Genomic DNA, 69,808 nt, shown 5'->3' with positions numbered 1-69,808 from the left:
GCAGCAAGCCAGCGAAGCCACCACTAACGACACGCGCTTGCCACATGGAGCACCAGGCTGAGTCCAAGCTGCCCCACTTCTGATCCGGCTCCCTGCTGATGCACCTGCAGGAGCAACGGAAAACGGCCCAGGGCGGGGGTCCCTGCCACCTAAGCAAGAGACCCTGATGGGACTCCAGGCTCCTGGCTTCTGCCTGGTCCAGACCTGGCTGTGGCAACCATTAAAGCTGGAAGACTCTCCCTCTCCCCCCCTCCCTCTCTCCCCCTCTCTCTCCCTCTCTCTCCCTCTCCCTCCCTTTCCCCCTCTCTTCCTCTCTCTCCCTCCTTCCCCCTCTCTCTCCCTCCCTTTCCCTCTCCCTCATCCCTCCTTCCCTCTCTCTCCCTCCCTGCCCTCCCCTCTCTCTTTCTCCCTCTCTCCCTCTCTCTACTACTTTGCCTTTCAAATAAGTAAATTATTTAAAATATATTGATGTTTATGTGATTTAAGTTCCAAAATTTTAATGATACTGGATTACATCCTTCTCCATACAACCAATCATTGGTGACTAAATGGTGAATAACATTTAAATAATCATGATATTATAATGACTATTAAAAATGATTTTTATTCTTAGTTTTGATCTGTAGTCAAAACACAGAAAAGTATATTTATGGCTGTAGAACAAATTATAAATATTATAAACCTTGATGAGAGGTAGATGTGAAAAGAAAGGAAATGAAAGTATTGAGGCTATTTTGAAAAGTTTGTGGAAAATGGAATTGCAAGAAAAATGTATTTTGTTGAAATCCATGCATATGGAAAGTCTTCAAGAGATCCGTGAAAAATGTGTATTACTCATTTCGAAAAATGTTTGCACCAAAGTAAACTTATCTTTAATTCCAGTTCCTATGGACTTTCTGAAGTGCCCATGTGTGCCAATTTCTTTATCTATCATAGCAGAGAGTCAGTAGGATCTGACTGAATTTGATAAATCCCAAAATGAAAGTTTCAGTAAAATACATACAACATAGAGAAACTAAAAAAACTAAAATAATATATCTAGTAAAAATCAATTAAGGAAAATAGGTAATGTTATAGACACACTAAATTCTTCATATTTATAGCAGGAAATTGATAGGCATACTCTACATTGGTAAAAAGAGAAACAAAAACATAAGCAAATTATGTTAGGTTCTGCAGAAACCAGCATAAAGATTTAAAACAGAAAATACTGACACTGGGGGCTTCCGGGGAGGAGAACAAAGGAAAAGGTAGGGGCGGGGACTGTGAGGTTTCCTCTGTGGCTGCCTCATTTAAATGTTCCTATGTGCATGTATTATTTCTATAATTAAAACTAAGTTGAACAAGAAAGGCAATGAAAGGGAGGGATGAGCAAGAGCCAGTACAGCTCGCTGAACTCGACTTTCTGTCCTATTTCCCAGTTATCAGACTGGAAATTCAAGAGAATTCATTGCCACCAACGTATCTCAGGCCCTCTTCAAGGAGCTAGGGGTGCAGCTCTGACCTCTAAGAAGTTAAGGGGGAAAAAAAAGATGCTCATGGGTTGACCTCATCTGTGGTTACGGTCTAAAGAAATTTCAATCCAGGCAAATGTCAAAGGAGTGCCCCTTTGGTCTCCTGGAGGCGGGGGATGTGTTGCCGCGAAAGGATAGGTCACTGAGAAAGTGACCGAAGGACCAAAGAGAGTGATGAGGGTGGCCATGTGGGAATGCAGGAGGAACATTCCAGAGAGAGCAGGTGCAAGGGCCCTGGAGCAGGAGTGTGCGCGTGAGTTCCAGCGCTGGCCAGGAGGCCAGCAGGGCTGGAGAGGAAAAGGCCAGGGGTGCACCACGGAGGACACCAGAGAGGTCAGGAGACGGGGCAGAGCCACCATGCGCACGGGCTCTTTGACGAACTGCGGCTTTCACGCTGAAGGAGACAGCAAAAGAAGCCCAAGGTGACCAGAGCACGGAGCTTCTCCGACTAACGCGTCACTTTCAAGACTGATTGATTGACATCTTGATTTTGAAAGGCATAGCAACAGGAGAGGGAGTGACACAGAAACAGAAACATCTCCCAACCACTGTTCCCTCCACAAATGGCTGCAACAGCCAGGTCTGGGTCAGGCTGAGCCAGGAGCCAGGAGCGCTCCAGAGGACTCCCACGTGGGTGCAGGGGCCCGGGTGCCTGGGCCATCCTCCACTGCCCCCAGCTGCACCAGCAGGGAGCTGGCTCTGAAATGGAGCAGCCAGGACCAGAACTGGCACTCCTACCCGGTGGTATCACAAGCCGTGCTCAACCCACGCACGACAAGGCCAACCCCAAGTGGGAGATCATTTTACAGTGCAGACTGACAGAGGCGGCCTGAGATGGGGCTGAGCGTTCTCCGGTGACACCAGCGCTGCTGAGCCGAGTCCCACACCGCGAGGCGCAGGGGTAGCTCGCCCAAGCAGGAGCGAGCCTGCTTGAGAGAGTGTTTCATAGAGAGGCAAGCTGCACTAGTGTCTCTGAGCCGTCCGGGAGCCCTGCTCCCTGCCCGGACAGGGCTGCCTGGTCTGGATGAGGATGTCTAATACCTAAAGGAGGACGGGCTTCTGCCACTTGTCACTTCAGAAGGACAAGAAGATCCACTGGTGTTCAGCTGCCCCTAAGCACCCTTGGGTGCACACACACTTTCCTTCAGCTGAGGCCATGCAACAAACCCTCAAGGAACCCTGTGTCATCTACAGTTTCACCTCACTAAGGAACCGGGGACAACCTTGAAGTTAGTGACCAATGAAATTCCTTCCAGGGCTCCCTAAGCTATTCTTGTTCCATGTGTTTCAGTTTCAAACTGTGGCATCCATAATCCTTGCTCCCTCTCATGCTGCAATGTGGCTTCTTTTTATTTTTAAGATCTATTTATGTATTTGAAAATCAGAGTTACAGAGAACGAGAGAGAGAGAAGAGAGAGAGAGACGAGAGAGAGAGAGAGAGAGAGAGATCTTCCATCTGCGGGTTCACTCCCCAAGTGACCACAGTGGCAGGGCAGGACCAGGCTGAAGCCAGGAACCAGAGGCTCCCACTTGGATGGCAGGTGCCCAAGTACTTGGGCCATCTTCCTCTGCTTTTCTCAGGGGCATCAGCAGGGAGAGGGATCAGAAGTGGAGCAGCTGAGACTCGAACTGGAGACCATGTGGGATGCCAGCACCACAGGCAGTAGCTTTACCCACTACACCATAATGCCAGTCCCCATGTGCCTTCTGAGGACAAGCCTTCGCTAATTAACACTGGTAGAGGCTGCATGGGACCCCTTGTTGTGCTCTGGAGGCTGAGACTTCACAACTGTGAGACAGGGTGTTAAAGCTCCTACGGAGAGGCCGGCACCAGGGCTCACCAGGTTAATCCTCTGCCTGCGGCACTGGCATCCCATATTGGTGCCAGATTCTGTCCCAGTTGCTCCTCTTCCAGTCCAGCTCTCTGCTGTGGCCCGGGAGGGCAGTGGAGGATGGCCCAAGTGCTTGGGCCCTGCACCCCATGGGAGACCAGGAGAAGCACCTGGCTCCTGGCTTCGGATCAGAGCAGTGCCGGCCATGGCGGCCATTTGAGGGGTGAACCAACGGAAGGAAGACCTTTCTCTCTGTCTCTCTGTCTCTTTCCCTCACTAACTCTACCGGTCAAATAAAAAAAAAAAGCTCCTATGGAAGGAAAAAGCTCTTTCTGCTGAGCTCAAGTTCTGAAATGGCCTCCATCACACACTATCCAAGGAGCCAGGACGTGGACAAAAGCCAGCTGTGCAGCCGCTGACGGCTAGATGAACGGCACGTGGCCCACCCACGCCTGGAACCTTACTCAGTCATGAAAAGGAACGGAGAACAGATGCCCCTAAGTTAAGATGGGGCTGGGTCCTCACAAACCCATCACCAGTGGCAGATGTCCCAAGTCGAAAGCACTGGACCCGCAGCCCCTCCGGAGCAGCTCAGCAACACGGCCCAGGGCAACAGCTGCGTTCTTGTGACTGCTGTCGGCACCGGGCAAGGGGGTCCTGCAGAGCATCACCAGTCGGGAAACAGAACTCAAACCGCAGAAGGTACGGCCTCCACGAAGGCCTGCTGCTTTCACACCCCGGAGAGGTGAGAAGTCCTACGTCCCTCCACCACCGTCGGAGCCTGCGTCCTGACGCGTGCTGCAAGGATGCACCTGGCACACGGCGAGCGGGGCAAACAGACACAAGGGGCCACACGTCGCACCACCCCGCTTATGGGAGATGGGCGGAGTAAGCAACCCACGTAGTGGCCAGGGCGAGGGGAGAAAGGGGAACCACTGCTTAGTGGGCGGGGGCTTCTGTCTGGGACGAGGTGCCCGTGACAGCTGCACAACACCGAAGTGACACCCGAAAACGGGTGACGGGAAATTTCACTGCGTGCTCTTTACCATAATCACTCACACACACACACACACACACACACACACCAGTGGCCTCCATGCGTGCAAGGCCCCAGCATTCCTTTAGCATAGTCTCACTCAAGAGTGGTAGACTAGAACATTCCCACGTACTCGAGCCTTGGTAGTGTGTGGCACCAACTACCTAACAGCTGAAGAAGGGGGATTTTTAAACCGTGATGTATGAAGGCAACAGATCTGCTGGAATCTGACAGCTTAACCTGAGCAAAATGTTTGCTCAAAGCACGTCACTGATCTCCCTTGCACAAGGCAGAACCACGCGGGCTGCCGCGAGGTGGATTTGTGTCCAGGTGAACGATGCTGTTCCAGGGAGTGTTGACTGATGAAGGGCTGCTCACTTGCAAGGGGTCCCCAGTGGCCTGCACAGGGCTCTGTGCCTACCCTGTCCTTGTCAACTTGTCATTAGCAACTTCCGCGTGGATCCTGACTGTAGGCCGATCAACGGTCAGAGGGTCTGTGATGAGAAGGGAAAGCCAGAAGCTGGCAGGATCAGGAAGCCAGTGGATTCTCAGCCTCTCAGCTAAGATCAAGCGTAGCATCAGCACTCCAAAAGACTGGAAAGGTTGGAATCTGGGCAGTGCCTAATACAATCAGCTCTGATTTGGATAAACGCGAAATCTTCATAGTGTGATAGGATGAAGAGTGGGGGCCAGCACACCGTGGAGACCCAGCCGTCAGCAGGGCACAGGAAGAAGAACTCAGAGGAAATGACTGGAATGTAAGCTATCTGCGCGCATCATGTCTCTGATTTTAAAAGTGAATCGGCAGTGTGAAGTCAAAGCTACCAGCCCTCTCATGATCTCTAACCTGGTGCCTACATTGAACAAGGAAACTGATTTAAAAAAAAAAAAAAAAAGAACTCTTCTCAAAGGGGAAAACCAGGCAAGCAAAAGACCTGGATCCACGTGACCCGAGAAGTGGATAAAGGACCTACAGCTCCTCAGCCAGCCAACAGAGAAGGCTCTGCGAGGACACTATTGTTTCCTTAGATTTTAAGAGAACTGTATGGGGCCAGCGCTGTGGCACAGCAGGTAAAGTCACCACCTGCAAGCGCCAGCATCCCATATGGGTGCAGGTTTGAGTCCCGGCTGCTCCTCTTCCCATCCAGCTCTCTGCTATGGCCAGGGAAAGCAACAGAAGATGGCCCAAGTCCTTGGGCCCCTGCACCCATGTGGGTAGACCCAGAGGAAGTTCCTGGCTCCTGGTTTCGGATCAGCTCAGTTCCTGCCACTGCGGCCATCTGTGAAGTGAACCAATGGATGGCAGACAACTCTATCCCTCTCTCTCTCTCTGTCTCTATCCCTCTCTCTCTGTCTCTATCCCTCTCTCTCTGTCTCTGCCTCTCTATAATGCTGCCTTTCAAATAAGTAAATAAATCTTTTTTAAAAAAGAAGAGCTTTCCTGTAGCAAATGGATTTAGAATGAGAAGGCGACCAAAATTTACACGCTGCAACTTGGATGTGCAAAAATCATTCAACTTGATTTTCGAAAAATTCTTCCTTTCCATTTTTATTATTATTCTTTAAAATATTTATTTTATTTATTTGAAAGGCAGAGTTACAGAGAGGGAGAGGTAAACATAGAGGTAGATCTTCCATCAGCTGGTTCACTCCCCAGATGGCCACAACAGCCAGGTCTGGGCCAGGCCAAAGCCAGGACCCGGGAGCTTCTTCTGGGTCTCTCACATGGGTGAGGGGCCCAAGCACTTGGGCCACCCTCTGCTGCTCTCCCAGGCACATCAGCAGGGACCTGGATTGGAAGCAAAGCAACTGGGACTCAAATCAGGGCCCATTATGGGATGCCAGCATCACAGGCAGTGGCTTAACCTGTCATGCCACAACACCAGCCCTTAGTATTTTCAATGTATTAGAGAGAGAGAGAGAGAGAGAGAGAGAGACACTCCCATCTACTGGTTCACTCCTCACATGGCCAGGGTGGGGAATTCGCTCCAGGTGCTATGTGGGTGCCAGAGAGCCAAGCCAGTTCACTCCAGGTGCTATGTGGGTGCCAGAGAGCCAAGCCAGTTCACTCCAGGTGCTGTGTGGGTGCCAGAGATCCAAGCCAGTTACCTGGGCCGCCACTGCTGCCTCCAGGGTCTGTATCAGCAGGAAGCTGGAGTCAGGAGTGGAGCTGAGACTGGAACCCGGGCAGTGTGACATGGGACGTGGGCACCAACCTCCAGGATGCACAGCTGCCCTTTCACTTGATCCTACAGCTCCCATCACTGCTCTGGAACGGCCTTTCTTGCTTTGAGGCTGGGCTGACACGGAGGCCTGCTCATTAAAGGTGACTCTGTTCTGGTTTCGAGCATTGACTCAGCAGCTCATCTTCAGGCTCAGTAAGTTCTAGACACTCCCCAGTTGCCTTCTTCAGCTTTTCTTTTTCTTTCTTTCTTTTTTTAAGATTTATTTATTTATTTGAAAGACAGAGTTACAGAGGGCTGGGTGTTGTGGCATAGTGGGGTTAAGTTCTTGCCTGCAATGCTGGCATCCTGAATGGGTACCAGTTCAATTCCCGGCCGCTCCACTCCCAATCCAGCTCCCTGCTAATGCACCTGGGAAAGCAGCAGAAGATGGCCCAAGCACTTGGCCCCTGTTTCCCATGTGAGAGTCCCAGATGAAGCTCCTGGCTCCTGGCTTCAGCCTGGCCCAGCCCTGCTTGTTGTGGCCATTTGGGGAGTGAACCAGTGGATGCAAGATATCCATCTCTCTGTCTCTCTGTCTGTCTCTCCTTCTCTCTCTGTAACTCTGTCTTTCAAGTAAATAAACAAATCTTTTTTAAAAAAAATGAATATTTTCCATTTAATTATTTATCTTATGAGTTTCATTTTCAATTTATATTCAGAATTTCCTCTCAGATCTCCAAAAACTACATTTAAATTTCACAAAAGAACATGCCCTTTATACTCTCATAAGTCAGGATTCCATAATTCCTCACACTTTATACTGAGATGCTCAAAGCATTTTCCAAAGTGTAGTTGAAATAATATATTCAAACTTCATTTAAAAATAGCTACAACAGGGACCAGTGTTCTTCACAGTGGTTAAGCCACTGAGTGGGAGCCCATACCCGTATCAGAGTGCCTGGGTTCAAGTCCTGGCTTCCAGGGCCCACGATGTGGCATAGTAGGTAAAGCGGCCACCCATAGTGTCGACATCCCATATGGGCACTGCTCCACTTCCAATCCAGCTCCCTGCTAATGCGCCTGCAAAAGCAGTGGAGGATCACCCAAGTGCTTAGACCCCTGCACCCACGTGGGAGACTCAGAAGAAGCTCCTGGCTCCTGGAGTCTGAGCCATGGTAGCCATTTGGGGAGTGAACCAGTGGATGGGAGATCTCTCTCTCTCTGTATCTCCCTCTCTGTGGCTGCGTTTTAACTTAAAACAAACTTAAAAATGAAGTCCTGGCTTCTGACTCCAGCTTCCTGCTAATATTCACCTGAAGGCAGCAGGTGATGGCTAAGTGTTGGGTCCCTGCCAGCCAGCTGGGAGACGCAGATGGAGTTCCTCCAAGCTGCTGTGTCAGCCCGGTCCCGCCCTGGGGGCTGCAGGCATCTGGGAATGAATCAGTAACGGGGAGCTTGCTCTCTGTCTCCATTGCTCTCTGTCTCCATTGCTCTCTGTCTCTCTTTCAAGTTAAACAATGACGTCAACAACTACACACCGGGGCTGGCACTGTGGTGGGTTAAAGCCACTGCCTGTGAAACCAGCATCTCACACGGGTGCCGGTTTGGGTCCCAGCTGCTCCACTTCTGATCCAGCTCCCTGCTAACAGGCTGGGAAGCAACTGAAGATGGTTCAAGAGCTTGGATGCTTGCTACCCTTGTGGAAGACCTGGAGAAGCTCCTGGCTCCTGGCTGTGGCCTGGCCTTGCTGCAGCCATTGCGGCCACCTGGGGAGTGAACCAGCAGGTGGAAGATCTCTCGGTCTCTTGATCTCTCTCTCCCTCTGTAACTCTGCCTTTCAAATAAATAAAATAAATCGCTTTAAAAAAACCAAACTCCAATTTGTGGTAGATAGCTTCTAGAAGAGTGTCCAATGACATCTGCCTCCCACCGTTTGCACCCTTGTGCAATCCCCTGCCCTAAAGGGTGAGTTAGACCCAGTGGCTTCTAATTAAGTGGCCACTAACTGAAAGGATACCCAGAAATTATAGGGCATCACCTCTGAGATCAGGTTACAAAAAGCCTGTGGCTTCCATCTCACTGTCCCTGTGTCTCTGTCACTTCCTATGTGACAGAAGCTGGCTACCATGCCGTGCGCTGCCTATGGAGAGCCTCCCGTGGCAGGGAACTGAAGCGCTCCAGCCAACAGCCAGTGAGGATGCGATGCCTTCAGTGAACAACCCGTCACGAACCAAGTCTCAGCAACAGCCACATGCGTGACTTTGGAAGAGAACCCTCCCTCCACATCAAGCCCTTGACGAGTGGCAAGCCTCGCACACCCGACTGCAGCCCACAGGGGACCCCGTGCCAAGGACCCACTGGTCATGCCTGACCCCCCCAACCCAGGGAAGCTGCAAAATCACAAACGGCTGCTGTTCAAAGCAGCTGGACTTTGGAATCATCTGTGATGCAGCAGTAGCTAGCTCACAGACCATCCGAAGTTCTTAAACTGGGCAGGCAGGCATTTTGGGGCAGCAGGTTAAGTGGTCGCTTGGGATGGCTGCATCCATATGGGCACCAGTTTGAGACCCAGCTGCTCCACTTCTGATCCAGCTCCCTGCTAACACACCAGGGAACCAGCAGAAGATGACTCGAGTTCTTAGGTCCCTGCCACTTAGGTCCTGCCACATGGGAGAACTGAATGGAGTTCCTGTCTCCCGGCTTCAACCTGGCCCAACCCCAGCTATTGCAGCCATTTGGGAAGTGAACCTATGGCTAAAAGATCCCTCTCTTCTCTATCACTCTTTCAAATAATTCATAAATAAATCTTTTTTAAAAAAATTTAACTGTATAGGGCATTGGTATTTTTTAAAAAGATTTATTTATTTATTTATTTGAAAGTCAGAGTTAAACAGAGAGAGAAGCAGAGGAAGAGAGAGAGAGAGAGAGTTCTTCCATCCACTGGTTCACTCCCCATTGGCTGCAACAACCAGAGCTGCGCCGATCTGAAGCCAGGAGCCAGGAGATTCTTCCAGGTCTCCCATGATGGGGGAAGGGACCCGAGGACTTGGGCCATCCTCCACTGCTTTCCCAGGCCATAGCAGAGAGCTGGACCAGAAGTGGAGCAGCCGGGGCTTGAACCGCTGCCCATATGGGATGCCTGCACTACAGGCAGCAGCTTTACCCACTACGCCACAGTCCTGGCCCTGGGCATTGGCAATTCTAAGCACTGGATTATCAAGCATAATCATGATAGGTACGAACTTCCATTTGACCAGAATCAAACCTTCTATCTACAAATTTATGTATCTGATTATTAACAGAATTCTCTGCAGAACTTCTGGCTCCAGACATTGAAAAGCTTTGTCCCTCTGTGTGGCTCACCCACTTCATCCAGATGACTGACCCTCGCCCTGCACTTCCATGTCACAAAACAGGCAAATCAGCAATGGCACCAGGAGCACTCCTGGTTTACAGCGGCACGCTGGAGCCCGCTCGTTTCAGCTCAGCGAGGCCCATGGTTAGCTGGTCAGGAGTCTTGGGAGCCTATTGTCAAACACAGCCAACTAAGAAAATTAAATCATGGGGTGGCATTTGGCACGGTGCTTAAGATGCCGCTTGGGATGCCCGGCGTGCGTCCGCCACACACTGCTTCCAATCTGGTTTCCTGCTGATGTGCACCCTGGGAGGTGGCAGATGATCGCTCAACAGCTGGGGCCCTGCCATCCACATGGGAGACCCAAACTGAACTCTGGGTGCTGGCGTTGGCTTGAAGCAGCCCTGTCTAATGCAGGCATTGGCAGTGAACCAGTGACGGACGACCTTTATCTCTCCCTCCCTCTCTCTGTAACTCTGCCTTTCAAGTAAGACAAAACCAGATGAATAAAGAGTAGCTAATTAGATTATGTATGTATACAGTTAAATATAGTAAAAGCAAGGACAATAAACAAAACTCATCACTTCCAGTTATGCCACTACATTTTACTTGCACTGTGCTCTAGAGCTTATTTATGTCTATTGTATTCACACAGGACAAGCACCGTGGAATGAGACACCACTCCTCCTAACTCCAAACCAGTGACGTCACGTTGACAGCTTGAAATGGGCCACAGTAGGAGTATTTATATCATGGCAATTGGCAAGCACCACAAATCGGTTGTTAAACATTAACTAGGATACCCCTGCCTGGTAGCCATTCCTGTTCTGGCACAGCTGGCCACAACATAACTGTCACAGACCCAACTACAGCAATTTAAGTCTGTCCCACCGAGCCAAACAACACGAAATCCCGCCTCAGATCCCCTTCACTGGACGCCAACAGTGCAGGCTGTGGCCGCTCCTGCAGCACCCAACAACGGGGTGAGTGATGGAGAAGTCAGAGTACAAAGACGAAGGGTTTTAGCTAATGACAGCTAAAATATCTTTAAAAAAAAAGATTTATTTATTATTCATTTGAAAGGTAGAGTGGCTGGCATTGTGGCACACCAGGCAGAGCTGCCACCTGCAGTGCCAGCGTCCACGCGGGTGACAACTGGTGTCCTGTGCTCCACTTCCCATCCAGCTCCCTGCTAATGGCCTGGGGAAGCAGCAGCAGACGGCCCAATTGTCTGGGTCCCTGCCACCCATGCAAGAGAACTAGAAGAAGCCCCTGGCTCCTGACTTCAGCCTGGCCCAGCCCTGGCCATTGTGGCCATCTGGGGAGTGAGCCAGCAGATGGAGGATCTCTCTCTCTCTCTCTCTATCGGTGACTCTTTCAAATAACTAAATTTAAAGGGGGGGGGGGCGAGAAAAAAGAAAGAAAGGCAGAGGCCGGGGCCACAGCTCACTAGGCTAATCCTCCACCTTGTGGCGCCAGCACACCGAGTTCTAGTCCTGGTCGGGGCGCCGGATTCTGTCCCGGTTGCCCCTCTTCCAGGCCAGCTCTCTGCTGTGGCCCAGGAGGGCAGTGGAGGATGGCCCAAGTGCTTGGGCCCTGCACCCCATGGGAGACCAGGAGAAGCACCTGGCTCCTGCCAATGGATCAGCGCGGTATGCCGGCCGCAGCGGCCATTGGAGGGTGAACCAACGGCAAAGGAAGACCTTTCTCTCTCTCTCTCTCTCTCTCACTGTCCACTCTGCCTGTAAGAAAGAAAGAAAGAAAGAAAGAAAGAAAGAAAGGAAGGAAGGAAGGAAGGAAGGAAGGAAGGAAGGAAGGAAGGAAGGAAGGAAGGAAGGAAGGAAGGAAAGAAGGAAAGAAGGAAAGAAGGAAAGAAGGAAAGAAGGAAAGAAGGAAGGAAAGAAGGAAAGAAGGAAAGAAGGAAGGAAAGAAGGAAAGAAGGAAAGAAAGAAGGAAAGGAAGGACGGACGGACCACAGAGGCAGAGAGAGGGAAAGACGGAGACAGGGAGCTTCCATCCTCTGGTTCACTCCCCAAATTGCCACAACAGCTGGGGCTGGGCCTGGCCAAAGCCAGGAGCCAGGACCACCATCCTGGTCATCCACTTGGGTGGCAGGAGTCCATGCACTTGAGACATCTTCTGTTGCTTTCCCAGGCACATTAGCAGGGACTCAAACCAGTGCTCATTTGAGATGCCAGCATTGCAGGTGGCGGCTTAACCCACGGTGCCATGATGCTGGTCCTAGTTAAAATGTCTTTTGAAATTTTTTAAAAACAGATAATATAAGTATATTGCTACATTATTGCTACTGGAAGAAATTCTCTGCCAGTGAGGGGCCCTGGATCTTACTTCTTAAACATTTATTTATGTGAAAGAGCTATAGAAAGAGAAGGAGAGTTAAAAAGAGAAAGAGAGAGAGATCTTCCATTTGCTGGTTCAGCCTCCAAAAGCAGGCAGGGCTGGGTCAGGTTGAAGCCAGAAGCCTACAGCTCCATCTCCCTCCATCTCCCACATGCGTGGCAGGGCCAAGCACTTGCGTCATCTGCAAGGGAGCCGGATCAGAAGTGGAGCAGCTGGGACTTGAACCGGTGCCCACATGGGATGCTGACATTGCAGGCTATTGCTTAACCCACTGTGCCACAATGCTGACCCTAGGGGCCCTGAATCTTTTTTTTTTTTTTTTTACAGGCAGAGTTAGACAGTGAGAGACAGAGAGACAGAGAGAAAGGTCTTCCTTTCCATTGGTTCACCCCCCAAATGGCCGCTACGGCCAGCGTGATGTGGCCGGCGTGCTGCGCCGATCCGAAGCCAGGAGCCAGGTGCTTCCTCCTGGTCTCCCATGCGGGTGCAGGGCCCAAGGACCTGGGCCATCCTCCACTGCCTTCCCGGGCCACAGCAGAGAGCTGGCCTGGAAGAGGAGCAACCGGTACAGAATCCGGCACCCCAACCAGGACTAGAACCCAGGGTGCCGGCACCGCAGCCAGAGGATTAGCCTATGGAGCCACGGCACCGGCCAGGGCCCTGAATCGTAAGCCTCACTAATTTCAAGGCACACCTGCCTCTGCCTTGGGACTTTCTGGGGGTCTCCACTGCCCTGCCATGGCTCCTACCTGGGGCTGACTCCAGAGGTGGGGAGGGCGGGCTGGGTGGGCAGTGAGGGCTCCGGCATTTGACGTGCTCCTGGGAGCTCCCGCTGCTGGGCTCCCTGCACACGTGCAGAAAGGAGCTTGCGCGTGCCCCTCGGTCTTTCCATCTGGAAGTAGTGGCTCCGAGACACATTCCTCTTACTCCCAGAGACAGCGAGAACCAGTGTCCTGTCCCAGCATCACGCGAAAACACAAGAACCTTCCCAGGTTATCAAGATGGGAAATAGAGCAGCAGGTATTTCCAAAGCTGCCGCTCAGCTACAGAATCATTCCGTAGGGATGCACGTAGAAAAGGGGCGGGGACCAGAATCCAGGTCTGGAGGCTGCAGGGAGCTTGGTGTGACAGTTCAGTCCAGAAGGGGGCTGGCCTTGCACCGAAAGAGCACTCCACCGCCGGCCACACTCAGGGGGACCCCAGCCAGAGGCACAGGCCCCGAGCCGCGATGCTGTCACACAGCCTGAGGGTCCTCGCTCACCACTAAGGCTTTGCTAGATGGCGTTCAGGTCTCTGTCCAACAGCACTCTCACAACCCAGAGGACGAACACACCGCTGGCTTTTAGCAAAGCTTTTCACAACGTAGGGATGGGGACTATCATTCAAAATAGATTTTATAACTTAGAGCTCTTGCTAAGTAATTTTCCTTTAAATTTTTATCTGGAAAAGATCTGACATGATTGAGAGACAAAACAAAAACAAAATTTCCCCAAGCTCCAAGATTTGAAATTCAGGAAGAATGTTCCAGATCCCAGCATGAAATGATCCAAAATAGCAATATAATTTTCACGTCTCTTGGAAAAATACTGAGTCACATTGCCCACCCACGTCTTACCGAAATAACAGAAATCCAATGACTCAAGCAAGATCCACTCTGTCATTGTCTGAAGCAAACATTTGAGTCGTTCCGGAAAATTAGGAGCAAACTCCCGTCAGTGATAAAAGTTTAAATTCCATGTCCCAGGGAAAATTTTGCAATGAGGATTTCTTTCCAGCCCCAAACACGTTCTCTGTGCACGTGGGACAGCTGAGGGCCGGATGTTCGTGGGAACAACAAGCGTCACACGCCGAACACGGTGTACTGAGTGGGCGCAGCCAAGAGCAGTGGCCAGGCCTCCCCTCACAGTCCCGGGGGAGGGGCCGAGCCTCCGGGGACGGGGACAGGGACAGGAAAGGCTCCTAGAGACCCTCAGAGCCCACAGGACAGATGTGGAGGCCACACCTGCACCTTCTCAGCCTGTTTTCTGTTCCTAGACGGATCAGCACAGGCGTGTGCTGGAGAGCCTGGGTTCAAGTCCTGGCTCCTGTCTGATCCAGCTTCTTGCTCACGTGCGCCCTGGGAGACAGCAGGTCCTGCCTCAAGGACCCGGCCCCTGCCACCCAACTAGGAGACCCAGACAGAACTCCGGGCTCCTGGCTGAAGCCTGGCCCAGCAATGGCTGTTGTGACCATTTGACGATGCGATCAGCGGATGAAAGCCACTCTCTCTCTCTGCCTTTCAAATACATAAATAAATAAATATTAAAAAAACAGAGCCACAGCCACAGCCTAGCCCCTGCGGATGACTGCACAGCCCTGTGCCGGCCCCGGCTTGCATCCTGCAGCTTCTGCTCCCCGGTTCCTCCTCTCCTGCTCTTCCCAGAACAGCTCCAAGGCCGGCAACGAACACAAAAGCCGGTCCAAGGCAGCACATGCGGCTTTCCTCCCGAGGACACCAGCTCCCGTCTGCTGTCTGCACGGCCCTGCCCCGTTGTCTCTGCTGGGGCCTCTTCCCTCCACCCCCTGACACCGCGGTCTCCTCTCCTCCCCTCCTGCAGTGCTGCCAGCTTCCCAGCTCACTCTACAGCCTGGCGCTCTGCCCTCCGCCCTGAGTTCCTCCCACCAACCTCCTAGGGACCAGACCCGCCTTTCTCCGCTTCCAGGGGAGCCCCGTGACTTTCACGCAGGCCCCTCCCCCAACACTTGCATAAGAAAGTCTCTTCCAGGCTCTTTAAAACTGTTTTCCCCTAAGTTCTCCCTCCTGCCTCTGGTCTTTCCCACTGCTGCTTCTGTCCTAGCAGTGCCTGGGCTGGGACAGCCTCCCATGTTTCGGTCTCTGACTCCAATACACCTGCAGCATCTCCCCAAGGTGCCCCCACCCCGTGATCTGTTCTGCCCCGCCCCCGGCACTCCATAGGGTCCCTGTCATCCCCCGAATAAACTGATTTCCTTATCCCAGTGTTTAAGGCCTCCCACACCGCCCCCCAAGCCAGGACTACAAACAGCAAAATAACTCACAGACGTCCGCCCTCACCTGCTTGCTCCGTGGCCTGAGCCAGGGCTGGATCCACAGTCGCTTTCCCATAGTGAGCGTCTGAAGAAATCGTCCAAGCTCTCCGGAACTGTTTCCTCGCCCACAAAATGGGGCTGAGTGCCGAGCTGGTGAGGAGTAGACAGGTCAACTCAGGAGCAGCTGCAGCGATGCCTGGCACAGCGCCACTGCTCACAGGTGGTGACGGGCACTCACTCACAACCTGTTCTCTCACTGCTCCCATAAGTGAGCCCCTCTCTCTCTCTATTTGAGGAGGGGGGAGAGAGAGAGTGCTCCCAATCCATTAATTCACTCCCCAAATTCCCACAGCAGCTCGGGCCTACACCAGGAGCCAAGATCCCGATCCAGTTTCCCCATAGAGGCGGCAGGAACCCAATTACTTGAGCCATCACTTCCAGCGTCTGCATTAGCAGGAAACTGGAGTCAGGATGGAGCCAGGAACCCAGGCCAGACGCTCTGATAGGGGCGCAGGTGTCATCACCTCTAGGCCAAACGCTCCCCCCCTAAAGGCCAGGACACCACTCTCAGTCACAGCCACGCTGGCCTGGGCAGCTTCTCTCCCCTGTGTGCTCTGCCCCCACTCTTCACCTCACCCCTGTCTGCTGAAGTCCTTGACGCTCAAGCTGACTTCCCCACAAAGCCCTGCTCAGAGACCTGGGGGTGTCATTCCCGGTTTCTCGCGCTGTGTTCAGTGTTAGGGGTCATCTGTCTCTCCAACCAACATACTGGCTTATCTTTGGGCCTCACAAAAGCTCCAATGAAATTTTCTACCCCTGTGTAATTCTCTCCTATCAGACATTGTGTTTTTCATCTCTGAAAGCCCACTTTTATAATTTCCATGTGTACAAGAATACTTCTAAGGTTGTCAGAAGATGGAATTAATAGGGAAGTTTATTTTGGTGCAAAAATTTGGAATCCATGCAGTGTTTTCATAATATGCATTTTTTCATGAACTTTTTGAATATTCCCTCATATGCATGAATTTCAAAAACCTTTACACCAAAATAAATTTGTCTTTTAATCCTTTGTACTTCTTGAACTACCCATGTGTCTTTATGACTTTCATGTTTTTCTCTTTGAACATATGGAGTGTATTAATAGTAACTGTTTTAATATCCTCACCTACTAATTTTATTATCTGTGTTATTTCTGGATCTACTTCTACTGATTGACTTTTCTTCTCATTTCAGGCCATATTTTCCTGTCTAGTAAGTTTTGTTTGGATGCTAGACACTGTAAATTTTACATTATTGGGTGCTGGAGTTTTTGTGTTTATAAAAAAATTTTATACTTTGTTCTGAAATGCAGTTAAGTTACTTGAAAATAGATCCTTCCAAGGCTTGCTTTTAAGTTTCATTCAAGGAGTTCAGAATAGCTGTCAGTCTAGGGGCAATTTGGCCCTAGCACTGAGATAATACCTTTCTGAGGGCTCCACAGAGTGGCCTGTGTGTCGGCTCTGGCTGATAAGATCAGAAACCAGCCCCAGCACTGTGTGAGGAGCAGGCAGTGGCCAGGGGCACTCCCAGTCCCCGTTCACGTCCCAGTGCCCAGCTGGGGCTCTGGTTCTTTTCAAGTGGTTCTTTTTTTTTTTTTTTTTTTTTTTTTTGACAGGCAGAGTGGACAGTGAGAGAGAGAGACAGAGAGAAAGGTCTTCCTTTTGCCGTTGGTTCACCCTCCAATGGCCGCCGCGGCCGGCGCACTGCGGCCGGCGCACCGCGCTGATCCGATGGCAGGAGCCAGGAGCCAGGTGCTTCTCCTGGTCTCCCATGGGGTGCAGGGCCCAAGCACCTGGGCCATCCTCCACTGCACTCCCTGGCCACAGCAGAGGGCTGGCCTGGAAGAGGGGCAACCGGGACAGAATCCGGCGCCCCGACCGGGACTAGAACCCGGTGTGCCGGCGCCGCTAGGCGGAGGATTAGCCTATTGAGCCGCAGCGCCCGCTCAAGTGGTTCTTTCCATGGCCTCCCGCTGTTCCCGCGCATGCAAGGACTGAATGGTACCGAGATGAAGACTCACACGGAGCCCTCAGGAGATCTTCAGGGGCCAAGTCTGTCTGTCAGTCCGTCTGTTTGTCTCTGTGGAGGGGGAGGCCCTTGCCTCTCCCTTGCTCAGCCCTGCAAATCCCAGACCAGAAACCCTGTCCAGACGCTCACCTGAGGGGCTGCACACTGCCCCCGTTCGCTTCTGTGCTTCCGGCTGGAGGTGCCCTGCACGGCCTGTGTACAGCATCCGAGAGCCGTACTGGCTGTAAGATCGTCTCAGGGAGGAGGGCAAACCGGTCTGTGCCTCTCCAATGTGGCTAGAAACAAGTCCGTCTCTACAGAATGATCAACAGTCTTTTTATTTTATTTATTTATTTATTTATTTGTGGACAGGCAGAGTTAGACAATGAGAAAGAGAGAGACAGAGAGAAAGGTCTTCCTCCTGTTGGTTCACTCCCCTAATGGCTGCCACGGCCGGCGCACTGCGCTGATCCAAAGCCAGGAGCCAGGTGCTTCCTCCTGGTCTCCCATGCGGGTGCAGGGCCCAAGCACCTGGGCCATCCTCCACTGCACTCCTGGGCCACAGCAGAGAGCTGTACTGGAAGAGGAGCAACCAGGACAGAATCCGGCGCCCCGACCGGGACTAGAACCGGGGTGCTGGCACCGCAGGTGGAGGATTAGCCAAGTGACCCACGGCACCGGTCATAATCAACAGTCTTACAAGACAGCATGTTCGTTCTCTGATTTTAAAAATATTTATTCCAGAAAACTCATTTGGGTGTTTTTATTTATTTATCTGAGAGACAGGGAGCTCCCACTCACTGATTAACCCCCCCCCAAATGCCTATAACAGCCAAACCCAGGAGCCAGGAGCCAGGAGCCAGGAGCCAGGAACTTGGTCCAGGTCCCCCACACGGATGGCAGGAATCCAACGACTGCCTCCTGGGGCCTGCATGATATGAAACCCAGGTACTCCAACATGGGATATCAGTGTCTCAGCTACTAAGCCAAATGCCCATCCCAGAAAACTTTGTTAAAGATATTCATTTATTTGAAAAGCAGAGTGGGGTGGGGGACACACACACCCCAGTCTCCCACCCCAACAACCACGCCCAGCCTTGTGTGGGTGACAGCCCCAGGGCCCGCTGCCCCGCCCTCCCCCGTGCCCTGAACTCCCACTGGAACCGTGAAGTCGGCTCCTTCCCCTGGAAAGCTCTCATCAGCCCTGCCCGCCTGGCCCCGAGGTGTTTGCCTCAGACCACAGGGGCGGGGTGGGGCTGGGCCCACCGTCCACTCCCACTCGCGGACCTGCTCACCACCCTGTGCGTTTCCGGCCGTCTGGCCTCCAAGTCTTGCTGTGACCAGCTGCTGTCCTCTGCTTCCCTCCACTCACCTCCGACTCCCAGCTGCCTTTCTGGTGGCTGTCTCCGAGCGGTGGGCCAGGCAGGGGTGGAAGGAAGTTCAAGTGTCTACCGGGAAGGAGCAGAAGAAAGCACGTCTTGAAGGAATCCACTAACACGCACAGAAGTACACAGCAACAAAAGAGAGAGGAGGGAGAGGGAACCACGTCTCCGCGGACACTAAGCCGAGCGCAGTCTCACACAGTGATGATGACATGCAGGTCTCACTGCTGAGTCAAATAAAGCAGAGGCCTGATGTCCCCCCTTCATCTCAGTCATGGAAGGCAGGTAGGGTGCGCTGGGACTTAAATGCACAGGCCAGGGGCCAGCGTTAAGCCGCCACCGCCAGCGGCACCAGCATCCCACATCGGCTCTGGTTCGAGTCCCAGCTGCTCCACTTCCAATTCCACTCCCTGCTATTGGCCTGGGAAAAGCAACAGAAGATGGCCCAAGTGTTTGGGCTCCTGCCACCCATATGAGAGACCTGGAAGAAGCTCCTGGCTCCTGCCCAGCTCAGCCCAGCCCAGCTGTTGCTGCCATTTGGGGGAGTTAACCAACAGATGGAAGATTTCTCTGTGTGTGTATCTCCCCTTCACTCTGTGTAACTCTAACTTCCAAATAAACAAACAAATCTTAAATAAATAAAAAGTAACAGACCTTCCAGTATTGCAAGCAAACACACAAATGCACGCATGCACAGCCCCAACACCTGACACCAGTGTGGTCTCAGGCCAGACCCTTTCCTGCAAGGTGGGGCTGAACTGAACAGCTCTACCCCAAAAGCTTGTTGGGCGGACGCAGGGAGCCAGGCATGAACCGTTTAGAAGGTGTCTGGTATGAAGTCGATGTTGTTAATAAATCGTCGGTGATGTTAACAACTCTCCGTGAATGTTAGCAATTATGACTTGATCTTCCAGGAACTTCTTGGTCCGGGATTCTTTCATTATCTGATTTTGTTTCAAGAAACCAAAAGAGCTAAAGTTTTAGATTGCTATAAAAAGTTGAAGACATGATAAAGCAAACATTTCTGAAAAAATAGAACAGAGAAATTTAGGGGGAAATAGAAATATATTAAATACGAAATTGGAAGTAGATTGAAACGCTCTCATGTCTGGAAACATTGAAACATACTGTAGGGTGGCTTTGACACAGCATGAAGCCAACACGTGGGCGGCCACATCCCATTATTTAACGCCCGGGCTCGGGTCCCAGCTCTGTCCTCCCTTCCAGCTCCCTGTTGATGTGTACAGTAGGAGGCAACAGATGATGGCCAAGGCCTTGTGTCCCTGCCAACCACGTGAGAGACCCAGATTGAGTTCTGGGCTCCTGGTGTCAGCCTGGCCCAGCCCTGGCTGTGTAGGCACCTGTTGTAGGCATCTCTGTCTCCCATCCCTCTCCCTTTCAAATTACAAAGTTTAAAGACATACTGTGTGTAACTGACTCATGTCTTATATGATATGAAAGCGCAGCCCACACGTGTCTGTACACTACACACATTCTGAGTTTCTGCTGCACACGCACCTGCGAGCTGTTGAAGGAACTGTCAGTGTTCGCCTGCGTACGAGGACCGACGAGATCTAAGAACCGAGAGGAAGAGGCAGCCTGACAGCAGGACTGAGACAGCCGTCGTGTTCCTGGTGCCCGCGTCCCCCGCTGCGTCAGAAGGATACAGGAGGCCTGGTTTCCAGAAAGGCAGCCGAGAATAAAACCCGATTCACAGAGCGCATTTTTTCCACTTGTCTAATCAGTCTTGTTTTGTGTGCTGCCACTGACATAAATTTCTATTTTCATTTTCATCTCCTTCAAGGATTTTGGAAGAATGATGTTCTGTACAAATTAACTGCCCTGTCTTTCCCATGCTAGATTGTTTCTGGATCAAACAAATGTAACATATTTGTTCACGCACTAAATATTAGGGATCTTCAAAAAATTAATGTAAATGGCATATAAAAAACTATGCCTGGATTCCAAAACGCTTGCACCCAAATAACCTTATCTTTTAACTTCAGTCTTTCCCACGGCTTTTTGGAAGGAGTCTAGCTCTGAAGTACCTCCAGTGTGCCGGGTGCCGTGCTGAGAGAGACGGGGTCCCTGTCCCTGAACCCATGGGCAGGACAAGACCTGCAGACGCAAGTGGCCTGCAGAGCTACGAGAGTGCTGCTGACCACAGAGGAGGGTATTTGGGGGGCAGCACCCAGCCAGAGAGCGGCATGGACCAGATTCTCCCTCCTCCCCAAGGTGATCGAACCAGCATGGCTCTCGGCCACTGTACACAGGCCATGCAGGACACCTGAGGCTGGAAGCATGGACACGAACCGGGCAGCAGGGAGCTCGGGAAGGACCAGGTCCTGTAGGAGAGCACTGTCCAGAGAGACCGCTCTCCGTCCTACTCTGTAGGGAGCACTGTCCAGAGAGACCGCTCTCCGTCCTACTCTGTAGGGAGCACTGTCCAGAGAGACCGCTCTCCGTCCTACTCTGTAGGGGAGCACTGTCCAGAGAGACCGCTCTCCGTCCTACTCTGTAGGGGAGCACTGTCCAGAGAGACCGCTCTCCGTCCTACTCTGTAGGGGAGCACTGTCCAGAGAGACCGCTCTCCGTCCTACTCTGTAGGGGAGCACTGTCCAGAGAGACCGCTCTCCGTCCTACTCTGTAGGGGAGCACTGTCCAGAGAGACCGCTCTCCGTCCTACTCTGTAGGGGAGCACTGTCCAGAGAGACCGCTCTCCGTCCTACTCTGTAGGGGAGCACTGTCCAGAGAGACCGCTCTCCGTCCTACTCTGTAGGGGAGCACTGTCCAGAGAGACCGCTCTCCGTCCTACTCTGTAGGGGAGCACTGTCCAGAGAGACCGCTCTCCGTCCTACTCTGTAGGGGAGCACTGTCCAGAGAGACCGCTCTCCGTCCTACTCTGTAGGGGAGCACTGTCCAGAGAGACCGCTCTCCGTCCTACTCTGTAGGGGAGCACTGTCCAGAGAGACCGCTCTCCGTCCTACTCTGTAGGGGAGCACTGTCCAGAGAGACCGCTCTCCGTCCTACTCTGTAGGGAGCACTGTCCAGAGAGACCGCTCTCTGTCCTACTCTGTAGGACTGGCTGAAGGGGTCGCAGCCACTACTAGCAGAAGTGTCCCCAGAGCATGGAAGGAGTAGGTTCATGGTCTCAACATCAGCTGATATCATTGGTGGTGTTCAGGGAGGAACCACGGACAGCAATGCTCAGCCTTGCCCAGCCAGTCCTTCTGCCAAGATCTAACTCTCTGGAGTGTCATCTCACAGTGCCCCCACCAAGGTGCCCTACGGAGATGCAGCCTCTTTGTACTTCCATTGTCTTTGTCTGATCCCTTCTTGAAGAGGTCACCTTCCTGAGCCACTTTTACGGGGCTGACAAAGGTCACCGTGGAGAGAATGGCGTACGGGAGGCTGTGACGGGCACGTGAGTGCGGTGGGAAAGCCAGTGCAGGGGTCTCAGCAGAGAGGCTGCTCCAAGTCCCAGGCCCTCCCCGTGGGTGCCCAGGGTTGCAGGGGCAGAAGTCGCACAGAGAGGGGGAGGAAAAGAAGTCAGACCCCCCCCCCCACTGCTGGATCCACTTCCTCTCCTCCTCAGGGTTCCAGAAGCACTGACCATCTCCCATTAGCACCCCCAGAGTTAGGGACAAGTAGCTGCCTTCCCTCCCCAGGAAGCATGCAAGAAGTTAATGGCACAGTGGCCTCAGGGTCAATCCCTGGAGGGAAGTGAAGGCCTGGGCAGAGGGAGGGGCCTCAGGTGATGCTACCTTCATCACACAGCTGGGACCGCCCTGCAGAGCCGCCCAGAACTGAGACCAGAGGGCCGAACCTCCACAGGGACCAACCACTGGATGCGCACTGCCCTGGGGGGAGGGGATGGCCTTGAGCAAAGACGACAATGCCTAAAAAGGGACCCCAGGCCAGCACCGCGGCTCACTAGGCTGATCCTCCGCCTGCGGCGCAGGCACACTGGGTTCTAGTCCCGGTTGCCCCTCTTCCAGGCCAGCTCTCTGCTGTGGCCCGGGAGTGCAGTGGAGGATGGCCCAAGTACTTGGGCCCTGCACCCCATGGGAGACCAGGAGAAGCACCTGCTCTTAGCTTCGGATCAGCGCGGTGCGCCAGCCACAGCGTGCCGGCCGCGGCAGCCATTGGAGGGTGAACCAACGGCAAAGGAAGACCTTTCTCTCTGTCTCTCTCACTGTCCACTCCTCCTGTCAAAAAAAAAAAAAAAAAAAAAAAAAAAGCTAAATAAAAAGGGACCCAAGTGGAAGGCACCAGCCAGCAAAGCTCACGGCAGAGAGGAGCATGGACCCCCGGCCCCAGGAACGACACGTGACCAATCACCACCTCTTCTCGCGTTTCCTGGGCGAGAGACTGGCCCTTCCACCAGCGGGCCGGCACCCCCACATCTGAAGTCCTTCCTGCATAGCAAACAGGAAGCTGCGGCTGCCCTCCTCTTTGTATGAAACCAGAGCCTCTCAGAACCCCAGCAGCTCCAGAGGGCCAGAGTGTGACCCCTGGGCAGCAGCCTCATCCCAGAAGGGATAGAAATGCAAATCCCACCGAAGCAGGCCCTCCCGGGTGGCCAGCAATCTCTAGGAGTTCCAGAAGTGTGGCTCTTCCCGGGGAGCAAGGGGCGGGAGAGGGGCTGCCGGGAGTCGCACCTCTGCAGGGGCCCGCACCTGGCCCAGGACAGGGGCGGGACCAGAGCAGGAACAGCAGAGCAGACTCACGCAGCCAGGGACCAGGGGAAGATGCCAGGCCCAGCGCCACCCGAGAGGAAGTGGGACAAGGTGTGGAAGGGGCGGGCATTTGCTGGAGCGGTTAAGAGCCATCTGCCCTACTCCAACGGCCTGCCCATGTGCACCCTGGAAGACAGCCGGTGGTGGCTCAAGCACTTGGTTCCCTGCCACCCATGCAGGAGAACTGCACTGAGTTCTGGGCTCTCGCCTTAGCCAAGCTGTTTGAAGCATTTGGGGAGTGAGCCAGCAAATGGAAGGTCTCTGTCCACCTCTCTCTCTCTGCCTTTTAAATAAATAATTAACCTTTTAAAAATTTCATTTGTTTATTTGAAAGGCAGAGTTAGAGAGAGAGAGAGAGAGAGAGAGAGAGAGAGAGGTCTTCTATCCACTGGTTCTCTCCCCAAATGCCCACAGTGGTGGTCTGAAGCCAGGAGCCAGGAGCCTGCTCCAGGTCTCCCACAAGGGTGACAGGGGCCCAAGGGCTTGGGCAATTCTCCACTGCTTTCCCAGGCCATTAGCAGGGAGCAGATTGGAAGAGGAGCAGCCAGGACTCGAACCCGCGTCCATGTGGGATGCCAGCTTTACCCGCTAAGCCACAATGCCGACCCCAAAGAAAGAACTTTTTAGAAGTTTATGGAAAAATTAGAAGAGTAAGTTTATTTTGATGCAAAAGCCTTTGAAGTGCGCCTTCCTGAGCCCCGCCCCCCTCTGTTCCAGGAATCTACGCCTGCTTGTGGCTTCCTGGGGCTCCCTTCCACTCTGGGCTCCCTGCTTCCTCGGCCAGGAACAAGCAAGCTCAAGCAGGTCCCAGACTCAGCCGCCCCCTCCGTGGGGAAGAGAAGTGAACCCAGGAGGAGGGTTGGCACTCAGCAAGGCTCCGTCCACAGAGGCGGGCCCTGCCCTAGGAGGCGGAGCCTGGCCAGGAGGGCTGAAGAACAGCAAGTGGGTTAGACGGTGCACTCCACTTGTCAGGGGAAGCAGGGGCCTAAGGAGAGCCCTGGAAGCGGGAGAGGAGCTGCAGGAAGACAAGGCGGCAGGCAGGGGGGACAGCAAGGTGACAGCCGCGTCGGAGCAGGCAGCCTCGCCTGGGAGCCGGGGCGGGGGGCCAGGCCCCCAGAGAAGCCCCCTCGACGGGGCTGCCGGGCAGAATACAGGACGGCGAGCTCAGCTCGAATTTCAGCTGAAGATGAAAGACGATTAGGCCAAGGATGTCCCCGCAGCGCGCGGGCTCTGGTTCTGCGTTCTCATCGGGCTTCGGGAAACGCACATCCTGCCTTCCTCGCTGCCTCAGGCCACGCCAGTGCCCCCCTCTGGATCCACGGCATCCCCTTGGGAGCTCATTTTTACCGCCAGCAGCCCCATGAGAAAAGGGAGCCCTGGCGCTGTCCACGGTCCGTGCCCCTAGCCGCTATGCCCCTTACAGTCTGCAGCCGGTCAGACGCGGCCCCGCCACACGCGAGCCTGGGCAGTCACCCCCAGCCCCGCTCCAGGCACAAGTCCCTTACAGCGCTTGTGAGAACGGAGCGAGGCAACTGAACACCTGCGAAGGAAGCCATCTGTGCTTCGTGGCCGTGACGACGGCGACCAGGGGGAGCCCTGAAACTCACACAGAGGAGCCTGAGCAGGCCCTGAGGCGGTTCCACACGCCTTCACACGCGTGCCTCCAGCCGAGCCCCACCTGCTCCACGCCTTCACGCGTGTGTGCCAGCCGAGCCTCGTTTGCTCCACGCCTTCACATGCGTGCCTCCAGCCAAGCCCTGTCTGCTCCATGTCTTCACACGCGTGACTCCAGCCGAGCCCCGTCTGCTCCACACCTTCACATGTGTGTGCCAGCCAAGCCCTGTCTGCTCCACACCTTCACACGCGTGACTCCAGCCAAGCCCCGTCTGCTCCACACCTTCACACGCGTGACTCCAGCCAAGCCCCGTCTGCTCCACACCTTCACATGCGTGACTCCAGCCAAGCCCCGTCTGCTCCACACCTTCATATGTGTGCCTCCAGCCGAGCCCCGTCTGCTCCACGCCTTCACACGCGTGCCCCCAGCCGAGCCCCCATCTGCTCCATACCCTCCCAGGCGAGCCCCCAGACGCATCTGTCTGCTCCACACCTTCACATGCGTGCCCCCAGCCGAGCCCCGTCTGCTCCACGCCCTCCCAGGCGTGCCCCCAGCCGAGCCCCCTGTCTTCTCTGTTCCTCTAACCTGTCTCCCCGACCCATCCCTCGGCCCTGCGTGTGAGGGCTGCCTGCTGAGAGCCAGTAGGAGGCCCAGTGCAGACTCCCTCCGGTCACTGCCCAGGGGCACCACCACCCCAGCTCCTGCTGCCCCCAGCTGCGACAAACGTGTAACTCAGTCCAGCTCAGACCGTCAACTACGCTGATCTGCAAGTCTTCCAAGATCCAGACAGCCAGAACCTGCTGACTAGGTTCCACTGCACTCATCCCCTGCCTCCTCGGGACCACCAGGTCTAGAGTCCTTCCTAGTCCCTGCTCCCCCAAAGCCCATCCCGGCTCCAGGCCTGCTTGGCAATAGGCCCTTCCAGACCAGCCGCCTCCCCTTCGCACAGCTGGGTTGCAGTGGCCACGGTACTGAGCTTCGTGTGCTGGGAGACTCCCCGAAGTCACCCAGGGGCCCACGGGGCGAGGGTGAGGTGGGTGTGGGGAAGCTCCCCGAAGTCACCCAGGGGCCCACCTCAGGTGAGGTGGGTGCTGGGGAGGCTGCCCCGAAGTCACCCAGGGGCCCACGGGGTGGGTATGGGGAGGCTCCCTGAAGTCACCCAGCGGCCCACGGGGTGAGGGTGAGGTGGGTGCTGGGAGGCTGCCCTGAAGTCACCCAGCGGCCCACGGGGTGAGGGTGAGGTGGGTGCTGGGAGGCTGCCCTGAAGTCACCCAGGGGGCCCACGGAACTCCTTACCCACTCCTTGGTATCATCTCAGCCACAAAGAGCCTGGGAGAAATTCTCATGCCAACTTTGCTTCCAGCCTTCCAGAACATTCTAGGCTTCTCCTCCACCAGGACAGAGGAGGACAGGGAAGATGTTTCTAGAGCAAACTCGGGTTGTGCTTTGTTTACCCGGCCCCTCACACCTACATACGTCTCAGCCGCTCTCCTCCCTTGCTGCCCTCGCTCCCCAACCTCCTTTTCTTTCTTTTCTTTTTTTAAAAGATTTGAGAGGCAGAGTTACAGACAGAGAGAGGGATGGATATTTAGATAGAGAGAGAGAGAGAGAGAGAGAGAGAGAGAGAGAGAGAGAAAGAGAGAGAAAGAGAGAGGCCTTCCATCTGCTGGTTCACTGCCCAGATGGCCGCAATGCTGGGTGATGTTGGCTTTCCTTTTATGCTATAAGGCCCTGGAATTACCCAGACCTTACGGCCATCCCCTCCACAGGGTGGCACTCAGCAGGTGGGGCTGAAGTGAGGCAGAGCAGAACAAGCGGGGCAGCCACAGTGAGTGCAGAGGGACCACACTGACACGCGTGACAGCTGGCGCAGTGTGCAGACACACACGCACCCCATCCTTGCGAGGTGAGACACGAGGCCCACGCTGACACGCGTGACAGCTGGCGCAGTGTGCAGACACACACGCACCCCATCCTTGCGAGGTGAGACACGAGGCCCACGCTGACATGCGTGACAGCTGGCGCAGTGTGCAGACACACACGCACCCCATCCTTGCGAGGTGAGACACGAGGCCCACACTGACACGCGTGACAGCTGGCGCAGTGTGCAGACACACACGCACCCCATCCCTGCGAGGTGAGACACGAGGCCCACGCTGACACGCGTGACAGCTGGCGCAGTGTGCAGACACACACGCACCCCATCCCTGCGAGGTGAGACACGAGGCCCACGCTGACACGCGTGACAGCTGGCGCAGTGTGCAGACACACACGCACCCCATCCTTGCGAGGTGAGACACGAGGCCCACACTGACATGCGTGATTCACGTTCACACACTGAACATCACTTCCTCCAAGTTACCGAGTGAGCTCACAAAACCGAGGCGCTGGTGCCACGCAGGCCCCATAAGAGCTAAGATTGCTCACGGGGCCGTTCATGGCCTCGGCAAGAACTCTGAGCGGTCAGCTCACCGTGGGCACGGACACACGTGACAGGCACCGGTGTAGACAGCTCAGCCTGGGTTCCTGGCTGTGAACAGAAGACAGACACGGGCAGCAGGAGTCTTCGCCCAGAGAACAAAATGTTTAGATGTAAGATGAAAAAGCCTTCGGAATGCTTCGTGGCCGACGGGCCAGGGAGCCGTGGAGGAGACTGAGGATTAGAGCAGCGGGATTCCCGGGCTCCAGGACACGGCACACGGAAGGAAATCTCTCCCTTAGGGTGACGGGCTCAGCTCAGGCACCTGATCCGAGTCACGCTCAGGGCTCCAGGGCCACTGGTTCTGTTTTGAGCCTTGGGAACCCACTGGCTGCATCATTCATTAATACGAGGACTTCCTATCTAACGCCTACGCGTGTGGGACCCTGTGATGAACAGGTGGCACCGAAGTAAACTACTGTTTGCCTACAGCCTACTTGATTACACTGAGTTCACAGAGCAGCATCAGACTAGTACTGGGCCCATTTTACAGAGGAATAAACTGAGGCTCAGAGAGACGGCAGATCAAGGCAACAAGCTTGCCTGTTTGTTCCAGAGTTCATTTTCTTTGCACACCTGACCTGAGGGAATATATCCTGATACCCCTGAGGTCCAGTGACCAACAGAACTACGGAAGTACAACCAAGCTTTTCTTCCGACGGCTCACTGGACTTGCACAATTGCAGAACCATCTCCAGAACCAGAGAAACCTGAACCCACAGAACCAGTCCAACTTGCCTCTCTGCAAACCCAGGAACGTCCCACCACTGCTCCTGGAGGTCCTCCTCTGGCTGCTGCATCTGAGAAGTGACAAGGCAGGTGAGAGGGCTGGTGCGCTCGGGGCGGCGACGACCGATGAGCCCGCGCTTGGCCCAGTCCCCGTGACTCCCAGTCACTCCTGGGGACAGACCCAGCGCTTGGAGCGCAGTTGGAAAACCAGAGGACAAGGAGGCTTTTTTTAAAGTGAAGATATTAAAGCTCAAAAAAGTAAAGTGACCTGCATAGGCTCACGAGAGAGTTAAGTGAGTTACAAATCCCAGCAACCTGCTTACTTCGTGGCTTCTAAACCCAGCTCCCCCTGACAGACTGCCAGCTGCCCACTCAGACTAGTACCGGAGCTGCCTCTCCCTAGGAACCCAACCCACCCAGCCAGCATTGCACCTGCTAACGACTAAACTCCCCTGGCTCTCTTCAACTTGGCCTTGGCTATTAAGCTCTGCCAGAGAGAGGTGGGCAAAGGTCAAGCGTGTTCTTCCAGGAGGTCTCTACAAAAGCAGGGACACAGCCCCTTCTGCCTTTCCTCTGTCTCTGGTGACGACTGGAGCTCTAGCTGTCAGTCTGGAGCACGAGGAGACAGTCACAGCCGGGCCCCCGGGGTCGCCGAGCCGGGACCACGTCCCTGGGAAACGGTGCACTATGTCTCATGTACATGCTAGCTGTTGCGGCTGAGTCTAAACTGACTCAAATCAGGAACAACTCCAGCCGCTTCCCCTAAGCTCAGGACAGCTCCACACGGTGGGGCCTGGGGGCTCGCCCAGAGGCTTAGCATGCACTCTGCACACGGCCCCCGAGGCAGGAGGCTGGCCCAGCACCCTGCTCAGTCCCTGGACAGCAGGTCACGCGGGCTCACCAAGTTCTCTGCGTCTAGATTCTGGGCTCTATTTCTAGAACTCCCAAAACCCAACCACTTCCTGAGCTGCTTTCCCGCAACCTCAGGAGACCCCTGAGGTTGTGGGATTATGAACTCCGAGCCGGGTTGCTGAGAAATCAAAAGGAAAACAGACACCTTGACCTTGACCAAAGAAACTCAGCAAAAATCCACAGAACAGTTGAGGCCAAAAAGTCTAAAGGTGCAGAGATGAGCGTCCAGTGGGGATTAAAAACCAAACAGGAACCTCGAGGTAAAGTAAAGTTTCCCATGAAAGCAACAAACTCAGCCCTGCCGGGGAGATGGAATGTAGGAAATTCCCACTCACGTCCCAGGAATCTCAGCTCCCGCCTGCAGCCAGTGGCCCCTCGGCCACTGGAGCACCCCCGCCCCGGTCACTCACCCCTCAGCCCCAGAGCTGGGGTAACATGGGCCTGGCAAAGGGACTCTAGTGCCAGGGAAGCTGGCCGGGGTGTGGGGAGAGGGACTGCCATGAGCCCCGCACACGTGAGACTCCGGGAGACGCAGGGGTGTGGGGAGAGGGGCTGTATGAGCCCCGCACACGTAAGACTCCCGGGAGATGCCGGGGTGCGGGGAGAGGGCTGCCATGAGCCCCGCACACGTGAGACTCTGGGAGATGCAGGGGTGCGGGGAGAGGGGCTGCCGTGAGCCCCGCACACGTGAGACTCCCGGTAAAGCTGAGCTACTCCTGACATTTATCCCAGTGATAAAGGCTGCCACGGAAGGACATCGGCCATGGGGGAGCTCAGCCAGGCTGGAGACAGCCCTGAGCCTACGCCCGTGCCGAGTGGCAAACACAGAAGACAAGAGAGGACTCTGCTTCCTGGTGCTACTAACCTTGGCTGGGTTGCACCCAGTGATGTCCCACAGGCGAGAAGGACAAACTTGATCTGGCCTAGAAGTGCTCTTGGTTATTCTTGTTCTTAGAGCGTGACGTCCGGGGCGGTGGCTGGCCTATCGGGTTATACGCCTGCATCCCACATCAGAGGCCTGCCTTTGATTCCCAGCTCCAACACCTGACTCCAGCTTCCTGCTAATGCAGACCAGGGGAGGTCAAGTCCTTGGCTCCCTCTCCCTGCCCCTCACGAGGGAGACCTGGACTGAACTGCAGCCCAGCCCAGCCCGGCCCAGCCCAGTGGCCGCTATTACAGGCCTTTGAAGAGTGGACCAATAGGTTCGGGATCGGTTTCTCCCTCCCTCCCTCCCTCTCTCCCTCTCTCTCCTCTCATCCTCTCTGCCTCTCAAATTAAAAATAACAATAATAAACCACAATGCCCATAACTGACTGTAATAAATACAGCCTCCCCAGGGCCACTACATTATACAGTGCCACTGTTACTTCCTGTTACCTCCCAGCTACATGAGTTTCGTCTTCAGTAGAAGTGGGACCTGGGATTTAACGAACCCCTGCTACTTTGAGATGGAGTCCGTAGCAAGAAATCGGGTAAAAACATTCCGCCTAGCTCTCTGAGCCACTGTGCAGGAAACGCACGGCTACCAGGTCCCAGAGCCCTGCTCCGTGGATCCCAGGGGCCAGCTCTACCCGGCTAAGGGCCTTTGAGTCTTTCAGGAAGTCCTAGAAAGCCCTCCGGCCGCAGACCACCAGCAGGGGCCTGGAGTCACGCTGGCAGCAGAGAGACCAGGGAAGAAGGCCACGGAGACCGGAGACCGGTGACTGGGATGAGCTAGCTAAACAGGGCTGGAGGGCTTTCTGAGGATTCTCTCAATATGGGCTCAGGAAATCAGGCAGATGCGAAAGCAAACCTGTGATTAACTCCAGAGGGAGAGAAGGCTGTATAAGAGGGTGTTGTCCCACAGCCCAGTGTGGCTCCGAGGGGAAGTGTTTGCCGTGCCCTAGCAACAGGAACGGTTTTATCAAACACTGGGACGGGAGGACACGGAAGGGCCGGGTGAAGGAAAGCAGCTGCTCAGCTGCCACGATGGGGAGGCAGAGCGCAATGTCCACACGTGGAAAATCAAGAAGCAGCACCACAAGTCTGTTACCTAGAAAGATGGGAATACCAGAAAGAGAGGCTGCAGAGTGACAGCGGTCGCCTCTGGGAAGACAACTGTGTGACAAACGGCTGGGAGCAACTGAATTGGTCACCATCGTCTTTATGTATTGATTCTGTTTTGCTATTAATTTACTGCATGTATTTGGAAAGGAGAGGAAGAGAGTGGGGAGGCGGGAGAAAGAGAGAGAGACAAAGAGCTCCCACCTGCTGGTTCACTCCCCCAAATGTCCCCCACAGCAAGGGCTGGGCCAGGCTGAAGCCAGGAGCCCAGAACTCCATCAGGGTCTCCAAGTGGGGGCAGGAACTTAACTCCTCGAGCCTCACCACTGGCCGCCAAGGCCTGCATTACAGGGAGCTGGAACTGGGAGTGGAGCTAGGGCTCAAACCAGGCACTCAGATATGGGATGCCGTGTCCCAAAGCCAAACACCACCCCTACTTTGCGTTTGAAGTGAAATACACGCATCTTCCTGCTGGAGAGCGATCATTTCCTCTGAGAGAGGCCCTTCAGCCTCTACAAAGCGAGCTCTCCAAGTCTGGGCCCTGCCCCCACCAGGCCTTCATCAGAGAAGCGGCCCCGCCCATCAGTTACCCAGGGCTGGGGCAAAGTAGCAAGCCTGGGAGGCATGAACCACACAAGCGCGGCACTTCACAGCTCTGCAGGCCAGACTCGAAGATCAAGGTTCACCAGACTTGGTTCCCTCTAAGGGCTGGGAGGGAGAACCTGTTCTAGGCTTCTCCCTCGGCCTCTGGTGAGTTGGCGGGGGTCAGCTTTGGTGTTCCTTGGCTGGGCGGCCTCTGCCTTCCCGCCCCGTGCACGTCTGTGTCCAGATTCCCTCTTTGTATACGGACACTAGCCATGGCGCAGAAGCCCTTCCTACTCTAAGGCAACTTCCTCTTCACTCATTTCATCTGCAAAGCCCCCTTGCCAAAAGGTCATATTCTGAAGTACTGCAAGTTACATGTGGGTTACAGGACACACACACAGTTCAGCCAATGGCACTGTGTTAGAACTGCGCAGTAGGGGCCGGCACTGTGGCATAGCAGGTGAAGTCGCTACTGTGACGCTGGCATCCATGTGGGTGCCGGTTTGAGCCCCAGCTGCTCCACTTCCAATCCAGCTCCTGTTAATGCACTTTGGAAGGCAGTCCTTGGGCCCCTGCACCTTGCGAGAGTTCCAGAGGCTCCTGGCTCCTGGTTTCAGCCTGGCCCAGCCCCAGACGTTATGGCCATCTGAGCAGTGAACCAGCAGATGGTAGACCTCTCTGTCTCTTCTCTCCGTGACTCTGCCTTTCAAGTAAATAAAATATTAAAAGGAAAAACACAAAACTGTGCAGTGTTCCTACGATACTTAGAAGGAATTGGCCACACTGCAGGTCCTGCAGCTGCGCACAGCCGCCTTCCTACGATGCCCCCGCTGGCACCCCGGCCCCACCAGGCCCCACCTCTCATTTCTCCCTGAACACGCACTCACCAAAAGGCACTCTGGCCCACCCCAACAGCACCAATTACCCTGTGTCGTTTGTCCCAATTCCTTCCCGCACAACTCTGCCGCCAGGACACCCTTATCTGTCCCTGCTCCCTCGGATCCAGCCCCCTCTCCTGCAGGGGCTGGAGTCTAGGAAGCCCCTGACTTCCCTCACGATAAGATCTTGTAAACCAACCTCTGCACTGCCATCCCCCAGTGCTTACAAAGCCAGAGCAGATCACCCAGGCCACTTCCGCTTGGGATAACGCGGCCGTTTCCCGGCCTGTAGCAACCCATCACAAGGGGTTTCTGCGAAGCGCCCAGGACACAGCAGGCAGCCAGCAAATCCCATGGTATTTTTGGTGTCACCAGCTGTGGCTCCTTCTCTCCATGCTAACAGCAAAGCCTGGCCAGGCTTGACCCCCCATCAGCCTTTGGCTGGAGCGGCCCCGGCTGGCTATCCCGACTTCTGCGGCTCCTGCATTCCTCCCAGACCGGCTGCGGACACCCAGAGGGCCGCTCAGCCTCCCTGCCTCCCTCCCGGGGCTCCCGGGGCTCCCGGGGCACAGCCGTCTTCAGAACAGCCCAGCACACTCTGCTCACTGAGGTTACGCCTGCTGGTCCCTCAGGAGGGCACCCTCGATCCCAAAGGCAGCCCCCTGGGAAAGGTGAGACGGGCTGTGTGGCGGCGCAGTGGGTTCCGCTGCGCTGGGGGTCCCCAGCCCGGATCGGAGCACTGGCTCCAGTCCTAGCTCCCCTGCTTCCCAGCCACTTCCCTGCTAATGCTCCCGAGACAGCCGATGGGGGCCCAGGTGTTGGGCCCCCGCCACGCATATGGAGACCTTACGTGTGGCGCTCCTGGCTCCTGGCTCCAGCCTGCCCCAGTCTCTGCCGCTGCGGTCGTTTGAGGAGTGAAGCCGCAGACGGAAGACCTCTCTCTCTTTCTCTGTTGCTCTTTCAAATAAGTAAACGAATAAATCCTTGGGGAAAAGGTCATTTCGGTAATGCCCTGGTTTGAGTATGATTTCTCTCCACCAGTGCAGTGGGGCTGAGGGGTGGTGGGGCCTCTGGGTCATGGGAGCGGTCCTGTCCCCGAGTGGATGAGGTCCCACAATGGCTGTGAAACAGCCTGGCGCGTCCCCTCAGGCTCTCACACGTGCTTCCCTCTTCCGCTTTTCAACCACGAGGACCCTGCCAGGAACTGGGCAGACGCTGGTGCCAAATACGCACCTTTCCTGTATAAACTAGCGGCTCAGCAACAGAAGACGGACCAAGTCAATCCACGGTGCTGACTGGCTTTGTGAAGCAAAGTCACAATGTCTGTGTCAAAGGACAAAAACCCACGTTCCGTTGTGTCAGGCCCGGGGCCGGGGCCGAGTGACTCGTTTTGTGCAACTTGGGCCATGGAGAAGGAAGGGACAGACCCGGCCTGGGAGCACATTTCAACGCAGACACGGCATAGGCTGTCTTGAAGCCTCTTGTTTGCGAGCTGCACTTGTAATGCCACTTGGAGACGGCGCTAACCAAAGAAAGGCAAACCCCTGCGACACTCCTGGAGGTGTGAGGCCCGAGATCCGTGACGACCTCGCAGCGCCAACGGAGAACTTCCCGTCCGCGTCCACCGACAGCGGGGAGGCCAGCCGGCCACTCCTCACCTCCTCACCCTGGCCCGGCACCGGCTCGGCATTTGGCTTGGCCTGATGCACTTAATTAACCCCATTAACTTCGGTAAGCAGGGGCCCGCCAGGACTCAAGGAAATGCGCTCTGTGGACCTATAGCCCAAAGCTTCCCACTGTAATTTCACAACGAACACCCCGGGAAATGGAAAATCCTGTCTTTGCGGCCTGTTTCCCGCGCCCCGCGACGCGTGCGGTGAGCCCGCAGCCCAGGCAGCCAGCCCCTGCTAAGTTTCTGGTCACCGCCACATCAGGGGGCCCAAGTCCTACCCACACGTCAAAGGGGCGCCTTCCCGGCCACATGGCACTGGCCCCACGCGCGCCCGGGGCACCCCGGACGGAGGTCGGCCTGCCGGCTTCGCGCCGGCCCCTCGGTCCGCACCTGCGCTGGGTCTGTGAACCACGCCGCTTCTCTGGCTGGGGGCGAGGAGGGGTCTGCAGCGGAGAGCTGCCCCTGCACAGGTGCCCTCCATCCCCCTCTGCCCGCCCTCCCCGGGCGGGTCCCTGGTGGGCGGGCCGTGGCCACCTGTCCGCGGCGCACTTAGGGGGAACGGCTGGGGTCTCCGGCGCGCCCCTTACTACAGAAGGGGGCCCGCGAGGTGCAGGCCCCTTCTCCGGCCCCGGGGTGTCCTCCCCGGGGGTCCCGGCGTGCACGCAGCCCTCCACGCGCCGCAGACCCCCGACACCCGCGGCGCGCTCACACCTCCCGGCCCCACAGTGCCCCGCGCCCCACGGAGCCTGCGCGGGGCGGGCCGGAGCGGGGACGTGCGGCACGTGCGCCGCGCCGTGATTGGCAGCGCCGGCCCCGCCCCCAGCCCCGGGCCGGGGGCGGAAGAGGGGTCCGGGGCGGCGAGGGCTGTCGCCCAGGAACAATGGGGCCCGATGGGGCGGTGCTCCGTGGAGCGGGGTGCGAACGCGTGTGCGAGTGCGGAGAACGTTCCCGGCCCCGGGAGGCCCGGGACGCACAAAGGCGGCGCGCGCTTGGCTGGGCCGTGACGCTCTGCCCGAGCAGGAGCCCAGGAGGACCTCGCCGAAGGGCCGGGCCGGGAAGGAAGGGTGGCCCCGGGCTGCGGCGCAGGTGCGCGCAGCCCCCGGGACCCGGGACGAGCCTGCGGTGCGGCCGCGCGCCGCGCCCTGGCCCAGCGGCTGGAGAGAGACCGGTGTGGGGTCCGGGGACCCGGCCGGAGCCGTCCCTGGGGCTGCCGTGAGAGAGCCCCAGACCGCAGGGCGATTCCTCCCTGGGGAGGCCGTCCAGCACCACTTCCCCTGCCGCGCTCTCACGTGCAGTGACTGAATTATTATTATTTCATTTATTATTTGAGAGGCATTGGGGCACAGAGATCGTTTGTTCCCACAACAGCCTGGGTTGGCCCGGGCCGGTCAGGAGCCTGGCACTCCATGCAGGTCAGGAACCTCCCAAGGAACCTTAGCTCGAAGCTGGAATAGACGGGGGAGCTGGCCTTGAACCCAGCACTTCAGGGTTGCAAGCTATGTCCTAACCACGCAGCCAAATGCCCACACCCACCCGGCAGTCACTACAGCCTCCAAGATACAGTAACTGGCATTTTAACCCTGGGGGAAGCGAGGCCTGGTTAGTCGAGCCGTGTACCCTGAGTGACACACCTGGGGTACAGGTCGGGGCGGGGACCAGTGTCCTGACGGGAACTGCAGGGCGCTGTACAGACATCAAAGGAGGGCCCGGGCAGCCAAGGGCACACCCAGCAATTGAAATGAAACCCAGCGGGATTAGACCAACCCCCCACCCCCAGCCGTCGCCCTTGAAACACAGGGTAGCTCTGCTGCTGCACACCTGTGTGTGAACAGGCGTGGAAAGCCAGTGCCAGATGGGAAAACAGGCGAGGAGGATGGGTTACCATGGGCTGGAGCCGATCGTCCCCCTGCTGGTCCCCAGTGGGAGGCTGGGCGCTGCCTCCCTCAGGTAGGCTACACCCAAGGGGCCTCAAGCCTGCATCTGAGCCTCCGCCACCATCCCGGCCCTGAGGAAGCAGCAGTGCGGCCCCCGCCGTCCCGCTGCCCCTGGCTACCGTGATGCTGTCAACAGGAGGGTTGCTCCCCGGGGATTCGCCCAGCCAGGCCCGCGGAGTCCTGCCACCTGGCCATGGAAGGCTCTGGGCCTCTGGGGCCCCGCGGATGAGGCTCAGCGGCCAGGGGACCATGGGCGTGGACGGGGGTTCGGACGGCCCCGGGCACGCACTGTGCTGCCTGCGAGCTTTAGCCCAGAGCCTGAGGAAGGCTCCCATGTGAACATCTGCGCCAACTCAGGGAGGAGGCTGGAGGCTGGAGGCTGGGGAGAGGACCCGTCCTTCAGATGTGCCTGCTGCCTCGGGCGGTGCAGAACTCCCCCTTCACAAGGCAGCCTGGGAGGGAACCAGACCCTGTGGCAGTATCCTGTGTTGAGTAATCTGAGACCTTAGGGGATACAGGGTTAGGGAACTGAGACTGGGCGTGAGCGAACTTTGCTTTCAGAAAAACAAAGCAGTTACACTGTGAATACAGGCGAGGCCTGCCTCGGACAGTTTCTGTTCCTCTCAGTGCTTGCTGCTCAGCCTTGGAGCCCCAGCCTTCTGCACCTGCGCTGTCCAGTACCCGAGTGCCTGGCCACCCAGGTCGTGGCTGGCTACACTGGCCAGGCGGTGAGTGCAAAGCAAACACTGGACTCCAGAGGCCTGGTAAGGAAGAAGGGTAGCAGCTCATTGATACTTTCAGCATCGATAAATAATACTTTGGGCTTCACTAAATCCTCCACCAGCACCTCGCCTGTTTCCTTTGCACTTGCTTTCCCGTAGCTAGTAGAGCACCTCGCAGAAGCCAGGAACATTCCTCATCTGGGTGACGGCTGTGTGAGTGTGTGCCTGGGTGTTGAAACTCGTCACGCTGCGTACTTTATTGCTGTACTATAAATAAAAATGGATTTAAGTGCAAAAGAAAGAAGTAACGGCAGCTTGCCAATGCCTCTGGAGTAAAATCTCAGCTCCCCAAAGCCACCTCAGCCGCGCCCAGCCCCGTGCCTGTCCCGTGCCATCTTCGCCAGGGCTCACTGGCCTCCCGGCTGTCCTGGGGTGTCTCATCCGTGCGCACTCAGGACATCTGCCTCTTTTTGCAAGGTTTTCCTCCAGGTCTCCTAAGTCATCTGGCATCGCTTGGCATCGCTTGGCATCGCTTGGCATCGCTTGGCATCGCTTGGCATCGCTGGGGCCCGGCTGAATCGCCACTTCTTTCTTCCTTGACGTTCCTCTAGCAGTTAGGATGCATTGGGTCAAAAAAAGAGATGTGGGTGTTAAGGCACAGCAGGTCAAGCTGTCCCTGGGGCACCTGCGTCCCACGTCACGGTGCCCGGGACCGAGTCCCGCTCTGCCACCAGTCCGGCTTCTGCTAACTGGGAAGCCGCGGGTGGCCCCAGTACTTGAGTCCCTGCCCCCCACGTGACGTCCTGCTCCTGGACTCAGCCTGGCCAGCCCTGACCGTGGCAGACACCTGGGGAGCCAACCAAAGGATGAAAGATCTCTCTCTCTCTCGTTCTGCCTTCAAATAAATAAAAGTAAACTTAATAAGGAAGAAACAAGAACCCCCGACCGGCTTAAACACGGGTGGGAAATTATTGACTTGGGAGCTAGAAAGTCGGAAAGCAAACCAGACCTCACCGTGGTATGGCCAGGGCCTGGGTCCTTCCCTTCCTCCACGGGTCAGCTTTATCCTGCTGATGTCTTGCACACTAGCAAAGTGGTTGCAGCACCCCGGGCCTCACGTCCAAGTTCCACTCCTACCAAGAGTCTCTCGTCCTCCAGCACCCAAGGGAAAGATGCTGGACCCACAGTCAGCCCAGGGGAATCCACGTGCTCACGGGCACATCCCTGAACCGAGCCCCGCTTCCTTCTGGAGCCTGATTGGGCTTAGGCGGCTAAGGCCCCACCCCACCCGAGGCTCAGGGGTACTACGGTTCTCTGTGGCTGGGATCCGGAAGAGCAACCAGCAGCGTCCACTGGATCACCGTACCGTGTCCCGTGTCCCGTGTCCCGTGTCCCATGTACCGTGTCCCGTGTCCCGTGTACCATGTACCGTGCACCATGTACCATGTACCGTGTCCCGTGTCCCGTGTCCCATGTCCCGTGTACCGTGTCCCGTGCACCGTGTCCCGTGTACCGTGTCCCGTGCACCGTGTACCGTGTCCCGTGTCCCATGTACCTTGTCCCGTGTACCGTGTACCGTGTACCGTGCCAAGTCACCGCCTCCACCCGGGCTCAGCAAATTCGTCCTGTAAAGGACCAAGTAATGGAGAGCTGGGCTTGTGTGCCTAACTTGGTTTTGTTTACAATCCTTTAAACATTCAACAAAGGAAAACCAGGACAAGAGCTGGATTTGGCCCCAGGGCCCTGCTCTGCCAGCTATTGACCAATGCCATTGGGTGTCTGTGGCATCTAAATTTACCTCTGGTTTATTTCCCCCGACTACAGTAGCAGCTCTGTGAGAGCAGGCAGCCCTCTTCACCCTGCCTGCCCGACACCTAACACGATCCATGGGTCGGCGACAGAGCCCGTCAGCCCCGAGACCAGCCCTCACCTGGCGCGTCTGTCCTCCGTGTGCCCGCTGCCAGGGAAGGAATGGTCTACAGAGCAGGAAGAGGCAGTGTCGCCTGGGGAGGCCGCGTCCTGCCTAGCTGGCCTCACCTGCCTTTAAGGTCTCCACACCTCTGGAAAAATCCTCAGCTGGTGCTCTGCCCACAGCCTTCCCCCTTCTCCATCACCAACCCCCAAACCCGGGTCTTTCCAGCTCTCTTCGGTGCAGTGACTGCACGTCGCGTAGCTCGGACTGAACTTCTCGTTCTGTGCTTTGCTGAACAGGCAGGTGCAGCAGAACATGGCAGACGGGAGGTGCGGCTGGAGAGGGGCTTCTGTCCTGCGTGCTGCCGACACCTCAGCAAAGACCGTGGGAACGGAACGGAGGAAGGGCAAGGCAGCTGGCAGCGAGCAGGGCAGCGGCTCTCCCAGCACGGAGGAGTAACCCCTGCTTCATCGCGCGGCGGTGACGGTGACGGTTAGGGCGGTCCCTGAACCAGGACAGGACACTCTGCTGGAAGCTCCAGACTTAGGTTTAGGAACAATTAAAAAGTCCCTGCCTCGGGCGGTGGCTCAGGGCGCTCACTCCCCCAGCAGGAGTCGGCCGCAGTGCTGCTCCGGGGGACTTGGCTGTGGACAGAGCCCTGAGACACAGGAAGGGGTGGGGTCCTGGGATCCAGGAGGTGCGCGCTGAGCGGCAGACAGGGAGCATGACGGTGCTTCTCTTCGTGCCAAGGCTGCCCCCACAACCCCTGGGCAGCCGAAAAGAGCTTTCTGGAGGGAGTTGTTTGCTTGGGGGTGGGGGTCCTCATTAATGCAAGTCTGACTTTCCCAACTTGGTTGTCCTCGGGCTAGCGACACTGTGTTGCCGGGAATCTGAAAGTCAGTAGAACGTCCTAAGACCACGAGTGATGTCTGTGGAACTCAACGTAAGTGTCTGCCCACTGACATCTGTTGTCTGTGACAGTTGACACTCAGTACAACTAGGCACTGAGTGCTGTCACTAGCACCCTGTGGGGTGGATTCTACTCCATCGTGTTGGGCAGACAGGGAAACTGAGGCACAGTGCCATCACTTGTTCAAGCCCCACAACTACTGTGATCCAAGATTCAAGTACAGGGGCTGGCATTGCAGGGGAGTGGGCTAAGCCTGCAGCCCTGGCTTCCCACATCGGAGCACCAGTTCGGGTCCTGACTGCTCTGATTCCAGTCCAGCTCCCTGCTAATGCACCTGGGAAAGCAGAAGAGGATGGCCCAAGTGCTTGGGCCCCTACACTCTTGGGGCTCCAGCTTCTGCCTGGCCCAGCTCCGGCCATTGTGGCCATTTGGGGAGTGAACCAGCAGATGGAAGATCTCTTTCTCTGACACTCTTTCAAATAAATAAAATAAACCTTTAAAAAATGCAAAGACAGGCCACTGACTCTGGAATACCTTATTTATTTGAGAGGCAGAGTTACAGAGAGAGAGAGAGAGAGAGAATCTTCCATCTTCTGGTTCACTCCCCAGATGGCCATATGGCCAGAGCTGGGACAATCTGAAGCCAGGAGCCAGGAGTTTCTTCTGGGTCTCCCACATGGGTGCAGGGGCCCAAGCACTTGGGCCATCTTCTACTGCTTTCCCAGGCACATTAGCAGGAAGCTGGATCGGAAGAGGAGCAGCCGGGATGTGAACTGGGCACCCATATGGGATGCCAGCACCGCAGACAGAGGCTTGCCCTACGATACCACAGCGCCAGCTCCTGGAGTACATAACTCACTACTTCTCCTGTAGACTGTGGCCACTCTTACACAGGGAGCAGCTGCCAGGGCAGACGTTGCTCCCCTCCAACAAGTGTTGCCATATATGATACAGGGCCCATTGAGGCCACATCCATCGATCAGGAAAAGCCAAGTGGCCACATCCATCTATCAGGAAAAGCCAAGTGGCCATATCCATCGATCAGGAAAAGCCAAGTGGCCATATCCATCGATCAGGAAAAGCCATGGGAAGCAGTGGTTACGATGCCACTTGGGATGCTGGCATCCATACCTAAACTCCTGGTTCACATCCTGGGTCCTCTGCTTCCAAGCTAGCTTCCTGATCAGGCACAGCCCGGAGGTCACAGGCGATGGCTGAAATATTTCTGTCCTTGCAACCCACGTGGGAGAACTGGATTGAGTTCCAGGCTCCTGGCTTTTGCCTGGCCCGGCCTTGGCTATTGTGAACATTTGGAGAGTGAATCAGCATATGGAAACTTGCTCTCTCTCTTCTTTTAAATAAAATGAGTGAGCAAGGGGGTGGACACTGTGGTTAAGCCTCCGCCTGTGGGTGCCGGTTCGAGTCCTGGCTGCTCCACTTCCCTGTCAAGGCACTGGGAAAGCAGTAGAGGATGGCCAAAGTGCTTGCGCCCCTGCACCCACATGGGAGACCCGGAGGAAGCTCCTGGCTCCGGCCTGGCCCATTCCTGGCTGTTCTGGCCATTTGGGGAGTGAACTAGTGGATGGAAGACCGCTCTCTCAGCTTCTGTCTCTCCCTCTCTGTAACTCTGCCTTTCAAATAAATAAATCTTCAAAAAATAAAAATAAATTTCTCTAAAGAAGCGATTACTGAAGAGAGGAGGAAGAAGAGGGGGCACTGGCAGTTTTTTAAAAAGTGAGGGAAAATCTCTGTGACTAAAGCTCTTGGGAGTGGAAAGTGCCCTAGGTTCTGCCATTTTCTGGTGCGCTGGGTTGAGCTGGAGTTTGGACTCAGTCCTTTGTGGGGCAGACACTGTGGGTACTACACGGGTAGAAAAGGCACAAGCCTGCATCGCATCCATCTCTGCGCAGTGGCACTGTCCGTGCTTCCTACTTTCTGTGCTTGGCTCCTCTGTGGCCACCGTGCTCTGCTCCGCCCCACCTCATCCACCTGCAATCTCCCATCTCTTCCACTACTGAGAGCACAGGTGGGATTCAGGGGGCCCAGGAACGTGTGAGTTCTGCCCTTGCTTTTCCACCCTTTCCATCCTGCAGGGCTCCTGAGGGCCCACATCAAGGTAAAAAATAAGACAGCAGTGGCCAGCGCTGTGGCACAGTGGGTTAAGCCTCCACCTGTGGCTCTGGTGTCCCATACGGCGCTGGTTCAAGTCCTGGCTGCTCCTATTCTGACCCAGCTCCCTGCCTTGGCCTGGGAAAGCAGCAGAAGATGGCGCAAGTCCTTGGGCCTCAGCACCCGCGTGGGAGACCCGGAAGCAGCTCCTGGCTCCGGGCTTCGGATCAGCCCAGCTCTGGCCGTTGCAGCCACTTGGGGAGTGAACCAGTGGGTGGAAGACCTCTCTCTCTGTCTGTAAATCTAACTCTCAAATACATAAAAGATTTTTAAAAAGATAAAGGGCAGAACCTGTTCCCTCAGAGACAGAGCCCCAGACAAAGAGGCAGGCCCCTGCCTGGCTCAGAGCCCGTGTGTAGGAGCTGCTGTTTCCCACAGACATGGCCGGCAGCTCCTGTCCATCAGCTGTGTTGCAGGGGGCAGAGGCCACACTGGGCAGGGCTCTGTACAGACGGCACAGCAGAGGCTCGGAAACCCATAACCTAGACGCTCTCACATCCCACATCCCGCTTGACACAGGCCCAACCTGCCTGAGAGGGAGGGGGTGGGGTGGCAAGCAGGCCGGGCCCCATGAGGCCTGGAGACCAGGAGGGGAGAGCAAGACCCGCCCATCCCTGGGAGCAGGAAGTGGGCGAGAAGGCCACACCTGGGCACAGGGCCCCTTATCACCTAGGAGCCCCACCCCTCATAAACATGGGTGAACCAGAGTCCTGGATCCCGACCAGACCAGCAGGCAGCAGCTCCCAGAGGGCAGCCAGCCAAGGGGCAGGGCTCTCTCCCCTGCAGGAACACAGTCTCACCTAGTGCTCATAGCTCCCTGTTTGCAGATGCAGAGCATGGAATGCATATTAAACACGGACAAGGAACCGGGGCAAGGTCACACAGGTAGGAAGTAGGGCACTCGGAACGCGGGCTGGACTCTCTGGCCTCTGCCCAGATTCCCTTCAGGGACCAATGACAACTCACAGCCCCTCCCTGCCTACAGGAAGCTGCCTCATCCAAGGCTGGCCCCTCCCTGGGGTGGGGGTGCCCATATCCAACTCAACTGCGTGGGGGCAGGGAGCAGGGCCCAGAACCCAGCCCTGGCCTCACTCAGGCCAGCTCGGAAGGGTGGAAGGCAGGGCTGTCGTGTCAACTGCGCTGCACTTGGGCTTCTCCTCCTCCCAGTCCTGCTTCCCTCCCCCTGCCAGGGGACCCTCCCCAGTCACCCTGCTGCACGCCAAGCTCCCTCTAGGGGCTGCCACAGTAAGCTGGGACTTGCTGTCCCCACCTCAAGCCTGCTGGACTGAAAACCCAGACTCCAAAAAGGGAGGAATGAGGCGACCCGAAGGTTAACAGCAGCAGGCGGGCAGCCTCCCGGGGCTCGATGACCTGTTGCCTGGACCCGAGGGGTCACCTGGCGGTGAAGTCCAAAGGACAGGGGAGTGGGAGGGGGAGGAACTGGAGCCACGAGGAAGCAGCTCTTCCTGCAGACACACCTGACGTTAGGGCGTCTCCCTCCTCCTTCCTGTTTGCCTGGACGGTCACACACTGCTTAAAAGTACAAGCAGATTGCACTTGGACTGAGTTTGCACACTTTTAGGTTATTAAGGATTTTGGGGGCTGGTGGTGTGGCCAGCAGGTTAAGCCACTGCCTGCGACGCTGGTACCCAGTGTGGGCTCCGGTTTGAGTCCTGGCTGCTTCACTTTCAATCCAGCTCTCTGCTAATGTGCCTGGGACAGCAGCAGGAGATGGCCCAAGTGCTTGGTCATCTGTACCCTTGTGGGAGACCTGGAAAAAGCTCCTGGCTCCTGGCTTTGGTCTGGCCCAGCCCTGGCTACTGCACCATTTGGGGAGTGAACCAGTGACTGGAAGATTCTCTCTCTCTCTCTCTCTCTCTCTCTCTGCCTTTCAAATAAATCAATCTTTAAAAGATCTGTTTTTAAAGGTTTATTTTATTTGAAGAGCAGAGGAGCAGAGTGACAGAGAGCAGATCTGCTTGTTCTCTGCCCAGATGCCCACAGCAGCCAGGACGAGGCCAGGCCGAAGCCAGGAGTCCAGAGTCGGCCTCCCTGCGGGCAGCAGGGACCCACGCATTTGAGCCATGACTGCTGCCTCCCGGGGTGTGCCTCAGCAGGAAGCTGGGTGGGAAGTGGGGGTGGAGCGCGATCCCAGGCACTCAGAGGGGATGCAGGTTCCAAGCAGCAGTCTAACCCCTGGTGCGCAACACCCACCCAATATTAGGATTTTAAATCTGCCCGGGCCCCTGACCGCCCTTTATTTCGAGGGGAACCAGCTGTGGAATGGCACACGGGAGATGGTACCACTGCATCCCCAGCCCCAGGGTCAGACTCTCTCTGGCCCTGATCCCTGCCGGAGTAGGGGTGCTGGGTGCACACAGCCCAGGAGCCGGAGGGCTTAGAGCCTGGGGCCCTAGAGCCTCCCCTGTTCCCCTCGTCCCTTTACTGAGGTGAAAGTCGGTACCCAAAGAGCACGTGGTGAAGCTTGGACAAGCCATTCTGAGGCAGGGGAATGGAAGGTTCTAGAGAGCCAGCTCTCCTGGTGAATGGGTCACCTCAGGGCTTTTACATCCAGCCTAGAAGACAGCTGTGTGTGCACGCATATGCCGTACATGTGTGTGTACTGTGGTATACACGTGTGCAGTCTGCATACTGTATGTGTTTGCTAAGTGTGTCTATGTGTGAAAATGCACTTGTGTACGTGTGTGGTGCATGTAACATGCAGTGTGTATGTGGTATGCATGCATGTGTGTGTACAATGCGCTTGTGTACATGTGTGGTGCATGTAACATGTGCAGTGTGTATGTGGTATGCATGCATGGTGTGTGTACAATGTGCATGTGTACCTGTGTGGTGCATGTAACATGTGCAGTGTGTATGTGGTATGCATGCATGGTGTGTGTACAATGTGCTTGTGTACCTGTGTGTGGTGCATGTAACATGTGCAGTTGTGTATGTGGTATGCATGCATGGTGTGTGTACAATGTGCCTGTGTACCTGTGTGGTGCATGTAACATGTGCAGTGTGTATGTGGTATGCATGCATGGTGTGTGTACAATGTGCCTGTGTCCCTGTGTGTGGTGCATGTAACATGTGCAGTTGTGTATGTGGTATGCATGCATGGTGCGTGTGTGTGTGCGTGATGCGCTTGTGTATGTGTGTGGTCCATATAACACATGCAGTGTGTATGTGGTATGCATGCATGTGCATGTACAATGTGCTTGTGTATGTGTGTGGTGCGTGTGAGTAGCATGTACAGTGTGTACATGGTATGCATGCATGTGTGTATGCGTGTGTGCGTGTGCAGCTCCCAGGTGCCCATCGTTTACAGCTGAGAGTGGCCACTGGCATTGATGAGGACAGGATGTGGATGTACTTGATTTTCACACACGTGCAGGGAGAGGAGGAAGGGAAGCAAGGTGGAGCTGTGGAGAGACAAGGACTAAGTCCAGCCCAGCGCCCGGCTCAGGAGTGCAGCCTGCCCCGAGCCCGCCCCAAGCCCATCCTAAGCCTGCCCGAGCCTGCCCCGAGACCACCCCAGACCACCCCAGACCACCCGAGACCACCCCAGACCACCTAAGACCACTCCGAGAGTATCCCGAGACCGCCCCAGACCACCCCAGACCACCCCCAGACCGCCCCAGACCACCCTGAGACCACCCCAGACCACCCCCAGACCACCCCCAGACCACCCCAGACCACCCCAGACCACCCGAGCCTGCCCTAGACCACCCCAGACCACCCCAAACAACCTGAGACCACCCCAGACCACCCACAGACCACCCCAGACCACCCGAGCCTGCCCTAGACCACCCCAGGCCATCCCAGACCGCCCCAGACCACCCCTAGCCCGCTTTTGTCAGCCGCTGCGGGGCTCCAGCGAGCCTGGGACCTGAGCTGGAGGACACCTGCTTCTGTTTACTCTTCCTTTATCTTAACGGACCGGCTCCCCGGCCCACACCCTCCGCAAGCTCCAGGGGACCCTGGGATCCCCACGGCCCAGGTGCGCAGGTGGGGGCTGCTTCCTGCCTGAGCACAGAGCGGGAGGGAAGAGGGCCCAGAGCCAGCGCCAGGGCGTCCCAGCCTCGGCGGTCAGAGTGGAGGGTGAGGGCAGAGGCAGACAAAGGCAGGAAAGGGGCAGCGTGCCAGGCAGCCTCAGGTCGCCCCGGGCTGCTGACCACAGCTGGAAATTCCTGTTGGAGCTCCGTGTTTCCTCTCATTACGAGATAAGTCACTCCCCCTTGAACCAGAAGGATCCTGTCCTGGAAGAACCCTCCCAGAGAGGACCTCTGCTAGCCCACAGGGCGCCTCTGTGCACCTCGGAGAAGGGGCCCCGTCCTCAGGCAGCCCCGGCCTGTGACTCGGCAGGTGCCCCTCCACGTCCCCGGCACCGGCCACAGAGAACCTGCGCGGCTACACGATCGCCACAGCTCTGTCCTCCAACACTTTCACGCCCTGCACATCTCAAGTCCTGAGTGCACACAGAGAAGCAGCTGTGGCCGAGAGACGCCTGAGGGGCCTCGGAGGCCTGCCTGGTCCAGAGTCTCGGCTCCCATGTGCGGCACCATGAGGCTGCGGCCGAGCTCCGAGACAGGCCTGGCCGAGGTAGCCTAAGCTGTGCTCACGGGCAATCTAGAATGAATGGCAAAGCCACCAGCTTGTATTCAAGGATTTCTTTCTTTAAATTTTCCTTTTTACCTATTATCTTTTAAAAATGCTATTTATTTGAAAGGCAGAGCAATGACACAGAGAGAGAGAGAGGGAGAGAGAGGGAGAGGCAGAAGGAGAGAGAGGGAGAGGAAAGGAGAGGGAGAGAGAGGGAGAGTCTTCCACTCCTCAAAGGCCTACAATAGCAGGTCAAGGCCAGGAGCGGGAACTCCGCTGGGTCTCTGGGTGGTGACGGGGAGCCATGCAGGCGCACACTAGCAGGAAGCTAGAGCGGGTGGCAGAGGCGGGCCTTGGCCCCAGGCATGCTGGTACGGGAGGTGGGTGTCCGAGCACCAGGCCACCTGCTGCACTCAAGCCCTAGCCTCCTAAAGCTTGGTCTTGTTGTTTCTCTTGTAGCCATTAGGAGATCTGGATTTTCTGTGGGCAGAGTGGCGATACACACGCGGCAAAGGGGCTGCCAGCTCGCTCTCTGGCACCAGGACGCAGGCTCCTCCCTTGCTGGCTCAGCACCTTCTCCACAACCTGACTGCTAAGGGGGTGAGATCATCTCCCACGAGGAACTGTCCGTGAACTAAGAGGTGACGCACGAAACCACGCGGCACGGGCTTGCTTTCCCGGGGCAAGGGTGGGACCTCCACGAGCAGCTCACCGAGGATGGCCATGTTTTCCACCCCGCGGAGAAACGCGGCAGCCCCTGTAGAGCAGGGAAAGTGAGCCAGGGACGTCACACCTGCTGCAGACAGGAACCACCGGGCGGGGTTTGCACCAAACGGGGGTCAACGGAGCATCCAAATGAATGGCAGCTGTGGAATAAAAATCCGTGTGTCCACAGCGACACTCGCAACAGGGGAGGAAGGGAGGGAACCATCGGCTAACAGAAGTGGAAGCAAGGTGGGTGTGCGGTGCAGTGTGTAGGACACCACTGGGGATGCCTGCATTCCACATCAGTGCCTGGATGTGCACCCCGGCTCCGCTTCCAATTCCAGCTTCCTGCTAATGTGCACCCTGGGGGGCAGCAGGGTGCATGGCTCGAGCACTTGGGCCCCTGCCACTCACGTGGGAGACTCAACTGAATTCCGTGTTCCTGGCTTTGGCCTGACCCACCCCATCTGAGGCTGGCATTTGGGAAGACAGCGACACACGGAAGATCTCTCTCTCTCTCTCTCTCTCTGCCTTTCAAATGAAAATGTTGTTAAAATGGGAGTTAAATGCCTAACATAGCTTCTTATATATAGCAAGCACTCAAAAAATAAGTCACTACTAATTTAACTTCTTCCATAATTCAGTAATGATCTTTTCTCAGTTTTACTGTTGTTAAAGAAAAATATATATGCAATATTTTAAAAATAAAATAATTCTCAAAAATCTTAAAATGCTCAGTCCCTTCCCCCACTATTCCCATCTCTGATTTCCAAAGGCCAAGACTTTTTTTTGTTTTGTTTTGTTTTGTTTTAAGATTTACTTATTTGAAAGACAGAGTGACAGAGAGAGTGAGAAAGGTATCTTATAGCCACTGGTTCACTTCCCAAAGGCCCCAATAGCCAGGCTTGGTCCAGGCCAAAGGCAGGAGCCCAGAACCCCATCCAGGTCTCCTACACGGGTGGCAAGGGTCATCTGCTGCCTTCCCCGCTGCGTTAGCAGGGAGTTGGAGGCAGAGCAGCTGGGGCTTGAACCGGCGCTCCAATACAGGATGCCAGTGCCGACCGCAACGGTCTAACTGGCTGTGCTGCAATGTCGCTCCCTTGGGACACCACTATTTGTTGTTTTTAAAGATTTGTTTATTTGCAAGTCAGTTACAGAGAGAAAGGGATGAGGGGAATCTTCCAACCACTGTTTCACTCCCCAGAGGGCCGCAAGGAGGCCAGGAGCTTCTTCCAGGTCTCCCATGCGAGTGCAGGGCCCAAACACTTGGGCCATTCTCTGCTTTCCCAGGCCATAGCAGGGAGCTGGATGGGAAGTGGGGCAGCTGGACAAGAACCAGCGCCCGTATGGGATGCCGGTGTCGCAGGAGGGAGCTTTACCAGCTGCGCCACAACAAGGCCGCTGAAAAGCACCACTTTCTGACTTCCACCAGCTTCTCCTGTTACTCTCGGTTTTATTTATTATCTGATGCCTTCGTCCTTTGGAAAATAAAGACATGGCTCTCACATATTCCCTTTTCTTCTCCTCCTATCAGTAGCCAGGGGTTCTCAGGACGGCGTGCTCACTGTTCACAGCTGAGCTGGGCTGAGTCGTCTTAGTCTGCCTCCGAGCTGGTCTGTGTTAGTCAGCCGTCTCAGCAGAGGGAAGCTGCTTTGGAAGGAGGAAGGATTTGAGGGGCGCAGTCTCAGATCCTCGCTACTCTGGCATCTGCTGAGGGTGGTGGGCAGCAGCGCGCACACAGAGAGCGGGTCACATGGGAGCCAGGACGCAGAGAGCGGCAGGGAGCTCGCTCATCCACGTGGTCTCCCCTGAAAAGTCATGATGGGGCCAGTGTTGTGGCACACCTGCATCGCTGGCATCCCATATGGGCACAGGTTCGAGTCCTGGCTGTTCTACTTCCACTCCAACTCCCTGCTAATGTGCCAAGGAAAACAGCAGAAGATGGCCCAAGCACTTGGGCCCCTGCCACCTATGTGGGAGACCTGGATAAAGCTCCTGGCTTCGGCCTGGCCCAGCCCCAGCTCTTGTGGCCATTTGGGGAATGAACCAATAGATGGAAGACCCCTTTTTGTCTCTCACTCTCTCTGTAACTTTGCCTTTCAAATAAATAAATAAATCTTAAAAAAAAAAAAAAAACATCATGACTCTAGCGTGGGGCTTCACCCAAACAACCTAATCCAACCAATTCCTGAAGCCTCCCCTTCAGACCCCATAAAGGAACACCGAACCTCCACCCTCTGTAGGGAAGCCAAATCTCGTGCAAACCAAAGCACGTTACACACTACGTCTGCACGTCCCCGGAAGGGAACGCGGCCCGGCTTTCTGCATGTGCAGCTGATGACGCACACACGCAACTCCTCTCCAAGCTCTCCGCTGGAACCTAGATCTCAGATTCAGATGCGGCAGGACCGGTTCCGTTTCCTTTCCCTTGGGCACTCCCTCTGAGCCCTCTGTCCTCGTCCTCCATCCTCCATCCTCCATCCTCGTCCTCCGTCCTCGTCCTCCATCCTCGTCCTCTCGTCCTCCATCCTCATCCTCCGTCCTCGTCCTCCATCCTCGTCCTCCATCCTCGTCCTCTCGTCCTCCATCCTCATCCTCCGTCCTCGTCCTCCATCCTCGTCCTCCGTCCTCATCCTCATCCTCATCCTCCATTCTCGTCCTCGTCCTCCATCCTCGTCCTCTCGTCCTCCATCCTCATCCTCCATCCTCGTCCTCTCGTCCTCCATCCTCGTCCTCGTCCTCCATCCTCGTCCTCCATCCCTCCATCCTCGTCCTCCATCCTCGTCCTCCATCCCTCCATCCGCGTCCTCCATCCTCGTCCTCCATCCTCGTCCTCTCGTCCTCTCGTCCTCCATCCTCATCCTCGTCCTCCATCCTCGTCCTCTCGTCCTCCATCCCTCCATCCTCGTCCTCTCGTCCTCCATCCTCCGTCCTCTCGTCCTCGTCCTCCATCCTCGTCCTCGTCCTCCATCCTCGTCCTCTCGTCCTCCATCCTCATCCTCCATCCTCGTCCTCCATCCTCGTCCTCGTCCTCCATCCTCGTCCTCTCGTCCTCCATCCTCGTCCTCTCGTCCTCGTCCTCGTCCTCCATCCTCGTCCTCATCCTCCATCCTCGTCCTCCATCCTCGTCCTCCATCCTCGTCCTCTCGTCCTCGTCCTCGTCCTCCATCCTCGTCCTCATCCTCCATCCTCGTCCTCCATCCTCGTCCTCCATCCTCATCCTCGTCCTCCATCCTCGTCCTCATCCTCCATCCTCGTCCTCCATCCTCGTCCTTGTCCTCCATCCTCGTCCTCTCGTCCTCCATCCTCGTCCTCCATCCTCGTCCTCTCGTCCTCGTCCTCGTCCTCCATCCTCGTCCTCATCCTCCATCCTCGTCCTCCATCCTCGTCCTCCATCCTCGTCCTCTCGTCCTCGTCCTCGTCCTCCATCCTCGTCCTCATCCTCCATCCTCGTCCTCCATCCTCGTCCTCCATCCTCATCCTCGTCCTCCATCCTCGTCCTCATCCTCCATCCTCGTCCTCCGTTCTCGTCCTCTGTCCTCGTCCTCATCCTCCATCCTCGTCCTCCATCCTCATCCTCCGTCCTCCATCCTCGTCCTCGTCCTCGTCCTCATCCTCTCGTCCTCGTCCTCCCCCGTTTCCCAGCTCAGGCCCTCCTGGGTTTGCAGGCAGTGTGCCACTTGGTTCTCTGTGCAAGGTTACTCTGGATACAAACATGCTGAGATGTTGCATTTCTGAACACGTCCTCACGTTGCCTCCGCACTACTGTTGGTTTGGCTGCCTGTCGCTTGGAAGCGACTCGGAGAGCTGCGAAGCCACCGAACTCATTGTGGCCCAGCATCTGGCGCAGGAATCCAGAGTCATGCGATTCCGGACCTTTCGTCAAAGTCCTGATTTCTGTGTTTTTGCTCCTGGCTTTATTTTTTGATCTTCTCTTTAATCATGCTGTTCAGAAATGCCATGATTAAGATTTATTTATTTAGTTATTTGAAAGGCAGAGTGGCAGAGGCAGAGGCTGAGGCAGAGTCTTCCTCCTCCTCTGGTTCACTCCGCAGGTGGCCACATGGCCGGAGCTGGGCTGATCCGAAGCCAGGAGCTTAGAGCCTCCTCCAGGTCTCCCACGTGGGTGCAGGGCCCAAGGACTTGGGCCACCCTCCACTGCCCTCCCAGGCCATAGCAGGGAGCTGGATCGGAAGTGGAGCAGTCAGGACTAGAACTGGCGCCCATGTGGGATGCCGGCACTGCAGGCAGTGGCCTCACCAGCCACACCACAGCAGCGGCCCTCAGAAACTTCATGATTCTGTGTCTTGTTATACGATTTCTTTCCCATTCATTGGACAGGCTTTCAATCTAGAAATAAATGATTTCCATTTTATAATTCTTTCCGGAATAATAATTTTTTTAATTTTTTTTAATTTTTATTTTTTTATTTATTTTTTATTTGACAGGCAAAGTGGACAGTGAGAGAGAGACAGAGAGAAAGGTCTTCCTTTGCCGCTGGTTCACCCTCCAATGGCCACCACGGCCAGCGCACTGTACTGATCCGATGGCAGGAGCCAGGTACTTATCCTGGTCTCCCATGGGGTGCAGGGCCCAAGCACTTGGGCCATCCTCCACTGCACTCCCGGGCCACAGCAGAGAGCTGGCCTGGAAGAGGGGCAACCGGGACAGAATCCGGCGCCCCAACCGGGACTAGAACCTGGTGTGCCGGCACCACAAGGCGGAGGATTAGCCTAGTGAGCCGTGGCGCCAGCCTATAATTTTTTAAAACATTATTTCTTCCTTTCTATTTTCTCCGTATGGAATCCCAATTTCTCAAATGTTCTACCTTCTCAATGGACCCTTCTTTTCTTACTGTCTTTGTCATATGTGCTCACCTTTTTTGTCCCTTATTATCTGCAGATTTTTTTTCTCAACATTATCTTCTGACCATTCTTGAATTTTTAGTTTCTAATATCACAGCACAAACCTCCAAGAATTCTTTTTTATTCTGAGTGCTCATTTTAAAAAATAATATCCTGGGGCCAGCACCATGGCTCACTTGGCTAATCCTCCACCTGCGGTGCCGGCATCCCATATGGGCACCAGATTCTGTCCCGGCTGCTCCTCTTCCAGTCCAGCTCTCTGCTGTGGCCCAGGAGGGCAGTGGAGGATGGCCCGGGTGCTTGGGCCCCTGCACCCACATGGGAGACCAAGAGGAAGCACCTGGCTCCTGGCTTCGGATTGGTGCAGCACCGGCCATAGCGGCCATTTGGGGGGTGAACCAACAGAAGGAAGACCTTTCTCTCTGTCTCTCTTCCTCACTGTCTAACTTTATCTATAAAAAAAAATGTTAAAAAATAATATCCTTGGAGGTGGAGATGCTTCCACGGAGACCAGCTCCCTGGGGCCCTCCTGGGGCTCACCACTGGCCAGGGCCGGGGCATCAGCACACGGCCCTCCCGGCCAACTCAGAACCTGGTGCCCCCCACGCACCAGTGCTGCTCTCCACGGGGGGCGTCAAGGCCTCGCCCCGCTCAGTCAGAGTCTGTCTCCTCCTCGTAGCTTACACAACGGCCAGTCCCTGAGAACCGTCTTGCACGCCAAACGCTGTCTCAGCCTTGGCCTCTCGGGAGCCACCGCGACACAGCCCTCTCCTCGTTTCCCAGGGACAGACCTGCTTTCACCACGCCGGGCATCCTCAGTGTGGATCTGCTTGGTTTTGTTCAAGCTGTCTCTGCTTCTTTCACTGGCTCTCTTCCTCCAGGTTCTGTGTGTGAGTGTGTGTATGTGTATGTGTATATATGTGTGTGAGTGTATATGTGTGTATATGTGAGTGTGTGTATGTGTGTGAGTGTGTATGTGTGTATGTATGTATGTGTGTATATGTGTGAGTGTGTATGTGTGTGTCTGTGTGAATGTGTGTATGTGTATATGTGTATATGAGTGTGTGTATGTGTGTATATGTATGTATGTGTATGTGTATGTGTGTGAGTGCGTATGTGTGTATGTGTGTATATGTGTGTGAGTGTATGTGTGTGTATGTGTGTGTATGAGTGTGTGTATGTGTGTGTGTGTGTGTGAGTGTATGTGTATGTGTGTGAATGTGTGTATGTGTATGTGTGTATATGTGTGTGTGTGTGTGTGTTGTCCTGTTTCATGTCACATGCTGTTCACAAATTGCCCATCCGGTCATACTAAGAGTGACTCACCAAACCTTGACATAAACAAGATGTGAATGCACGTTGGGCACTCACGTTCGACGGGGTCTCCTTCTCCCTTTCTCAGTGGTCAGCGTCCTCAGCAGAGTTCCCCAGACTCGCTCTCAGGTTTAAACTTGTCTGCCGGTGTCCAGGAGACAGGATGGGAAGAATGAGCGCCTCACCCCTGCACGAGGCAGCTTCTCATCACAGCAATAGAATACCTGAAACAACTCACCCTGTAAAGAAACAAGGGTTGCTTAGTTCCCAGTTTCAGAGGTTCAAGCCCAAGGCCGGGTAGCCCCGTTGGTTTGGCTTCTGGAGAGGGCAGTGGCAAAGTTCACCTGGAGAACAGAGCCCGTGGGGAGCCAGGCAGCGGGGTGAGGGGCTGGGCCCAGCTCAGGCCCTCTCGTGAGAACGACACCCAACACCATCAGATCACATTCCCCTGCCTTTGGTGCCATCAGCGTATCGCTCTGGTCCGAGTGTCTGTGTGAGTTCGAACCCAGCGTCCTCTTTACTGACGAATCTCACCCTGCTGTGCCAGGGCCTCCAGGGCCTCTCTGGCTTCACCTCCCCATGGGCCAAGTGCTCGGTCTCTGACTCAGGCAGAGAAACGGGAACGGCTTGTTGTGTAGGCTGGGGGAGGAAGTCAGGGATCTTATGACAATAGCTAAGGCTGGACGAAGCCAAAGTCAGGAGCCAAAACCTCAGGGTGGTCTCCCCCGTGGGCACCTGAGCCATCACTGTCTGTCTCCCAGGGTGTGTATTAGCAGGAAGCTGGAATTGCAAGTGGGGCCAGGACTCAGCCCAAACACTGATGTGGGATGAAGGCCTCCCAGTGGCATCTTAGCTGTCCTACCAAACACTCATGCCTGATGACAGCTTTTAAACGATGCTCTACTTTTTTGCTACAGCCATTTCCAGTCTTCAGAAGTACCTGGTGAACCAATGTCCAGGCCTCGGGCATCTCAGAAACATGAATCAGGGCTGGCACAGTGGTGTAGTGGGCTGGGCCTCTGCCTGCGGCATGAGCGCCGATTTGTGTCCCAGCTGCTCCTCCCCCAATCCAGCTCTCTGCCGTGGCCTGGGAAAGCAGTGGGTGACGGCCCAAGTGCTTGGGCCCCTGCACCCGTGAGGGAGACCAAGAGGTGGCTCCTGGCTCCTGGCTTCAGATCAGCCTAGCTCTGGCCATTGCGGCCATTTGGGGAGTGAACCAGTGGATGGAAGATCTTTCTGTCTTTTCCTCTCTCTGTTAACTCTGCCTCTCAAATAAAAATAAATAAATCCTAAAGAAAAGAAAATGGATCAGCTTGTTTTCCTGGCTCCCCCCTTACAAGACCCTTCCCTCTGGTATATGGGGTTAGGATCCCTAACTAATTTCCAGTTTAAAAAAAAAGTTCTTAATCCCCCTGTATGTTATTACCTTCCTTATAGGCTACACCTTTTAAAGAAAAAAATCTCCACTCACATGTTGGCGGGGCTTGAGGGAGAGGCGAGGTCCACACCGAGCAGCTGCTGTTTCACAGGGAGACCTCCCAGCCCGCACAGCCCTCGGCTCCACGCAAACCTGTTCCTAGCTGCCAGTGTAGACAAGGGCAGGCGTGGTGACGCGGCGGGTGACGCAGCAGGTGACGCAGCAGGTGACGCGGCGGGCTCACACGCACTGGGAGGCCTGCATCCTGTGTCCAGAGGCCGCCTGAGTCCCAGTTACTCTGTTTCCAATCCACCTTCCTGCTGATGTGAGCTCTGGATGGCGTTCCTGGCTCCTGGCTGCAGCCTGGCCCAGTCCCAGCTACTGTGGGAATTTGGGGGAACATCAATGTCTCTCTGCCTTTAAAATAATAAATACATCTTTTTTAAAAAAAATTGAAGTCAAGGAGAAATGTGACTTGGTTCACAGTCTTTTCTGGTAAAAATTTATTATTTATTTGAAAGGCAGAGTGAGAAAGAGAGAGAATCTCCCATGCGCTGGTTCACTCCCCAAATGGCTGCAATAGCAGGCTGCAGCCAGGAGCAGGCGCCTCATCCGCCTCCTACGTGGGTGGCAGGGGCCCAAGGACTTGGGCCACCCTCCCTGGCTTTCCCAGCCACAGCAGCAGGGGGCTGGATTGGAAGTGACACAGCCGGGACTTGAACTGGCACTCATATGGGATTCCAGTGTTGCAGGTGGCAGCTTAACCTGCCGAGCCCCAGTGCTGGCCCTGTTCACACAGTCTAAAGGCCAATTTCCAAACACGCTTTGGGGCCATGGAATTAAATCTGAAGTCTCACCCCAAGTCCAGCTGCCGGGCCATCAAGTGTGGACTGTGTACACACAGTTCAAACCCAAGTCCCAGCCTGTGCCTTCTGTCGAAACCCCAGGGCCCACAGACAGAAGGTTCCCCTCTCACCCACATAGTAAACAGGAAGACCTCTCGGGGCTGTGGGCTCGGGCTGTGGCCCTGCCCCTTTCTTCAGATCCCTTACTGAGAACTGAGCCATTGCAACATCACGCTCCACCAGCTGGCTCAGCACAAGAAAGCGCTTTGCTGTGGCATGAGGTTTTGTGGGCTGCAAGCTACATCTGGGTCAGCAAATTAACCCCCCAGTGTGGTTCCCAAGTCCAGCGTGCTCTGGCTTAGGGCTGTGATTTCACCCCCCAGTGTGGTTCCCGAGTCCAGCGTGGTCTGGCTTAGGGCTGTGATTTCACCCCCCAGGCATCGGCTCTTGTCGTGTTTGGGACACAAGGTCCCTCTGTGGGTGTTCAAGGCACAACACTTCAGGCTACCCCACTGGACGACACAGGGCTAAATCCAGAATCCTGTGTTCTCCACCAAGGTCCCAGGGGTAACTGCTCTAACTCGGCGGTGATGTTTGCAAGTGTGTTAGGACACAGCGGAGAGCTGGAGACGTCCTTCTTTGTTCCTCAATTTCACCTCCACTTCTGTTTCTTGCCTAAACATGAGCCGAACCCTTCTCGGTTCCCTTTCACGGAAGTTTCTAAGTGAATGGTTACATAACAGATGGCCAGCTGGTCTACCTAAACAGGGCCTGACGAAAAGCAGTATCTCCATGGGAGGGGTCACCATGGTTCAGATGCTGGGCCTCCAATTTAGGATGGATTAAGTCCTCAGAGACTGAATCACGTTAAATATTCAAAAACAACTCAAATATTTACTTGAGAGCCTGATGCTCTCCAAGGCCCTGGAATGCAGACATGACAACCAAGAGCTCGCGGGCCACGGGGAAGACCTAGTGGATTCCAGTGGAGGGCTTGCGTTTTCCTGGCCCCCATTCACCCTTCTCCTAGTCACAGGATCTGAGGACAACGTCAGGCTGTGCTCTCAACAGAACGGAACCTCCCCCTGGCTGTGGAGCTAAGACAAATACCCCAGGCTGACAGCAGCAATGGGCTTGGAGTCGGACTTGTAATGTGGTCAAAGCCAACGACATGCATGAGTTTTCTGCTTAGGCTGCTAAGCGCAGGGATGGATTTCTGCGTGTGGATGGCTGTGACTGCTATCGATGACTTGTTTGAGCGAGCTGCACGGAACTTCCTATCATCTGCCACTGAAAAGGCTCAGGGAAACAGGTGGAGGCGTGTTCCTCCCAGAATTCAGTGTATGATTTTAGTTATTTATTAGAGAGAGAGAGAAATTCCCATCCAGTCATTCACTCCCCTGATGCCCACGTAGGCCCCAGGGAACGCAGGTGCCAGGAACTCAGTCTTGGTCTCCCACGTGCGTGCAGGGCCTCAGCTAGTTGAGCCGTCACTGCCGCCTCCCAGGGCGCCCATCAGCAGGACGCTGGGGTTGGAGCAGAGCCAACATTTGCACCCGGATCCTCCAGCCTGCAATGCAGGCTTCTTAACCAGCATCTCAACTGCTGGGCACTCACCCCAATCGTATTCCTTCCTTCCTTCCTTCATTCCATCTGAGAAACAGGGACAGAGAGAAGCAGAGAGACAAATCTCCCGTCCACTGGTCACTCCCCCATTGCCAGGACCGGGCCGGGCCAGGCTGAAGCCAGGACCAGGACCTCCATCTGGCTGTCCCACATGGGTGGCAGAGGCCCAAGCACCTGAGCCATCATCTGCTGCCTCGCAGGTGCCTTAGCAGGCTGCTGGAATCCAGAGCAGAGCTGAGACGGGAACCCAGGTTCTTCTTACGGGGCGCAGGAGCTCGGCAGTGTCTTAAATGCACACCAAGCCCCAGGCCCTGATCTTGTCCAAAACAAGGTCTTTGCAGAAGTCGTTAGTTAAGGATCTCAAGGCAAAATCATCAGTGGTAGAGGGCGGGCCCTACATCTCACACGAGATAAAGAGAGAATGCAGGGATGCAGAACACAGGAAGAGGCAGAGGTCCGCCGCCTCCAGGCAAAGGGTGCCCGCCCAGGAAGCTCCGAGGTGCAGGCGAGGGGTCCCGTCCCGCTGTGGTGCCTTCCGAGGGCGCAGGGCTGAGGCTCGGACTCTCAACCCCGGCCTGCAGAACTCAGCAGAGAACCTCACGCTGCTTCAAGCCCCTGGTGGGTGGTGCTGTGTTAAGGCGGCCTGAGAAAACACACACTCCGGCCAGTGAAACCTCCAACAGGGATTTCTTGGTAGCTCAGCCACATCCGGGGAGGTCTCGGTGTGCAATTCAGAGATGGGGAGACGGAGAATTCAGACGGCTATTTCAGCGGGAACATGGCGAAGCCCAGGAGCTGCCTGTGCCCCCGCTCCACCCGACAGGAGCCTGGACTCCGGGCCCCTCCTGTCTACGCTTCTTGCTCCCTCCTGTCTACACTCCTTGAGGCATTCTCCTAACACGCGGGCTGCTCGAGCAAGGACAGGAGCTCTGTTTGTTACACGTTGAAAATACTGCTCCTTTGTCTTTTGACTTTTTACAGTAATTTTTGCTTGGTAAAACCTACTTTTTTCAAAGATTTTTGGGGGTTGAATTGTGATGGACATGGCTAAGCCTCTGCCTGCAACACCTACACCCCAGATGGGCACTGATTCCCATCCCGGCTGCTCCACTTCCAATCAGCTCCCTGCTAATGTGCCTGGGCAAGCAGCGGAGGACGGCCCAGGTGCTGGGGACCCTACACCCACGTGGGAGACCCAAAGAATCTCCTGTTTTCTATCCAGATCAGTCCCAGCCAGTAAGGCAGAGTGACACACACACACACACACACACACACACACACACAAAGGTCTTCCATCCACTGGTTCACTCCCCTCCCAATGCCCACAACAAATGGGGCTGGGTAAGGCCAAAGCCAGGAGCCTAGAACTGCATCGAAGTCTCCCACGTGAGCAGCAGGGACTCAAGTACTTGGGAATCACCCACTGCCTTCCTAGTGTGTTAGGAAGCCGAGTCAGAATGGAGCAGCCAGGATTTAAACTGACACTCCAGTATAGGATGCAGGGTCCTGAGAGGCAGCTTAACCCACTGCACCACAATGTCTGCTCCCAAGCCTATTTTTTACATAGTCAAATTTATCAGGGCCAGCACTGTGGTGTTGTGGGTAAAGCTACCGCCTGCAAGGCCAGCATCCCATATGGCACCAGTGTGAGTCCCAGCTGCTCCACTTCCAATGCAGCTTCCTGTTAATGCGCCTGGGAAAGCAGGGAAGATGGCCCAGGTGCTTGGGCCCTGTACCCACAAGGGGGACCCAGATGGAGTTCCTGGTTCCTGGCTGCAGCCTGGCCCAGCCACAGTCATTATGGCCACTTGGGGAGGCAACCAGCAGGTAGATGACTTCTCTGTGTCTCTCCCTTTTTCTGTAAATCTGCTTTTTAAATCATTCAAAAAAAAAAAAAGACGGACAGATGGACGGAGGGAGGGAGGGAAGAGATGCACTGTCTCACAGCGCTGGCATTTGCAAGCCTGAGGTCAAGGTTTCCCCCAGGCCTTGCCGCCCGGCTGTGCAGGGCCGTCTTCCTGCGTCCCGAGTCTGTCCAGGCTGCCGTCACAGACGCCGTGGGCTCTGAGGCTCGAACAACGGAAACACATTTTCCCCAGTGCTGGAGGCTGGAGGCTGGGGGCTGGGGGCTGGGGGCTGGGAGCTGGAGGCTGGAGGCTGGGGGCTGGGGGCTGGGGGCTGGAGGCTGGAGGCTGGGGGCTGGAGGCTGGGGGCTGGGGGCGCAAGGTCAGGGTGCATGGTGAGGGCTCTGTGCCCCTCGGCGGGGCCACACCCTCGTGCCCTCCAAGTGCCTGGCACTGGGGATTAACCCTCCAACACGGGAATCTGGGCTGTGGGGGCAGAGCTCCGTCGGCGACAGCCACTCCGCGGATGGCCTGGACAGGACAGAAAGGGCTCTTCCTGAGGAGGGGGCACTCCCGCCTCCGGACTCTGACTGGAACACCAGCTCCCCCGCTCTCCGGCCTGCTGCAGACCAGAACTCCCCCTCCAGCTCACCTGGTGCAAAAACCTTCAGTCCCCACTGGCCCCGCCGGGCCCTCCCGGTCCCCAGCTTGCAGACTGCAGGGCTGGGGACTTCCCAGCCCCCCGTCACGGCAGGCCATTCCTTATCCATCCTCTGTCTACGCAGTCAGCGCTCCACACCTGCGGGCTCTGTATCCAGACTCAGCCCTCTATGAAATGTCCAAAAAAGCCGAACTTGCACTTCCCACGCTCTGAGTACCAGGCTGGACACGCTCTGCGGCGGCTCCCGCCCTCCCAGGTCCTCCCTCGTCTCCAGGCGCCCGACTGAGCCCTGCACACCTCGCATCTCACCTGCACCCTACAGAGTCGCGGCTTCGATGGTGCCGTCTGCACTGAACACACGCTAACAATGCCGTAGAGGAGCTACTCACAGAGCACTTACGCACTTCTTGAAGTCACCCACCTTGTAAGGCAAGTTCACAAGGCGTCCTGTTTCCCAAGAGCGTGCAGCCGGGTGCTCTGCCTGGCTCAGGTCTCCCGCTCGCCTCAGGAACCTGCATCCCACGTGCGGCAGTGCAGTGGCTCGGGACACCTTCACACCCAGCGCTGACACGCACCGCAGGGAGCCCAGTGTCTTACCTGCACATCGGCTGGCTGGCCTCCTGCATCCGTGACTCCAGGCCCGGCTCGGCGGTGCCCAGGCCTGAACCGGAACGGCGGCCTCCGCTTGTGGAGCCTGCACTGGGAGCGGGGCCTCGGGGAGGAGTGCCCAGGTGAAACCAGACGCAGGTCGGGACAAGGCCTGCCGCCAGGGTCCCGCGGCAGGGAGGCAGGGAGGCAGGGAGACCGGCCGGCAGGGCAGCCTCTCTCCTCTGCCACAGCACGCGGCCCCGGGCGGGCGAGGATGCACTCTGCCGGACCAGTACCAGCAGAGGATGCCGGTGCAAACAGCGACGGTTTATTCCCGCGCAAACGTGGGCGGCTGCACACAAGTACCCACCCCGAGCCGCCACTGCTCACTTTTAAACTGGAAAGAAAAGAAAAACTGAAAATGGTACCTATAAGCGGGACGGAAAGAGCCACCTCCCGGCCTGCCCTCTCTCTTTACAGGGAGGGGGCGGTACCTCAATGGATATGCAAACAGAGTGGGGCCTGAGCCCTGGCCACAGCAGGTGCATCCTGGGAAGGCGGCGTATGGAGCCCGCGGTTAAAGAGACAGCAGCTCAGGTCAAGAGCCTCAGGTGATCACTGACGTCATAAATAAGAGCGGCAACTGTTAAATCAACAACAGGAGTCACTGTGCACCTGCTCCCCATGTAGGAGCTCTGTCCTTAATGAGTTGTACTATGAGAATTAACTGCAAAACTTGTTCTCAAGCAGTACTTCATAGGTGGTGTGTGGGGGTGCAAACTGTTGTAATCTTTACTTAGTATAGAGTTGGTCTTCTGTATATGAAGTTAAATTTAAATGAATCTTCGTGAAGAATGGGATGGGAGAGGGAGTAGGAGGTGGGGCGGGAGCGGGGGTGGGAGGGTGGGCATGGGGGGAAGAACCGCTGTATTCCTAAAGCTGTACCTGTGGAATGTACATTAAACAAAAGTTTTTATAAAAACATAAAAAACAGAGACAGCATCATGTTGCAGGCCTACACTGTAACTTCCTGCCTACTCATCTCACACTGGTATTGGGGTGGGATTCGTGGGGTCGCCACACACTCCATCCAAGCAGAGGGGAGAAGTCAACAATCCCCACACTGGGTAGGAAAGACTGGCCAAGAAGAGGAGAGAAAGTGTGGGGGGCAACCGCAGGGCCACACGGCACAGGGCAGGGAAGCCCCGCGGCTCCGGGAGTTCTGTGAGCGTGGGCTCCAAAGGAATGGGACCGCGCCGGGCTCTGAGGAGGGCGGGGCCCCAGCACCTGCACCTGCACCGGCACCGGCACCGTCACACAGCGCTGCAGCCGCCCGCCCGGCGGGGAAGGTTGCGTGCAGCTGCTCGGCGCTCAGCGCTGGGGCTTCACTCGGCTCCTGGAGCTCCACTCGACTCCGGCCCCGCGGGGGCCGCCTTTCCTCCGCTGTAGCAGAGCCCTGGGAGCCTCCCGCAGCGTCCCCATCGCCTGCCTCTCAGCACCTGGAAGAGACTGGCGCCCCTGCCGGGCTGCAGAGCTCCTGAGTACTTCCTCTTCCAGCGCATTCGTGAAAACCAGCCGAGCGGGATCAGTGCCGGCTGCTTCCCCGGAGGCGCACTCAAGTCCACAGGGAAGGGCCCGCGCGCGCGCATCGCCGCCCTGGGGTCTCCTGTTTTGAACCTGACCTGCCCTTGTCGGAGCACGCTGGCCGGCTTGGGCAGGCGGAGCCCCCCTGCCGCTCCCTGGCCCGCTCCTTCTGAGTCCTGGGCCTTCCGGGCCACACTCAGGCCTCTGGGAAGACGAGGGTGAAGCAGGAGGCGTGGCCAGGCCACCCCCGTTTTGGTCTCTCCATTTCCCTCCCTGCTACCCATTCCTTCCCGAGTAACATTCCGTGCAAGGCGGGGGACCAGCCCTTCATCCTGGGGTGCACAGAAATGCAGGCTCCCGGCAGGGACACTCCCAGTGTGGGCTGTGGGTTGCCCGAGCTCTCAGGCGAGGTGAGAAGCAAACGGCTGGCCTGGCCTGGCCTGGGCTGAGCTGGCAGCCGGCCTGCACCGAGACTGGCAGCCGTGAAGTGGCGACCGCATCACAGCCGCGCGCTGCCGCAGACGGACGTGCGTCCTCAGGACTCACGTTGAAGCCCTGATCGCTGCTGAGACTGCGCGTGGAGACAGGGCCTGGCAGGGGAGAAGGCGGGGCTCTGAGTCCTTGCTGTGTGTGCCGCAGGAAGGCCGCCTCCCCGGGCGCCAGGCAGCCGGCACCGCCGTCTCCACTTCCCAGCCTCCCGAGCCACTGAGCCACTGCCGTCTGAGCCGCCCGCTCTGTGGCGTCTGCTCCTGGCCGCCTCCAGGCTGGCTGACACTGCGGGGGGCCTGGTCCGTCCAGAGCCTTCTGTAGCACGGAAGCTGCCGCTCCAGCTGCCTGGAGGGCCGGGCCTCCCCGCGAGGACCCGCAGCTCAGGCCTAGACAGACACCGCACAGCGGTCGTGCCAGCTACCCCAGAGCGCTCACGGGAGGAGGCAGATGCTCGGCCTAGCACTGAGATGGACGCGCCCCGGGCCAGCACTGCGGCACAGCGCGCAAAGCCCCAGCCTGCAACACCAGCAGTCCATGTGGGCGCCGGTTCTAGTCCCGGCTGCTCCACTTCTGATCCAGCTCTCTGCTGTGGCCTGGGAAAGCAGCAGAAGATGGCCCAGGTGCTTGGGCCCCTGCACCCACGTGGGAGACCTGGAAGAAGCTCCTGGCTCCTGGCTTCAGACTGACCCAGCTCCGGCCCTTGCAGCCATTTGGGGAGTGAACCAGCAGGTGGAAGATTTCAATTTCTCTCTGTCTCTGCCTCTATCTTTCTGTCACTCTGCCTTTCAGATAAATAAATAAATCTTTAAAAAAGAAAAAAGATGGAACCATCCACACTAGTGCCTGGGTCTGATTCCTGGATCCAGCTCTTGACTAAGCTTCCTGCCAGTGTAGACCCTGGGAGGCAGTGGCAATGACTCAATAGCTGGGTTCTTCGATCCTGGATTGTGTTCTTGGCCCCAGCTTTGTCCCCTGCCCAGCCTCAGCCGATGCAGAGATCTGGGGAGCAGACCCGCCACAGGAGCGCTCTGTCGCCTCCCTCTCCCTCTCTCTGTCCCTCAAATAAGCAATTGCTTAAAACGCAGTCTGCAAACCTGGTGGCACACACCCCAGTACTCCTTCGTGTGCCACTCCTCTTTGTCGGACTCTACCTTTTCCTGTGATAAAGTCCACATACAGCGTGTCATTTCAGCGCGGACAGTGCCGCGGTGGCCACGCCCCCGGTCACTGACCACTGTCTGGCTTCATGAGCAGTGGCAACGCTGCGAGTCAAAAGGCATCATTTCTCCACTTGCCTCCAGCCGACGGAATGTAAGCAGAAGGGTGAGGGGTTCTCCAGAAAGCTCCTTCAAAGAAGTGGGCTTTCTCCTGTCCTCTCCTGTTTCTTCCTTCTGCTGACCTGCATGACACAGAGGTGATGGCAGGGGCTCTGGCAGCCATTAGGTACTCTGAGGTAAGTTTTTATAGCACTGAAGACAGCAGAGAGCAAAGTCCGGAGATTCCTGATAACACGTGGCACCTGCTCTGAGCTTCTCCGCATGAGAAACAAGGAAACCATTTATTTGAGCCATTACTGTTTGGGAGTTTTGTTCTGTGCAGCTGGACTCTGTTCACACTTCCCTGGGGAGGCTAGCCCCCAGCAGTTGCTCCTGGATTCCCCTAAGTGGTTCAAGCTCCAGCGGTCCACGTGGCCCCACGTGGCCTCATCAGGGTCCAGCAGTTCACATGACCCACATGGCCTCATCAGGGTCCAGCGGTTCACGTGGCCCTGCGTGGCCTCATCAGGGTCCAGCAGTTCACGTGGCCTCGCGTGGCCTCATCAGGCTCCAGTGGTTCACGTGGCCCCACGTGGCCTCGTCAGGGTCCAGCGGTTCACGTGGCCCCGTGTGGCCTCATCAGGCTCCAGCAGTCCACGCAGAGCCCTGCCACGGTCTGCAGGTGCCCAGAATTCCTGCATGAGAAACAAAATCCGCAGTGCAGCGTGTTGGGAGTGGGGCCTGCGGGGCAGCGTTTAGGATCAGCACGGCCATAACACAGGCCGGGAGTCCTCGCACCGTCTGCCCTGTCAGCGCCACGCACGGGGCCCCCGCCACGCACGAGGCCCCCGCCACGCACGAGGCCCCCGCCACACATGAGGCCCCCGCCACGCACGAGGCCCCCGCCACGCACGAGGCCCCCGCCACACACGAGGCACCAAGGCTTTGACTTTGAACTTTTCCACCTCCCGACTGGCAGGACTCAACCTCCGTTCTTTGTGAGCTGCCCGGCGTGGTGGGCGCCTCGCCCTTGCTGACTGAGGAAGGGGTGCACGGCACGCACGTGGGAGATCCGGATGAAGCTCCTGGCTCCCGGCTCCGCCTGGCCCAGCCCCGCTCCATAAACAAATCCTTTCTCTTTCAAGCACACCGCACGTGCCTGCTTCCCTGGCAGCTCTCACCGCGGCGCACTCGGAACCCAGACGTCTCGCCCACACGCAGGCCCCGTGTGTCTGGCCGCCTTGCCTGTCCCCACCGGCACCGCAGGGAGGCACCGTCACGTTCACACGGTGCTTCTAGAAACAGCCCACATCCGTGAAAGTAGTCAAAGTTCAACTTAGGTCCAAGGCCAAGGCTGCCACTCGCCAGCTCCGGGCAGAACGTGCAGGACACAGGCTGCTCCTCCGTCCCCTCCATGCGCCGGGCCCGCCCGGGGGAGACGCTGGCTCCTCCAGGCGTGCGGGAGGGAGACCTGGGGGTGGGGGGCAAGGCCCGGTCTCCCCACCTGGGCGGCAGCCGTCTTCCCTGTGTCTTCCAGCCCTGGGATCCGCGTCTGAATCTCTTCCAGGACCGACCCCAGAGGCCCGCGAGGCTGTGTCTGAATCTGGCCCCTCTGGAGGCCGCGGGGGACGCCTGGGCACCCCGGCGGCCTTGCTGTGCTGTCCCCTGCGGCCAGGGGGCTGCAGCTCGCCTCTGCCTCGGCCCCCACGCTCGCTTCTTCTGAAGGCTCGAGCTGCAGCAGTCCACGTGGGGATGGGTCCGGCCCCTGGAGGAACCTGTGTGACCTCCGCCAGCTACCACCCCGTCTGTGCCTGGCCTCGGTAGGGAGAGACAGAGCGCTTCCATCAGCTGATTCCCTCCCACAGGGCCACAGCGGTGAAGCCTGGTCTTCCGGACCTCCCACCTGGGCGCACATCTTCCTGCTTTCCAGGGAGCTGGGTCAAAGTGGAGCAGCCAGGACTCGAACCGGCGCCACGCCACGCCACTGCCCCTGCGCCCGACTTCTTAGGGGACAGCAGCAGCCTGTCCCTCATGGAGTTGTGAGGATTAGAGATGGGAGCTCAGGCACCTGTATCCACGGGGCCGAGGGCGCGGCAAAGTGCTGGCCGGCGCAGGCATCAGCCTTGTTCTCTTTCTTTCTTCTTCCAGCTCTCCATACAGATGTGCAGGAGTCTCATCAGGAATATCAGTCTCACCTGCGACGTGACTTACATTTCCCAAGGCTGTCTTCTGACTTCCTTTTTAGTGCCTTAGATTTGTCTATGGTGCTGAAATGCTCCTAAAATGAAATTTACCATTTTCAGAGGTACAGCACAGTGGGATCACCTGCCTCAGACATTGCACAGTTTTTCTGTTCTTGAATTTTTGAACCTTTGCTTTCATGATTTCTGGGATTTACATCATTTTAAAAGGCCTTCCCACAACACATCTTTTTGATCTCGCATTTTATCCCAGTACTTCTCTGGTTTCTGTTTGTACGTGATCAGTGAGTCTGCCTCTTAGGTTAAGATGTGGTGGAAATAGTCCATTTTCATTCCAGATGGCCGGAGGTGTCCACCACAGGCGATAAACCAAACTTCTGCTTCTAAACTACATCCTGTGTGTAGCTGGGTCTGCTCGGGACCTTCAATCTATTCTGCTGGGCCGGCACTGCGGGCCAGTGGGTTAAGCCACCATCTGCAGTGCTGCCATTCATATGGGCGCCAGTTCTAGTCCCGGCTGCTCCACTTCTGATCCAGCTCTCTGCTGTGGCCTGGAATAGTAGTAGAAGATGGCCCAAGTCCTCGGGCCCCTGCACCCACGTGGGAGACCCGGAAGAAGCTCCTGGCTTCAAGCTGGCCCAGTCCTGGCTATTGCAGCCTTCTGGGGAGTGAACCAGGAGATGGAAGATCACTCTCTCTGTCTCCCTCTCTCTCCCTCTCTCTCCCTCTCCCTCTCTCTCTCTCTCTCTCTGCCTCTGCCTCTCTGTAACTCCACCTTTCAAATAAATAAATAAATCTTGAAAAAAAGAATGATTTCCATCCTCTGTTGGTTGAATTCATGGACATGGAACCCAGAGATACAGAGGGTCAGTCAAATTTGCTTTGTCTTTCAAACACGTTTTTAATGTTGGCTTTTTGTTTTCATCTACTTGAAAGGCAGAGTGACAGAGAGATATCTTCCATCCAACGACTTGCTCTCCACATGCCTGCAGCAACCAGGTCATGGCCAGACTGAAGCCAGGAGCCTGGAGCTCCATCAGAGTCTCCCCAGTGGTGCAGGGGCCCTTGGACTTGGGCCGTCTTCCACTGTCTCCCTGGCACGTGAGCAGGGAGCTGGGTTGGAAGCAGAGCAGCTGGGACTTGGACTGCAGCCCAGCAGAGCTTACCCTGCGACACCACAATGACCTCCCAGACTTTTATTTTTACTTTACTGAAAGTAATGTATACCTTCTCATTTTTAAAAAGAAATACAAAGAAAAGAGAGACGCTCCTGACACACACTATGACAGGGTGACTCATGGGCGCACCATGCTAAACGAACTAAGCCATCAAGAAAGACAGACGCATACATCATCCCACTTAGCTGTGGTCCAGCGCCATCCAACTCAGAGACAGGTGACCAGCGGTTGCCAGGGATTGAGGGGAAGGGGTGGGAAGTTGGTATTTGATGGGCACAGTTTGAAAATGAACAAGTGTTCTGAAGAGAGGTCACGGGGCCAGAGTTGTGGCACAGCGGGTTAAGCTACTTGTGCTGGCATCCCATATCAAAGCGCCAGTTCAAGTCCCGGCTGCTCCACTTCCCATCCAGGGCCCTGCCAATGTGCCTGGGAAGGCGGTGGAAGATGGCCCACGTACATGGGGCCTTCCACTCAAATGGAAGACCCAGATGGCGATCCCATCTCCTGGCTTTGACTTGGCCCAGCCCTGGCTGCTGTGGCCACTTGGGGGAGTGACCCACGGGATGTAAGATCTCTGCCCCTCTCTGTCTCTGTCTCTGTGTGTGTCTCTCTCTCTTTGTCACTCTGCCTTCCAAATAAATAAATAGACCTTAAAAAGAAAAGCAGGTGCTCAACAATGGGAATGTATTTCATACTACTGAGCTGTATGCCTAAGATGATAAATTCATCTGTGTGTACTTCACCATTATTAAAACTTTTAATTCTGGGCCGGCACTGTGGCGCAGCAGGTTAAAGCCCTGGCCTGAAGCGTTAGCATCCCATATGGGCACCGGTTCAAGTCCCGGCTCCTCCACTTCCGATCCAGCTCTCTGCTATGGCCTGGGAAAGCAATAAAAGATGGCCCAAGTCCTTGGGCCCCTGCACCCACATGGAAGACCCGGAAGAAGCTCCTGGCTCCTGGTTTCAGATCGGCGCAGCTCCAGCCGTTGCAACCATCTGGGGAGTGAACCAGCGGATGGAAGACCTCTCTCTCTGTCTCTACCTCTCTCTGTAACTTTCTTTCAAATAAAATTTTTTAATTCTTAAAAAAATAGATTTGCAGGGGCCAGTGTTGTGGCACAACAGGTTAAACTGCCACCTGTAGCACTGGTACCCCATATGGGTAGCAGTTTGAGTCCCGGCTGCTCCACTTCCAAACCAGCTCCCTGCTAATGCACCTGGGAAAGCAGTGGAAGATGGCCCACGTGCTTGGACCCCTGCACCCACACTGGGGACCCAGAGAAGGCTCCTAAATTCAGCCAGGGTTGCATTCATCTGGGGAGTGAACCAGTGGCTGTAAGACCTCTCTATCTCTCCCTTTCTCTCTCTAACTCTGCCTGTCAAATAAATAAAATAAAATTTTTAAAATGCCCTTTCATTCTGTGTAGGTGTGGTTGTAATTTTAACAATGGAACTTGTGGTTTCCACTAAACCGTCTGTCTGCAAGGCTTGCGTAGTGTCCTCGCGTAGTGTCCTCGCGTAGTGTCCTTAGTAGTGTCCTCATGTAGTGTCCTCGTGTAGTGTCCTCGTGTAGTGTCCTCGCATAGTGTCCTTAGTAGTGTCCTGGCATAGTGTCCTCGTGTAGTGTCCTCGCATAGTGTCCTCGCGTAGTGTCCTTGCGTAGTGTCCTCGCGTAGTGTCCTCGCGTAGTGTCCTTAGTAGCGTCCTGGCGTAGCGTCCTCACGTAGCGATTTGCATAGTGTCCTTGCATAGTGCACACACTGCCTGTCAGCAGTCCCATACTTCTGCTTTGTGCTGCTGTTGTCACACGTCCCTCTTTCATTGGATATTTACAAATTTTTTGCCTTACAGCCAGTGTTCCAGGAGCCTCGCGAGCTGTGCTTCCTTGACCACGCCCGTAGGGGGAGACCTCTGAGGAAAGAAGCCGAGAAGCAGGACTTGCGGGTCAAGGGGCCATGTCCATCACAGCTCCGTCCAGGAGCAGGGAGCAGGCCTCGCCTGGCGGCTGGACGCCCGCCCCAATCGCAGTGCGGGGTCCGTCCGTGGCCGTGGCTCCCGACTGCAGCTTGCGGCCCACGCGGTCCCTGGGAGGCAGCAGTGCGGGCCCACGTCCTTGGTTCCTGCCACCCCCGTGGGCAACCTGCTTCCACTGTGGGCAATTGAGAGTGAACCAGGGGAGGGGAGCTCACTATCTGGCTCTTTCTCTCCATGTCTCAGCCTCCAAAATGGTTTTCAGATTTCAGGTTTCATTAGATTCTGCCGAATGACCTTCCACAATGGCCGTGCCAACTTCCACGTCACTAGTAACTACGGGACGGTGACCACGCCCCACCAGCACTTAATAACGTACGCCTTTTCGTAGGTGTGATGCTTTTCAAATTTACTTTTAATTAATACATGTGTGTATGTGCAATTTTAATGAAAACTAGGCGTTTCTTGCCCTAAGCTGTCTCACCTCCAGGCTCAGGTTCCCAAAGGCAGCCGTTGAGAGCCACTCTAGCTATTTCCTCTGGCATTTGTCTCCACATTTATGAATACTGTGCTTCCGGGGCTGTTTTCAAGTTAGCCGTTGCCGGACATTACTCCACTGGC

The 69,808-nt window shown here is 56.0% G+C and overlaps 3 long non-coding RNA genes across 11 annotated transcripts; 1 reads left to right on the top strand and 2 right to left on the bottom strand.

The window, feature by feature from the left end:
• Positions 1-15,097: 15,097 nt before the first annotated feature.
• On the bottom strand, positions 15,098-35,111 carry LOC149127648 (uncharacterized). 5 transcript variants are annotated; one of them, XR_016231839.1, is made up of 6 exons: positions 34,782-35,111; positions 22,825-22,947; positions 20,258-20,413; positions 19,512-19,683; positions 18,730-18,805; positions 17,712-18,285 (listed from the first exon to the last, which is right to left on the bottom strand). It is a non-coding gene; the product is annotated as an uncharacterized LOC149127648 (long non-coding RNA). The 5 variants fall into 5 exon arrangements; XR_016231838.1 differs by lacking the exons at positions 17,712-18,285; positions 22,825-22,947 and adding an exon at positions 15,099-15,461; XR_016231836.1 differs by lacking the exon at positions 22,825-22,947 and having other exon boundaries at positions 17,715-18,285.
• Positions 35,112-35,707: 596 nt separating this feature from the next.
• Positions 35,708-61,296, bottom strand: LOC108175704 (uncharacterized). Of its 5 annotated transcripts, none has more exons than XR_016231151.1 (4): positions 61,003-61,291; positions 60,518-60,905; positions 53,540-53,766; positions 35,708-37,654 (listed from the first exon to the last, which is right to left on the bottom strand). It is a non-coding gene; the product is annotated as an uncharacterized LOC108175704 (long non-coding RNA). The 5 variants fall into 5 exon arrangements; XR_016231148.1 differs by adding an exon at positions 54,999-55,325 and having other exon boundaries at positions 37,332-37,654; positions 60,518-61,296; XR_007915486.3 differs by having other exon boundaries at positions 60,518-61,292.
• LOC149127647 (uncharacterized) lies at positions 36,964-44,091 on the top strand. The gene is made up of 2 exons (XR_016231152.1): positions 36,964-37,089; positions 39,259-44,091. It is a non-coding gene; the product is annotated as an uncharacterized LOC149127647 (long non-coding RNA).
• Positions 61,297-69,808: the final 8,512 nt, after the last annotated feature.

The sequence above is a fragment of the Oryctolagus cuniculus genome, chromosome 3 (genome assembly GCF_051225735.1).
Source record: "Oryctolagus cuniculus isolate XC-2025 breed Fujian yellow rabbit chromosome 3, ASM5122573v1, whole genome shotgun sequence".
NCBI classification, from domain to species: domain Eukaryota; kingdom Metazoa; phylum Chordata; class Mammalia; order Lagomorpha; family Leporidae; genus Oryctolagus; species Oryctolagus cuniculus.
Note: the sequence above shows the minus strand (reverse complement) of the source record. Positions and strands in the feature narration are given on the sequence as shown.